The sequence below is a fragment of the Gadus chalcogrammus genome, chromosome 4, assembly GCF_026213295.1.
Source record: "Gadus chalcogrammus isolate NIFS_2021 chromosome 4, NIFS_Gcha_1.0, whole genome shotgun sequence".
In the NCBI taxonomy this organism is placed as follows: Eukaryota; Metazoa; Chordata; class Actinopteri; order Gadiformes; family Gadidae; genus Gadus; species Gadus chalcogrammus.
Genome location: NC_079415.1, coordinates 28,645,462 through 28,708,823, shown reverse-complemented (window position 1 = coordinate 28,708,823; position 63,362 = coordinate 28,645,462). Strand labels below are relative to the sequence as shown.

At 42.5% G+C, this 63,362-nt stretch overlaps 4 protein-coding genes across 6 annotated transcripts; 3 read left to right on the top strand and 1 right to left on the bottom strand.

The window, feature by feature from the left end:
• Nucleotides 1-28,852: 28,852 nt before the first annotated feature.
• Nucleotides 28,853-31,540, bottom strand: LOC130380297 (E3 ubiquitin-protein ligase TRIM39-like). Its single transcript, XM_056587463.1, has 2 exons — nt 31,480-31,540; nt 28,853-31,375 (listed from the first exon to the last, which is right to left on the bottom strand). The coding sequence occupies exon 2, from the start codon at nt 31,371-31,373 to the stop codon at nt 29,763-29,765; it is 1,611 nt and encodes a 536-aa protein (XP_056443438.1). The 5' UTR covers nt 31,374-31,375; nt 31,480-31,540; the 3' UTR covers nt 28,853-29,762.
• Nucleotides 31,541-38,410: 6,870 nt separating this feature from the next.
• Nucleotides 38,411-41,777, top strand: LOC130380298 (E3 ubiquitin-protein ligase TRIM39-like). The gene is made up of 2 exons (XM_056587464.1): nt 38,411-39,694; nt 39,785-41,777. The coding sequence occupies exon 2, from the start codon at nt 39,786-39,788 to the stop codon at nt 41,412-41,414; it is 1,629 nt and encodes a 542-aa protein (XP_056443439.1). The 5' UTR covers nt 38,411-39,694; nt 39,785; the 3' UTR covers nt 41,415-41,777.
• Nucleotides 41,778-46,335: 4,558 nt separating this feature from the next.
• Nucleotides 46,336-49,037, top strand: LOC130380304 (E3 ubiquitin-protein ligase TRIM47-like). Of its 2 annotated transcripts, none has more exons than XM_056587471.1 (2): nt 46,336-46,378; nt 46,622-49,037. In XM_056587471.1, exon 2 carries the CDS (start codon nt 46,872-46,874, stop codon nt 47,949-47,951), a length of 1,080 nt encoding a protein of 359 aa, XP_056443446.1. In that variant the 5' UTR covers nt 46,336-46,378; nt 46,622-46,871; the 3' UTR covers nt 47,952-49,037. The 2 variants fall into 2 exon arrangements, with proteins under 2 accessions (XP_056443446.1, XP_056443447.1); XM_056587472.1 differs by lacking the exon at nt 46,336-46,378 and having other exon boundaries at nt 46,533-46,776; nt 46,871-49,037.
• Nucleotides 49,038-54,537: 5,500 nt separating this feature from the next.
• On the top strand, nt 54,538-58,887 carry LOC130380306 (E3 ubiquitin-protein ligase TRIM39-like). Of its 2 annotated transcripts, none has more exons than XM_056587476.1 (2): nt 54,538-54,555; nt 55,596-58,887. In XM_056587476.1, the coding sequence occupies exon 2, from the start codon at nt 56,198-56,200 to the stop codon at nt 57,200-57,202; it is 1,005 nt and encodes a 334-aa protein (XP_056443451.1). In that variant the 5' UTR covers nt 54,538-54,555; nt 55,596-56,197; the 3' UTR covers nt 57,203-58,887. The 2 variants fall into 2 exon arrangements, with proteins under 2 accessions (XP_056443451.1, XP_056443450.1); XM_056587475.1 differs by lacking the exon at nt 54,538-54,555 and adding an exon at nt 55,359-55,494.
• Nucleotides 58,888-63,362: the final 4,475 nt, after the last annotated feature.

Genomic DNA, 63,362 nt, shown 5'->3' with positions numbered 1-63,362 from the left:
AACTTGCGTGGAAAAGAGATCCAGAGGTGGCCACAATGCGTTGTTAATGTGTGTGCGCACAGTGCACATTTATATTCTAATAATAATAGGTTTAAGCATAAATGTATAGTCTACATGCATAGGCCTACACATAATTGTTGATGGTCTGAATCCTATTTTGCATAACCTTCATAGTTCAGTAGGCCTACTTAAAGCTTAAAAATGACAAATAAATAATACCTTTTGCTGGGCTCATTTACAAAAGTTAAGGGTATTAAGTAGACAAATGTTCCAAGCAAACTTCAGAACAAAAAAGCATTATAGAAACCCTGACTTCTTTCTTCCCCCTAATTAACTTAATATGACTAATTTAATTATATGATATGCCATACATTATTGCATGCTGTGTATTGGAGGGTTGGGTGAACGTCTCTATTTTCGTGTTGTCCAATCACGGTTATTCGAATCTAGATTGTTGGATCAGATCCATGGAGAAGAGATGGCTAACAGGTTTTATAATTCACTCGTCACTCTGATTAATTAATCGAGTGGATATTCTTCTCCACGAGAAACATCTCTGGGTGCTTGCAAAGTAGGGTGCAGATTCTAGAGATTTGATATTACTCTACAGACAGTGCACAGAGACTCCATCAGAATAGGTCTCTGCCTCATGCCGAGTGTCGAGTGCCAGTGGCGGCACCAGAGATTTGTCTTGCTGGTGCTACAGTGGGTCTGATGTATTGACTGATAGTGCTACTGCACTGAAAAAAGTGATTATTTGAATTAAATTACTGTAATTTGTAACAGATAATTTTATTAGTTTTATTAGTATATTTATGACTTGGTTGAAACTGAAAAGTTTAATTTAGTGTGAGAAAGAGGTATTGAACCCCAAACTTTAATGCGAGACGGGACGCACCCAAGGAGTGAACTTTTTAAAAGCAGGAGGAGGCTCACAGAGTTTAAGGAAAATACTGTCGGTTTATTTAAATTTCCACAAACGTGCAAATGGCAAACAAAAGAATACAGCCTCTCCTCTGCTGTTGCATCTCAAATCCCCCCCCCAACTCACACCATAGCTGTGTTCGAAATCGTTCCCTATCATGGATATAGTGCACTATATTGGGTGCTCGCCATTTTGTAGTGGTGTTCGAATTCTCATTGGTTAATTTCATGCACTATATATTGCACTTCAAATACCCAAAATTTGAGTGTGCATACGAAGTTCCCTACATGTTACTCCCGTATACCACAATGCAATGCGGTCGTGTTTTTCCGGAGGGGAAGAAGAAGCTGAATAACCGCAAAATCGAATGCATTTAATGGTGGAGTCTCCGGCTTTCGTTTAGAAATGTCAACAATTTATTTGGGATTTAACATAGAAAATTTAACATTCAAAATTAATTTAAAAAAACTTGAACAAGGAAATGTAACATTCAACATCAATACAACCTCCAGCTTTCCTCGTGAGTGCCCGGATTGTTTACATGATGTGGACGCATCTGTCTCATGGACATATTATAAAATGGACAACGGATTAAAAAATGGCGCCTATTCATTCCTATGTAAACTGCTCAATGGCGCAGGGAAACATCAACGAGAGATATGCTTCCGCATCATGGGTCTATGGCTACGCCCTACTTCATGAAGTACCGGATGCAGAAATATTCTTGTTTTTTAGCATTGTTCGCATTGTAGCATCATAAGCAAGAGGTCTGAGCGATAGCAGTCGCATTGTTTACCGACCATGGAAGTAATCGCCCGATGATTCTCTATATGTGATGACGATCTCGACTGACTTTGGTGGAAAGGGAAACAGCACGTTCGCTTGATCAATTTATATAGAACGCATGCCCATCCCCCCACTCCGGTCCAACAACAATATAAAATGATACCGTAATGCACCTGTAATGCACCACTTTGTCTTTGGATCTTTTCAATAAATGGATCAATGCATGATTAATCAAAATGATCGCAAGCAGAGGACCGTGAGAGTTATTGAGCAGCAGCTGAACCAGTCCAAAAATCGGACACGTTAACGGAGCACTGAACTAGGCCCTCTCGGATGCCATTTATTTCACTACGACTCCTTTCAGCTGCACACCTATTCTCCAGCAAAAAATAATTAGAGAGAACGGCTAATAAAACGCTTGAGGTGGCGTTTTGAAAAGAAAAAACTTACATTTTTTTAGGACATGGCATAAAGATAATTATGAGCCTTTGATTGATATCCAGACATTTTTTGCGGAGACACATTCCTGTACCCCACTTGTATTGGAGTGAACGGAGATATCTACTTCTGGGCCCCTTGAATCGAGGGACCCATCCACAGCCCGCTTAAACAGCTGCAATACCAGGCTTGGCCGCTGAGCACTGGTGGATTGCGGAAGTATGCAGTGTTCCTGGGGGCTTGATCTGTCTGCGTCACACAAATACCGGGCGCATTTACTGACGATGTTTAGAAATGTTCAGCATAGTGTCCGTTTGTTCGTTCCCTATATAGTGCACTGTAATGATATCATAAGGCCCCCGGGACACAATGGGGTGCTGTTGTATAATGAATGATCACACTAGTAGCTGGAAGAAGATGTATACTATTCGTCTCATTAAAGCATTATGGTTTAGCAATCAATGGAGTCAGTCGCAGTCTCATTACATGCACTATACAAGCCCCCAGGAACAGTGCATACTTCCGCAATCCACCAGTGCTCAGCGGCCAAGCCTGGTATTGCAGCTGTTTAAGCGGGCTGTGGACGGGTCCCTCAAATCATGGGACCCAGAAGTAGATATCTCCGTTCACTCCAATACAAGTGGGGTACAGGAATGTGTCTCCGCAAAAAATGTCTGGATACCAATCAAAGGCTCATAATTATCTTTATGCCATGTCCTAAAAAAAATTATGTTTTTTCTTTTCAAAACGCCACCTCAAGCGTTTTATTAGCCGTTCTCTCTAAATATTTTTTGCTGGAGAAGGAGGGGTGTGCAGCTGAAAGGAGTCGTAGTGAAATAAATGTTGTTTCGACCTGGCATCCGAGAGGGCCTAGATCAGTGCTCCGTTAACGTGTCCGATTTTTAGACTGGTTCAGCTGCTGCTCAATAACTCTCACGGTCCTCTGCTTGCGATCCTGTCATGGTCTGTCGGTTTCCTGGTCTTGTTTTGGTGTGTTACCCGTTTTACTTTGGTATCGGTCTTGTTTCTCCACATGTCAGGGTTCCCTCCTGTGTGATTACTGCTCCCTCCCCTAATGTGTTTCAGCTGTTACTCGTTGCGTGCCCTGTGTGTGTTTTGTATTTAAGCCCTTGTCTTTTCTTTGTTGTCATTTTAGTTTGTGGTGAGTTGGGTCCTGTGTGTTCCCGGTGTTACCCGCGTCACCTGTGTTCACCTGTGTTCCTTGTTCTCGGTGTTCCTTGCCTTTTGAGTTAATAAATGATCCTTTTACCCGAACTGTCTGCGATTGGGTCCTACCTGCCTGCCTGCCACCCGCTAACCGTGACAGATCATTGTGATTCACCATATATTGATCTATTTATTCAAAAGATCCAAAGACAAAGAACGGCAGCATTACGGTATCATTTTATATTATTGTTAATAGTCTAACATTTCAGCGTTGGTATTTAATTTTTCATTAGCTTGTTTAGCTACAGTTAACAATGTTGGCGTATTACAATTATTTATGTGTGTAGGCCACTCCAACTTCGTTGCTGGTTGAAATGTAGGCCTAACCATTTATTTGTAGACCTACATAAGTTATTGATTGCATTTTTCGTAAATAGTTAGTTGGAAGGAATCTGTTTATTAAGCAGGTTGATACTTGGAGCTTGCATGATGGAGCACAAGTTGGCACAAAGCACTCAAAACTGCAAAAAGACATTGTTCAATTGTAGACTTGGAGCTTGCATAACGGAGCACAAGGCATAGTTTAATAGTGCATTTCTTTTTGAACAGCACATCCGATCAATGACCTCTGTAATTTTTGTACATTTAAATGTATGCCCATCACTAACTGCGTTTAGCTTTATCTATTATTACTTTTATTTTCTTCCCTTTTCTTAATGTTATGTGTATTTTGTTTTTAAGATAAAACAAGAGAAACCCTAACATCTTATGGTCTTGTATTTATGTAAATGTTTCATGTATTTATGTTTTTTACATGTTGTGACTGTCTGAGTTTGATGTGGGTCTATGGTCTCGTAGTTATGTACATGTTTCATGTATTTGTGTTTTTTTCATGTTGTGACTGTCTGAGTTTGTGATGTGAGTCTTTGTTCTATGTTCACACTCTTGGCCTGCACCTTGACTGGTGAGTGGGCTTTAAACTAAGACTTAGTTTTATTTTTTTGTTTGTTATTGATTGTTTGTCACAGTCTATCTTATTAATGATACAAAGCCTTAACTAAACCCCTTCTCTTCTGTTTGCATAAACTGGAAACTTCACAGTATTTTTATATTTTTTTATCTGAAGTTAGAAAATCTTTGTTTCCTCATCAGATCCCAGTCCATCATGCTCCTGTACTTGTCTGCCATGCCACCATCATGCCTCATGTATCACCTCTCAGCACCCTGCCCAGCTGCATCTTATTCCGTTACTCCAGCTCTTTCACATAAGTGACAAACACGCTCCACCCAAGTGTTTTTAATATTTTATTAATTATGCATGTAAGGTGTGCTTAAGTGGCCTGAAAGGTGCCCATCAATAAAATGCTTTTTATTAATATAACATGGCTCCATCAAAAGCAAAGTACACCTGCCATTTACAGTCATCATTTATACTATCCTAGACATCTTTAATCTTATTGACATAGGCCTACAGTAGGCCTGATTTCCTCTGAATGTTTAAATAAAAAAATTCCCTGTCCATGTCAGATCCCTGTCCATCATACTCCTGTTGTCTTCCTGCACACCTGACTGCCTCCTCCATCGATTGGGGCCACAGCCCTCTCCCTGTACAATATTTCATGTTAAATACATTTCAGGATCAAGTTTGAGATTCAGTTTCAGTATTACTTGTTTTTGAAACCTGACGTGGGGCTGGCACCGCCACCATCATATCTTTCTTATTGCACCCACACATAATAGGTCCATGATACCATGTGGGGTCATTTCAGACTCCTTTGCTTCCTAACACCTTGTGAGTTCCCTAGGTACACCAGCTGATGGGTCTGTGTATATATTGGGCATTTGATTCTCGTTTCAGAAACAAATAGGCCTATATTAAAAAGAGTGGTAATTATTATTTATGTTTTAACATTCAAAAAGGTATATACAAGGTGCTTTTCTTATAAAGTCAAAAAGGGGCAAACTAATCTAAAATAATAATTGTTAAACATATAGAGAATCATCGGGGGATTACTTCCATGGTCGGTAAACAATGCGACTGCTATCGCTCAGACCTCTCGCTTATGATGCTACAATGCTAACAATGCTAAAAAACAAGAGTATTTCTGCATCCTGTACGTCATGAAGTAGGGCGTAGCCATAGACCCATGATGCGGAAGCATATCTGTCTTTGATGTTGCCCTGCGCCATTGAGCAGTTTACATAGGAATGAATAGGCGCCATTTTTTAATACATTGTCCATTTTATAATATGTCCATGGCACTATATCATGAACACTATAAAGGGAATTGTGAGTACTGTGAGGGTATAGGGAACGATTTCGAACACAGCTCGTATTTGTCTTAAACTCACTGGTAAAGTTACATGAATCGCTGGAGGCTGTGTTTTCGGGCGGGGAATCACAGACACGGGTTGTCTCGACAACCTGGGAAGTTGTAAATGCAACAACTAATAAGTAAATGCTAATTAGTTTTTTTTGACAACGAAAAAGTTTACGATTAACCATAAAAGTTAAGCAAGCCATCACCTGGTGTTGGCATACCGAGCTCCGTGGGAGCAGCTTTATTGTTTTAAGGGGTTAACCGCTCCGTGAACGGTGGTAGCGTGACCTTGGGTACACTGCAGCTCTTCTGCTTCTTGTATGAACTCACGGAGACAGGTTGGGTGGAGCACTGGACTGGTTTATTAGCTGCAACATGGGACAACACACAACCAGTGTTCACATATATACTGTACAAGGGCGTAGGAACCGGGGGGACGGAGGGGACGTGTATCACCCTGTAAATGCACAGTTGTCCAGTGCTTTGGCAAATACACAATCAGACAACAGGCACTGTCTGGGGAAAATCGTGAGTTCAATCAAATATTTGGCACGACAGGGACAGGCCTTGAGAGGACATGAGGATGAAAACCGTAATTTGTATCAACTCTTGAAAGACAAGGCAGAGGATGATGTCCTTTTAGCCAAATGGTTGCAGAGGTCCCAGAAAGATGACATCAGTCCACAGATCCAGAATGAAATTCTGTCTACAATGAGCAACAGTATTGTAAGTGGAATACAATCAGAGATCTACCAGTCTACCAGTATGCAGTTATTATGGATGGAACACAAGACATATCTGGGCAAGAACAAGAAAGTATTTGCCTGCGTTATGTTGACAATGACCTGAAGCCCCATGAAGAGTTCATCGGCATGTATTCTGTTACTGAAACATCAGGAAAAAGCCTTGCTGGAGTAGTTAAAGATGTGCTGCTGAGATTAAACTTACCAATGCATGGTTTACGAGGTCAAACTTATGACGGGGCAGCTAATATGGCTGGGAAGCATGCTGGTGCACAGGCACTGATAAAACAAGAGCAGCCACTAGCACTTTATGTTCACTGTGGAGACCACTGTACTCATTTGGTCACACAGAAAGTTTGCTTAGCCTCTGTTCTGATCAGAGACTCATTGGATTGGGTCAACCAGCTTGGAGTCCTTTTGTCTCATTCAGGGAAGTTGAAGGCGATCCATGCAGCAATAGCACATGCAGAGAACCCATCGTGCACTGCAATAAAACCCCTGTGTCCCACGAGATGGACAGTACGGGGCAAAGCCATCACAGCTGTTTTGTCACAGTATGGGTCAGTGCTGGCCAGCTTGCAGGAGATGGCTTGTGGTGCCTCAAATACTGCATCTACTGCTAATGGGCTGCTGGGGCAGTTCAGGAAAGGCAAAACAGTTTTGGGTCTCATCCTTGCCTCACCAGTGATTTGTGAGCTTAAATGCCTGAACATCTCTTTTCAGAAGAGAACTGAAACCATTGCTGGCATGAGGGCTGCTGTTGAAGTTGTTAGGACCTCAATCAAGGCCAAAAGAAATGAGGCAAGTTTCAAATCTCTGTTTGAAGAGGCGATGGCTGTCGTTCAGTCTTTAGGTGTTAAGCCCATTACCATTCCACAGACCAGACCGCCCCCAAAACGCTTCATTGAAGGAGCTGAGGCACATCAGCCTAAAAGTGCCAGGGACCACTACAGAGGGGAATTCTTTAAAGGTTGCATAGGTGATTTGCCTTTTTGGCCATTTTTGCAAAATTACTTGAAATCCTTATCATAACCCGCTTACAGCCACTGAGTTAGAAGTACTGACATGAAAATTAAACTTGTCAATCATCTGTGGAACGTGCAGGGCTCGAAAAACTCCAGCCAATCATATCCATTGCCACCGAGTTTCATTGGACAGTAAGTACGTCAATCAAACGGTCGTACTGCACTCCCCCTCCCCCCCTCCCCCGCGCGCGACCCCTTCGTGCAGTACTCGTGACCCAGAGCTCGTGACCCAGAGCAAGCTCCTGTTTGTTGTTATCCTGCGGTATCTACTGGAACTAGTTAATCCACATTTGGACCTAGCAGTAGAAGACCATTTCCATGGCAGACAAGACGCCACAATCCCCACCACCACCACCACCACCAGCAAAGAGAAGGAAAACTCTTTTTCAGAGAGTAATTGATAATAAAAACGCTGAAAGAGAAAAACTGAAATCAAGAATAATCCTAGGCGCTGCTTTTGAACGTTGGCGGCAACTGAAGGACGAGAAGGGTCTAAACCGATGCTTGTGTGGCGGTTGACCTAGTTTCAAAGTTTATACCGTTTATACTCGGTAATACCGGTGTTGAGACGAGTGTAGGCTATTACTCGGTGTGAAAATGTCCACACCGCGGCAACCCTAGTGAAAACCAGGACTTCCAATACAATTATATGAAACAAACATACATTTTCTAAAAATAGTATTGATTTATGTGACCGTTTAATGTTTATAACATCTGGTGCAACCATAGCCGCGAGAACGTATTCTCAGCAGGGGGTGCTGGAAAAAAAAACCCGGCCTGCACTAGACTCGCAACTCGTCACATTGATAAAAAAAGATATATAGCAGCGCAGCTCAATTACACCAGTGCATGCGCGCACAGTTGAAAATCGATCGTTGTGTTCACTTCCTTCACACCATGGTTCACATCCAGCTGCTCACAGAACAAGTTTAGCGCACCACCGCTACCCTCACACTTTTTCATATAACCTTTTTTCAGCACTAGGACATATGAGCATTAAATAAATGCTGCGTCTCAACATGCCTTGGACAGCAGCGAGGATGACTCGCTTTGCCACGGGCCGAAACAGTTCGGAGCGACCACAGCCAGAGCGAACACAGCGGGGCAGAGGAGTGTCAGGAAGTCTTTGGTGTACACATCAGTACGGCCTATTTGCACTACTGTTTAGTGGCAATGCAGTGTTTTATTCTATGCCTTTTTATTTTCGTATATTATTTCAATTAATACAATTTATTTATTCATGAAATCAAGATCTGGGCTTCAAATCTTTTTTCCAAATATAGGTCGTATTACAATGGGGTTTGTGTTTATATTCGGACCAATACGGTACAGCGGATGCTCACATGACGTTAAGCATTTCCTGGTGCATAATGTGACGCTTCAGAACCTAAAATCCCGTTTCTCCCCGTTGATACGACAACACATAACCGGCGTTTTCAGAAATCTCCACTTTGGTTTTTAGAAATGATCGTTTTCTGTGATAAGACAGGGCCTCGGACAGGGGGTGTTGCAGCACCCCCAAAACCCCTACTTCCCGCGGTACTGGGTGCAATTTACAGCTGAATGTAGTGCCATGTTGTTAAACGAAAACCTACGCTAGCCTGGCTCGCTCTCGCGCATCTCTGTTCGCGCTCGTGCATGATTGCGCGTCCAGGTACTTGGAATGGGGGGAGTCAGAGTCAGCGTTGAAGGGGAGGGGGTAGGACCATTTGAGTTGTGTATTTTCAAAATCTGCTGGCGTTTCGCAAATCGCGTACCCAACCTTTAAAGTCCTGGATATTGTAGATGCAAAGCTCAGTGAGCTATTTAACCAGGATGACCTGTTGACTTTGCAAAAGTTGGAAGAGACACTTCTGAGTGGAGAGATTGATGCTGCAGTCATTGAGAAATACTCAGAGTTCAACAGAGAGTCACTTTCAGTGCAGCTTTCTATGTTTCGCCTGAGCTACTCATTTAGCAACAGTGCAAAGGCTGCAGGGATCATTCGTGGATTGCCTGTAGAGGTACATAGACTATTTGTTTTGCACTGCTGCTCTGCAGCAGCAGCAGAACAGCAGCAGCAGAGCAGCAGCAGCAGAGCTAACATCCACCTGGCTCCAGCAACAGCTAACAGCACAGGCAGCCACCATCCACCTGGCTCCAGCAGCAGCAAGCAGCAGCTACCATCCACCAGACCCAGGCTTGAGCAGCAGCCACCATCCACCTGGCTCCAGCAGCAGCTAGCGGCAGCTAGCAGCTACCATCCACCAGGCCCAGGCTTGAGCAGCAGCTACCAGCCACAAGACCCAGGCTTGAGCAGCAGCTACCAGCCACAAGACCCAGACCCAGGCTTGAGCAGCAGCCACCATCCACCTGGCTCCAGCAGCAGCTAGCAGCTACCATCCACAAGGCCCAGGCTTGAGCAGCAGCCAGCAGCCACCATCCACCTGGCTCCAGCAGCAGCTAGCAGCAGCTAGCAGCTACCATCCACCAGACCCAGGCTTGAGCAGCAGCCACCATCCACCAGGTACAGGCTTGAGCAGCAGCCACCATCCACCTGGCTCCAGCAGCAGCTAGCAGCAGCCACCATCCACCTGGCTCCAGCAGCAGCTAGCAGCAGCTACCAGCCAAACATCAGAATGCCACCCAAAGGGTCAAAGGCGGAGGCGAAGGTGGAAGAGGAATACGTACCCCTTTCCCAGGTGAGCGATTTACTCCTCCAACAAAAATAAATGTTTATGGCGCTGATACAGCAACAAAGTGACAATTTCAGAGGCTTTGTGAAAGATATAATGGACACAACCAATACACGCTTAGATGCACTATCAAGGGAACTACATGACATTAAAACCAGCCTGCAGTACACGCAGAAGGAGGTAGATGAAGTAAAGAATTCCAACGCGCAACAAACAGAGCGCTGCAGCGCGACCCAGACAGACCTCTATAAAATGTGTGAGAATCAGCTGGTTGCCACAGACAAGATGGAGTACCTCGAGGGACAGTCCAGACGCAACAACCTGGTGTTTGATGGCATCGCTGAATCCCCAGGAGAGACCTGGGCAGAGGCAGAGGAAAAAGTGAAGAAGGTGCTGGCTGAGAAGCTACAGCTGCAGCAGGACGTGGAGGTGGAGAGGGCCCATCGCGCAGGGAAACCTGGAGGTGAACGACCAAGGCCGATCGTGGTTAAATTCCTCCGACACAAGGACAGAACATCAATCCTACAGCGCACAAAGGCACTCAAAGGAACCAGAATCTTCATAAATGAAGATTTCACAGAATCAGTGAGGCAAAAAAGAAAGGAGCTGATGCCAGAGCTAAGAGCTGCAAGAGAGAGGGGTGATATAGCCTACTTACGCCACGACAAGCTAGTTATCCACCCTCGTACCAGTACATCAAATCCACCCAGAGATTTTTAAATAACACACTCATCCCAGGCATAATCCAGATACACACATAATCTACAAACCAGGTACGTTAAATGCACTCTGATGACAAACACAACTCACACATATCCTGGACAGAATGATTTATCACAAAGGATTGCTAATTATGAGGATGTGGAAATACGGACCTTTCAACACAGTAACTATCACACACATGACATTGAAAATGATATAGATCCCGAGACTAATTTCTTTCACATCTTAAACAATGACTGCCGATACTACAATGAAGAGCAATTCAATAATACCATCAAGACCAGTCATAAACTTGCAATCATTCATTTCAATAGCAGAAGCCTGTATGCCAATTTTCACAACATAAAGTATTACCTCGGACAATTCTCGCAGCCATTCAACATTATTGCCATTACAGAAACCTGGATTAACAATAAAAGGGGCATGGACTTTGAACTCGAAGGGTACGAAATGATTTGTAAAAACAGAGAAAACAAAAATGGAGGTGGTGAGGCTTTGTTTGTAGATAAAAATCTCACCTACAAGGTAGTAGAGAACATGTCAACAGTGATAAATGATGTTTTTGAATGTGTTACATTTGAAATATTAATGGAAAAAAAGAAAAACATCATTGTGAGTTGCATGTACAGAACTCCAGGCTCCAATATAGATTATTTCATTAACTGGGTTGCAGAAAAATGTACAAAAACAAACCATAAAACCATGTTTATCTGTGGAGACTACAATATTGACCTTCTGAACCCAAACAAGCACAGAATGACAGACGAATTCATTAACACCTTATACAGTCTCAGTCTGTACCCTTAAATAACTAGACCCAGTCGAATCACCTCACACTGTGCCACGTTAATTGACAACATTTTCACAAACGTCCTAGATAACAACATAATAAGTGGATTATTAATAAATGACATCACTGACCATTTACCTGTATTTATTGTCTATAACTGCAACTACAATAAAACCTCCAAAGACATCAGACCACAATACAGACGAGTCAGAACAGAGGAATCTATGATTGCATTAGAAAACAATTTGATTGCATATGACTGGGACTCAATATATAAAGAAAATGATGTGAATATAGCATATGATAAGTTTGGGAAATCTTTCAAACAGTTATATGATAAAAATTGTCCAGTTAGGGAAGACAGCAGGAAAAATAAACATAAAAATTACCCATGGATTTCAAAAGGATTACAAAATGCTTGTAAAAAAAAGAACACTCTATATAGAGAATTTGTCAAACACAGAACTAAGGAAGCAGAAAATAAATATAAGAAATACAAAAATAAGTTAACAAGTATTATCAGAATATGTAAAAAAGAATATTATAGTACAATATTAGAAAATAATAAAAATAATATTAAAAGCATATGGACCATATTAAATAATGTGATTAGAGATACCCCGAAACATATCACTTACACCCAGTATTTCAGCGACAATGATAAAAAAATTAATAAAATGGAAGAGGTGGTTAATCAGTTTAATAATTATTTTGTAAACATTGGACCAAATTTAGCGGAAAAAATACCTATGACAGATACTTTAGCCCATGATGATACACCTATTAAGAGAAACACCAGCTCAATGTACCTCAATCCTGTTCTTGAAAAAGAAATTATAGATGTTGTAAACAAATGCAAAAACAAAACTTCCATTGATTGTGATGACATTGACATAAAAACTGTCAAAAGGGTAATTACGGGTATCTCTAAACCATTAGCACACATCTGTAACCTGTCATTCCAAACTGGACAATTTCCTAATAAAATGAAAACAGCCAAAATCATACCGATGTACAAAACTGGCAAAAAAAAACACTTCACAAATTATAGGCCAATCTCTCTGCTCCCACAATTCTCTAAAATTCTTGAAAAACTCTTTAATGACAGATTATGCAAATTCATAGATAAATAAAAATTACTAACCGACAGTCAATACGGATTCAGAACAAACCGGTCAACAGCACTAGCCTTAACAGAACTCACAGAAGAAATCACTAACGCCACGGACAATAAGAAATTTGCGATCGGCACATTTATAGACTTAAAAAAAGCATTTGATACTATAAATCACAATATATTAATTACAAAACTAGAACAATATGGGATCCGGGGGGTAGTTTTGAATTGGGTGAGGAGCTATTTAGAGAGAAGGCAACAATTTGAGTCAGAATGCTTGGACATTGTGTGTGGGGTTCCGCAGGGGTCAGTGCTGGGACCAATGTTATTTAACATGTATATCAATGATATTTGCAACGTATCGAAATCTCTGAAATTCATACTTTTTGCAGATGACACAAATATACTGGTTTCTGGGGAAAATTTGCAGCAACTTCTGTCCACATTGACCGTAGAGATTAGTAGACTAAAAAAATGGTTTGACAGAAATAAGTTATCTCTAAACCTAAATAAAACTAAAATTATGATATTTGGAAACTGTAAAAAATCGGAAAACATTGAGGTACAAATAGAGGGTGTAAACTTAGAAAGGGTATATGAAAACAAATTTCTAGGGGTAATCATTGACGACAAAATTTGCTGGAAACCTCATATAAAACACATACAAACCAAACTATCAAGAAGCATCTCAGTCCTGTGCAAAGCCAAGCACTTCCTGAATAATAAATCACTCCATATTCTTTATAACTCATTAATATTACCATATTTGTATTACTGTTCAGAAATCTGGGGAAACACATACAAAAGCTCTTTACAACCGTTGTGTATTCTTCAGAAGCGAGCCATTAGAATAATCCATAATGTAACTTATCATGAACATACTAATCAACTATTCATACAGTCCAAAACTCTCAAATTTCTTGATCTGGTTGAATTCAAAACTGCCCAAACAATCTTCAAAGCCAGAAATGATATGCTACCAAAAAACATACAGGCAATGTTTTCTGAAAGGGAGGGACGTTATAAATTAAGGGGACAGCTGAACTTCAAGGTCCACCACACACGCACAACGAAAAAGAGCTTTTGTATCAGCATCTACGGAGCTAAATTGTGGAATAAGTTAAGTGTGGAAGTACAGAAAAGCCAAAGCATAAGACAGTTCAAAAACAAATATACAGACATCATCTTCACAAAGTACAGAAATTTAGAAAAGCCTCTGTAACATTGACATATGTAGACTGTAGTTTTGTAATATACATGGTATTTGTTCGAACACAACGTAAGCTTGGTTGCTTCTGCACTTTCAAACACAAACTTCAAATGATCGTATAGTGGTATTTACAAACAAAAAACATTAAGTGATCGTATAGTGGTATTTACAAACAAAAAACATTAAGTGAACATACCTGCAATATTGGACAACACACAACCAGTGTGTAATTCCCTCTAATAGCATTCGGTAGACACCAATGGTTTCCTTTGACGGGTTTTATTGCAGCCTTTTACTCCAACTCCACCGTGAAAACTATAGATGAATACACACACAGTACAACAGAAATCACGGCATTAGCTTTACATAAAATCATAAATTGCATGGCACAAAAAGAGCCAAACAAGCAAAACAAAATACAGGGAAACAACAAAAAACATACCTCGTTGGCTGCATGCTATTTACAGGGACTTTGAAACTCTTCGGCGATGCGTATCACAAGCTGTTCACCTTCTCTCATGCCGCATCTCTAACTGACAGAGAATCTTCTAAAACATCAGCCTTACAAGTGACGTCATTCAACAAACTATTTTAATACAATTTTAAACCTGAATAACGAACACAATTATTGAATTACTAATATAAACAAAAATGAATTTCCTTATGTCTTATAATATGAAAATAATAATTAAATTACAGAAACCTTTTAATGATGACAGTTACACTCCCACCAAATCACACAAACCAGTAATGTGGGATTTCTCTAAACTAAATATTTTTGTAAAACTTTAATATACAAATGAAATAGTTCTGGTTTTAAAATTAACAGCATGTCAAGCCTTCCTCATGAAATGTCAAGCAAACATTAACACTCTAGTCTGCCTCAAGCAGAGTAACAACCTTATGTATTGGTCTCTCAAGAAACACAGTTTTAACTGTGGGTTTCCCCTTTTGGCAAATGTGGTGTTGCTAACCAAAAATCTTAGCTTTCTGACTTTACTGTCTAACCCTGGATAGACTTCTGTGACACGGGCTAACTTCCACTCATTGCGTGTTGCCAGATCATCTTGTAGAAGGACAATGTCGTTGACCTTTGAGTCTCTTCTCTTCTTTTGCCATTTTTGTCATGGTTGCAAGCTCAATAGGTATTCTTTCTTCCAACGAACCCAAAACTCATTGGCCAAATACTGGACTCGACGCCACCTCTTCTGAAGATAAAGATCTTCTTTGATAAATTGTCCGGGTGGGGGTAGAATAACAGTTGGCTTCATGGTAAGGATATGGTTTGGGGTTAAAGTTCGGGTCCGGATGGGTCATTCAAATGTTCAGTAGTAAGAGGTCTGCTGTTAATGATGGCCATAACCTCATACAGGAAGGTCCTTAGGGAGGCGCTATCAAGCCTTTTTGACGACTGGTCGAGAATAACTGTCAGAACACTTCTTACACTTCTTATTTGCCTCTCCCAGGCGCCACCCATATGACTTGCTGCTGGGGGATTCATAAGAAATTCAGTATAAGGCTGCGCCTATACTCATAAAATCTGGAGTTACAATATGTAACTATCGTTTCAGCCATTTACTGTACAATTCAGAATTGAATGAGAGGAGGGCTGAGGAGGGCTGTCAATCAAATATCGCGCTTCAGAAACGGCCAATCATAGGAAAGCCCGCCCTGTCTTGGTTCCCTCCCCCATAGTGCCAAAATTAAATTCGAGCGAGCGTAAAAACATCTTTCGCGAGAGGCTGTTACGCGCGAGAGGCTGTTTTGCGCGCGCTGAGGTAATTTGCGCGCGCGAGAGGCTGTTTTGCGCGCGCAGAGGTAATTTGCGCGCGCGCAGGGATCATTTGCGTGCTCGCAGTTAATATCTACGGGTGTGGAATAATATAATACGCTCGAATGCATCTTTTATCACATTAGTGAATTATGGCACTAATGTGTCGCCATAGTGGAGATCAAACCAAACTGCTTGCCGACGATATCCGTGTGATAAAGGAGGAAGCTGCGCAAAGACATGGCGAATATGGCAGAGAGACGGCTGACGGACCTACACACGGCGATGGAGAGACAAGGAGTGAGAGCGTCCCACACCTTCGACACAGGGCACTCACAGGGGCGTGGCCTAGGCGCAGGGGGAGGAGGACAGGATGTGTGTGCACAGGAAGAGGTTGCCATATCAGAAAAGGATCTGGTGGTAAAATCTACGGATGCCTTGCCTGCAGTATACAGAACCATGTTTGTGTGTGGACAGAATGCTTATTCATATCTGCCTCTTGACTGCCGTGGTTCATGTAATGTCGCCTTTGTAGTGCCTGCTTTGGAGATTTGGACAGAGGAACATTTGAAGGGTGATGCTACCATTCGATCTAAGGGTCATTTAGTCCATCAGAACTTTCCAGCTGCTGCTCCAACCCACTTTTCTGCTGGGAACAGTGAGAGCTAATAAAGTTGTTAGAGCTTCACTGCCAAGCAGAGGGAGGTGTCAGGACATTCAATTTAATTAATTTTTTCCATTTTTTTGTTTAATCATGAGTAACCTCAGTTTGTTATTTTTAAGTAGCCTACACCTGGTTTCCTTGTATATGATTTGTATACTTTTTAATGTTTACTATTGCATTTTATACTTTCATTTGTTGATTTAGTTAATTGTTTACCATTAGATACACTGAATCCTCCTATCTTTAAACTACGTTTAACGTGATCAAGAGGGAGGAATGTAGAATGCTGGTGTATTCTAGTTTCTCTGTGTTCTCTTGCACACACCTGTGTACACACTTCTTAATGTAAGGACAGGCCAGTGCCTCTCCATCTGGTACAAGGTGTTATTTCCACGTCGGGTTGCTTTGGTTTCTATGAACCTCCTCCTGTAACACCTGACTCCGCCCCTAACCCCTGGCTCTGCCCCCATGGACACACTATTCACTGACATTTCAACTTTCACACTCTGACTTTGGGTGCATTCATGCACTATGTTGGCTACTTCAAATATGTTGATGTGTGTGCTCCGCTTTGTGGAGTTAATATATGTTAAATATTTAAAAGACAAAACACAGAAAGCTGTTCCAAAACGAGAGACATTGTGGTGATTTAATAGTTATTTGACAGATTATCTGTAATTAAGAGCCATACAAAAACAATTTGCTTGACTCGACTTTGCCTGACTGGTATTTTCTCGACAGTCTTTATGAAAACAACCCTCTCCATGTGTGCCTAGGTTAAATATGTTATACGGTTTTTAATTAATATTGAGCCATCACTGGTAGTTACATAAGGCTTATCTCCCAGACTTTAACCTCATAAAACAGCTGCATCATGGGACTCAGGGTAGGGCAGACAAACCAGACCAACGAGTTCACAATCAAGAGACAACAAGGGTTGGGGGTAATTACACAGGTAATATATTAGGTTTAAAGTAACTTGCCCAACACTTGAGACAACACAGATCACAGCCCATAGAAAACATGGATATTCTTGCATAATAACACAAGACCAACATAAGGTTAGACTCGAAACGTCAACAACCTTGATATCGTTGCTGTCAGGGGAAACATTGTGAGTCCAAAACCTGTTACCATCAGCAGAGCAAACGCAGACAGCAACAAGGGAATTTAAATTCACGCAAAGGTGTTTTTTTGTAGTAGGGGAAAGTGGGGGAGGAGAATGACAAATCAGGAGGTGGAAAGGCGATGGCGGAGGACGGAGCTGAGGTGAGCAGCACAGCGGGCGAGGGACATGGGCAGGCAGGTGAAAAGGCAGGTAGAAAAAGGTCACAGGAGAAATCAACCTGAGTGCACAGGTCAAGGAGCCGGTGCTATGGATAGCACCACGGTGGTTTGAACAGCGATCTGAGAGAGAGAATGAGGGAAGGAGGGAGAGAGCGAGAGCGATGAAGAGTAAGGAGAATGTAGCTATTCTACTGAGCAAACATTGTACTGAGAATGTATCTATTCCACAGAATAAATATTGTACTGAGAATGTAACTATTCCACCAAAAATGAGACCCCATTCTACTTTATGTAAATTTTTATTGAAATAAAAATCACACATACATTTTACATATATACTACACATTTTCAACATTTTCTACTTGCTGCAAACCTTTACTGTCTATCGGACATTGATCAATATAGTATACGTAATCTAATCATGTATCATGATTAGATTATTAATATATTTAATAACAGTAAGGGTTATTATCTTGCAGAATTTCTCTTTGTTAAAGGTCCCATGACATGAAAATCTCACTTTATGAGGTTTTCTAACATAAATATGAGTTCCCCTAGCCTGCCTATGGTCCCCCAATGGCTAAAACTTGCGTTTGGTGTAAAACGAGCACTAGCTGTTCTGCTCGCCTTTGAAAAAACGGAGGCTCAAGCGCGCTGATTTGGAATGTCTGTATTCATGACGTCATCAGGAATCTCAGCTCCTCCCCTTACTCTGCCTGGCCCGCCCAGAGACGTTGGCCCGCCAATGAGACTCGACCGTGCTAGCGCCACATGTGTGTGCGTGTGTGTGTGTGTGTGTGTGTGTGTGTGTGTGTGTGTGAATACACACACTGTAACGCAAGTGTTTCTTGTCGGTTCTTTGACGTGTCTTGTATTTCCACAACGAGACTCGTATTGGGGGTTATCTCAGCCATGGTTGAGAAGGAATTGGGGGAAAGGAACTTTGGCTTTGACTGGCTGAAGTACATGAACTGCGTCATGCCGCCGGTTGCCGCGAGGCACCATCGCCCGGCAGCGGGCAGCGGGCAGCAGGCAGCGCGCGGTTCAGTCGACTTCAGGTTGATGTGAAAGTGGAAGAACCAGAGACGTTGCAGAACCCGACAAAGTCGTTTGTGATTCATTATATCGTCTGGAGGCGCACACAGCTTTTGGCCGTGATAATATGTATGAAATGATATAGATTTCTATGTATTATATGATATTATTTAGATATAGAGCTCCAGGACTGTAACGCAAGTGTTGTACACTTCCTTGTTATTTGGATAACCGTTCTGTCGGACTCTCGTCTCTGGTATTTCTACAACGAGACTCGTATTGGGGGTTATCTCAGCCAAGGTTGAGAACGGAGGCGGAGGTGCCTAAGCGCTGCCCGGCAACGATCCCTTTCTCCTCCTTGTCGCGGTTCAGTCTACTTCACATTGATGAGGACGTTGAAGAACCAGGAACGTCGGAGAACCCAACGCGGTCGTTTGAGATTCATAATATCGGCTCACCCAGCTTTTGGCCGTTATAATATATATCATATGATATAGATATCTATGTAGGCTATATGATAATATTTAGATATAGAGCTCGAGGACTCCCGTGTGTTCTAGAATATTTACAGAACACGGCTAAAGGCTGTGTGTGCCTCGCCATTGCGATACATCCACTGTAAACAGAGCGCATGGTACCGTGGCTGCAAGCTGCTCAGGGCCACACCCCCACCCTCCTCCTTGACCCGCCTCGCTCCTCCTCATTTGCATTATAGCTACAGACACCAAAACAGCGCATTTGGGGGAAGCTCAATGTGCGACTGGCTCGGAGTGGCTGTAACTCTGCACCACGGCTGAATTTCGGGAACGTCTTTGAATACTGTGTTAGTTGCCCACTAATACCTATATTAAAGAATACATAAAATAGCATGTCATGGGACCTTTAAATGACAGTGAAGAGTACAATATTAAAGTAGTTCTCTCAGATCTCACATAGTGGAGATTCTAATTCAGGAAACAACATTAGTTGTTATGATTATTTTATTATCAAACAAAGTCCTAGTCTGTTTGATTGACAGGTGAGATGATCAGGGGGGCAGAGTTTCTACCTCTATTATGTACACCTGGACCGAGGAATGAAAAGAGGCTCGGTATAGGTGCAGCCAGTAACAGAGTAGATATGAACCCTGGCTTCCACATCATAGAAGGAGACCAGACCCACATCATAATCAACCTTCACCCCCACCTTCTGGAGCTCAGCTCCCATAGTGAGAAGGACAGCAGGGTCATCTCTAAATAAACCCATCTTTGTAAAAGTAAAGAGACCAATAACTGGACTCAGGGGTCACTATGGTCTGACCTTTTCTGTTGATGGACTCTCTGGCCACTCCTAAACGCCATTGAGTCTTGTCTTCAACCTGGACCTCAAAGTAAAATCTCCCTGAGGAGAAGCTCTGCCTCGTAAGAAGACATTTATATTGTCGAAGTCTCTTAGTTGTCTATGAGTCCCTTTTCTTCATTTCCATTATGTACTTGTTTCCCATCCTCAGACAGGAAGAGCCAGGGATGAGCTGCATAAGGATCCAGAGTCACATCTACTTCATTCGCTGGACCCTCTTCAGTTTAGCATCACTCAGCTTCTTCATCTCCATGTTCTTCATCTCCACCAGCTGATCCAGGGATCTCCTCAAGGTCCCTACGTATGACGGAGGACGGACCTCCACCGTTGTCCAGTCCCTGGTGTGTGGAGGATCCTTCAGGGATCTGAAGGCCTGGAGGAAGTGGAGGGGGTCTTTAGTGTGTGAGAGTGGCTTCACCTTTAAGCTTCTATTGGTCAGATCTTCTATTTCCTGCTCCAGCTCTTTGATGAGGTCTTCAGCTTGTTTCTCTGTGGTTTTGAGTTTCTCTTTAACTGTTTGGTTGAAATCATCTCTGCACTTTTTAACGCGACGCATCAAAGCAGTGAGGACCTGCACACCATCGGCTATCTCTCTGTTTGCATCTTTCTTGCTCAATTCTACGGTGTCTTTTATCTCCTTAATCTTTAGTTTTCTCTCCTGGATAATCTGCGGAAGTTCAGCCTCTATCTTCCCCAGCTGGGCCATCTTCACTTCATATTCCTCCTTTAGAGGTACAACAGGATGGGATCTGTGGTCACCCTCTGTGCAGAACTGACACACACACACCTGTTCAGTCTTGCAGAAGAGCTCCAGTAGTTGATTGTGTTTCTTACACATCCTGTCTTCCAGACGGTCCATTGGCTCGACCAGCCGATGTCTCATCAGGGATGCAACTCTCTGATGTGGCTCCAGGTGGGTTTGGCAGTAAGAGGTGAAACACACAAGGCAGGACTTCACGTCCTTCAGCTGGGTCCCAGTACAGACGTCACAGGGAACTTCTCCTGCTTCAACACATCGATGCTTTTTTATTCGTACGGACGGTCTAAACTGAGCAGCCATCTCTGATAAGAGGGTATTGACCTGTAGATCAGGTCTAGTGTGGAACATCTTGTTGCAAACTGGACATTTGTACTGAAATTGTCCATCCCAGAATTTATTAATACAGGTTCTGCAGAAGTTGTGTCCACATGGCGTGGAAACTGGGCTGCTGAACACATTCAGACAGATGGAACATGAAAAGTTCTCTTCAGACCGGGAACGTTTGACAGAGGCCATTCCTAGACAGAGACAACAAGGTTTATGTAACGAGCAATACCATTATTTTTCTAATTCCATGACCATAGAGCATGTAAGTCCCGCCCCTTCCGCTAAATCCCCCAGAAAATTTGAATCTGAGTCAATTTGCAAGTTATTCATTATTTTCTGGTCCCAGTCATCAAATGCCTTGGATGACAGATATGTTTTGCGTGTGTCTAAATAATAATTTTTCACGCAAAGAGTTTGACAGTTTATTGCATGATTCTTCGGCTTAAGGCTGTGGAAAAGACGAAACAAGAAAGACTGCATATCGCCGATGTGACGTCATAACACATTCCCTCCACTTCTCAAATCACGTTGCTGATGCTGCGTCTTGTTCCACAATCTACGGAGCCATCCATAGGAAACATCAGATCAAGATGCCTGCGTGTTTTGTACCCATATGTCACCATTCCAGCAAGATGGTCTGTTCTTACGCGTCGAGAGCAGAAATGAGTTGTAGTCCACAAAGCGCTGTCACACAAAACCTAACCATATCAAACATACCCGCTAAATTGTAGCATTCATTGCAAAAAAAATTACGAAAAATTATAAATTATAAATTCACGGAAAACGTATGTGACATTCATGGCAATTCAAACGGGACCTGAAAATCGTTTTCATTTGGTCTTCCAAATGCATTATGAGTAGCCTAATCGATCATGAAGGTCCAACGTACCGGAAACGGAATCATGCAACTTACGAGCTCTATAACAGAAAGAGAGGTTTTAATCTTCTTCCAAAGTTGTGCTTTTTTACTCACCTTCCTGTGGTTTCTGTCAGTCTGACTATTTGTTCCAAAATTCCCTGTATTCAACGTCAGGTGGCTTTGGTTTCTATGAACTTTTAATTATTGTTTCCTGAACAAAACGTCCTCTCCTCTCCTCCTCTAACACCTGGCTCCGCCCCCACGTACACGCAGTTTAATGAAGTTTCAACTTTCAGTCTGCCTTTTAAGCTATCAAATGTGTTGATGTGTGTGCTCCTCTTCTTTGTGGAGTCCATATATGTTAAATATTTAAAAGCAGAAAAACACAGAGCTGGTGCATAAGGAGAGACATTGTGGTGATTTTATGTTGATTTGCCAGATTAACTGTGATTCAGAGGTAAACAAAAACAATTGACTTGACTTTACTTTGCCTGTAACAGGACATTTCTTGGTGGTTTTAACAGCCAAGGAAGTTAAACTCGAAACTTCAGTAACTTAGATACAAACGCTGTTGGGGACAAACATTGTGTGTCCAAAACCTGTTCCCATCAGCAGAGGTGGAACCAAACGTAGATAGCGACAATGTAATTTAAATAAATGCAAAGAGGAGAACGCATGCAAATCAGGAGGTGGAAGGGCGATAGCAGAGGACGGAGTTGAGCGGAGGTCAAGGAGCGATCTGGGGATGTGTCAGTGAAGAACCGGGGTTGATATACTGCAAAGCTGATGAGAAGGAGGTGGATAGTAGAAGAAAAGTGGTTGATGCTTTTTTGAATCATGCACATCCAGAATTCAGAGAGAGAGAGAGAGAGAGAGAGAGTGAGAGAGAGAGAGAGAGAGAGAGAGACAGACACACACGCACCATATACAGTGTGAGATGGAGAGAGAGAGATTAAGGGAGGCAGCGAGAAAAAGAGTGAAAGAAGAGAGGGAAAGAGAGCAGAGATATGGTGGTAACAGGAGAGGGGACAGAAAGAGAGAGGCAGAGATTTGTGAACTTTAATTCACCATGCCAATGGAAGACACAGGTCTAATCCTGATGACAAAGAGACACACGACTGTCAGCCTCACTAAAGGAAAGAGGGAGAGGGAGGGAGATGGGAGGGAGGAAGCTATTATTCAGAGAGTTATTTACTACAATACATGTTGAGAATGTATCTATTCTACTAAATACAAATTTAAACTTCTACAGGTGCACCATAGAGAGCATCCTGACAAGCAGTTGCTCCGCCCTAAACCGTAAGCCCTTACAGAGGGTGCTGAAACTAAACTCACCACTATGTAAGGGATAATCACAGAGAGGCAGGGCAATAAACTGTTTGGTATGCCCGGCTCATGGACGGCTTAGGGGGGTAACCTTCCACGAGCCGGGCATATCAAACTGTTTATTGCCCTGCATTGAAAGTGATTACCCGTTTATTCTACTTCTTGCATGCCAACATAATAAAACAACAATACTAAGAACAATGCTTTTTCTTATTTGTATTGCATGCTTATTCTGTTTGAGTTCATCTCTCTCAAAAAGTAGTCCCCTTTAATTACGGTCGATCAAGCATGCATTCCTTATTCAAAAATTATTTGATTTGCAATTAATTTATAACAAAATTATTTAGCCATTATACTTGGGCTATTTTTGTTAGATACATCAAACTCAAATTAATGAATAGCCTATATAGTCAATGTTTAGAACTACGCTGAATAACGTAAGCTCAGCTGTAGTTAATTAGTTTCTATAGCAACCACAAAAGGCTGCATCTGATCACTAGTTTAATAATAGAGTTGCTACATATCTCGCTTGTGAAACTATGTATCGACTGACCCTCCGATAGATTTCCGACATATTTTGTAAATTTTTGTAAACAAGGTTTATTTGTACAATGGACCTCAAGTTTGAAATTTCTGTTATAGAAAAAAATACAAGCGGCGTATTGATCTACTTTTTTAAAAAGACGCTGTGCTCAGTCAGCAGCAAGTACAACCGACAAGTCAGCGGGCAACTTGCCAGGTTAATGCCCTCCTCCCAGCCAATTTATAACAGTAAACATCTGTATAAAATCTGTTTATGCTGCATCTATTTATACATTACAATTTATTACTATATTTCTATTTGATTCTAATTATTATTTCAATATTTTAGTTTATATGTCCAGTATCGTAGTTTTTTTATTTATTTTTGTTTGATTAGGTATCGCACTCTTTCTTTTTATATTGCACTTTGAGACACTTTGAGCCTGAGACGCAATTTTCATTGCCAGCGACTGCCTTTGTAATTGTTGTGTTTACGACAATAAACCATCAGAATATATACCTTCTAATTTTGTAAATTTCAAATTAAATCAACCATTTTATTACGTTGTCATTCATAATTCAGAAGTATAAATCAAAATAAATATTTGTTCTGGGCAGTGTCAGGTATGGTCAGTACTGGACTTGTTGTGGTGAGGCCACAGAAGATGCAGCTTCTCAACTTCGCTGGGTTAAGCTTGACAATGCACCCTCCTTCAATGAGCTTCTTGATTTCAGCTTTGTAGAGCTGGGCCTTGGCTGGGTTCGCCGCCAGTCACCCTCCCATACTACGGGGGTTTGCCATGACTGCCTCTTTTCTAGTCTTCAGCCATGGTGATTCCTTGGCGGCTATAAATGGCGTTGCGTGTCGAAGAGGGTCTCCGACTCGGACCCGTTCGGTCTGGGATTCCAAGATTTTCACGGCTTCTTGGTCCTGAGGTGATCCTGTGTTCAGCTTCTCACTTCTGAATGGGAGGACATGGCACCGCCGAAAATGTTCCACATGTTGGTAGAGATCCTCTGTGGTTGGCTGTGCCACTGACACCGGTGGAAGCTGACACATATCTGGTGCGGGCACGACAGCATGCTGATACCCTTTGCGGTATCAGCATGTGGAAGCACCATTGGAGCGTGTTGGTATGAATTTGGTGCTGGCACTGCAAGAGGAGGCTTTTGCAGGTGATGCGAAGGCTGCTGTAGGTACTGAGGGAGTGCAGTAGGGCCATGCTGGCAAGGGCGTCAGTTTGATTTTAGAAGTGGTGGTGGGGACAATAACCATAAGCTTGAGTGTGGTTTGAATAGTGCTGGGTACCAGGGTTGCCGTGTTACCGGTGACAGCTATTATTATCTATTTTTTCCAGTAATAAAAAAAAAATCTGTAAAAATTAATAATATAATTATAATTAAGAAAAAAAAACGTAAAATAGGCCATAGTTCTGCTCTGTGCGGAAGAGAATTGGCGCGCCGAGAATTGGCACGCTTCCTTACAAGATTGGTAACCATGGCCATCCGTGGCCACCCGGAGGCGCACAGAGCTTTTGGCCGTGATATTATCTATACAATTATGTTGTACTATTATATATAGAACGTTATAAGACGCTGTCACCAAGTATTGGCGCGCTGCCAGACGCTGTCACCGAGTGTGAGAGGAGAGTTGACGGAGAAGACAACCCTACTGGGTACCCTTATGAAAGCTATTTATCCATTCAACGATGCATTACAAGTGCATTGTTGAAAATCCTATTCGAACAATAAAAGGTGAAAACCACCGTTTGTGTTTTGGCTTGTTTTGCAAAATGGCGTTGGAAACACCTGACCACCAGTAAACACTCGCGAAGGACCAATGTAGACCTCACTCGTTACAACATCATAAGCAAATTGCCCGCAAATAAAATCCCCTACAGTTTAGGATAATCACACAGGTTATGCAAGAACATATTTATGTCAGGATAGGCCTACCAGGCTCCAAGTCTAACGTCACATAGGCCTATGTCAATCTGACAAAACAACTATAACCACATTGCATAGCAATTGTACCGTGTGTAGCTGCTAGCTTTAATCTATATAAAATGCAAAATAGCTGGGGCACCAACCAGAATCAGATCACAATCGCTTAGGACCATGGGTCCTTTGGCCAGGTCATCACGAACAAGCAAAACCAGCAGCAAAGTTTACGCAAACCAATTTCTTACTGTGTGTGGCCCTCCACATGCAGGCTAGATGATGTATCCTATCGTTATCCAGTGTCACAAACATGCTTTTATACAGGAAGCAAAAGGACCGGCTATTTTCTGAATAAAAATGTCAATTTTGTCTGTGTGTCTTGAAACTTCTCGATTATTACGCTGTGTACAGACAGCACACGTTCACCCTCCTCCCCCTCCCCCTTCCCCCCTCCCCCTTGCGCCGATTTCGGTTGAGTATGTGGGGCTTTTTTTGGTCGCAATTGGTTTGCACATTATTAAAAGTGGTGGGGACAAAATTTGTATTTTAAATATTGGTGGGGACATGTCCCCCCCGTCCCCCCGTAATCTACGCCTATGCATGCTGGTACACTTATGAGGGAGCAATTGGAGCGTATTTGTACGCTTGCAGCACAGGAGCAGCCTGAGCTGCTGAGTGACGGCTGAGTGACGGTGCTAGGTTTTTAGAGCCCCCCCCCCCACCCTGACACTTGCTGCATTAAATGACGCAATTTTTTTTTAATTTTCCGTGATTTAAAAGAGGGAGTGTTAGAGGTAGATACGGATCTCTGTAAAATGAGGGAAAGAAGAAAGACCATTCGAAAATATGACTGGGTTTCTTAAGATACAAAGCCTAATGCAAATGGTTGAAGTGTCCCTTTAAAGTTCCAATGGTCGACCAGCATCAAACTTTAAAATAACATAACACATAAAAAGAAGACAGAAAGCTTCTCATCCTCCCTCCTCCCTCGGTGTGGTGGTGGCAACAACTAAAGCGCCACGTGGAGCCGTGTGGTTTGCTTCGCTAGTGCCGGTGAACTCTGAGGTGAGAGACAGAGAGACGGCCATATCTGACCCATGAGCACCACGCGTCTACACAACCGCAGATATTCACATATTCATATGTGAGGTAATTAAGGAGGTCATTCATTAATTAGTGGCAGATGGCTGTAGTTTTTACCTTAAAGGTCCCTTGGCAAGAAAATTTCACTTTAGGAGGTTTAATATGAGTTGCCCTAGCCTGCCTATGGTCCCCCAGTAGCTAGAAATGGCGTTAGGTGTAAAATGAGCACTAGGTATCCTGCTCCGCCTTTGCAAAATGAAAGTTCCGACGCTGCAATTTCGAATTTGGCCCCATATGTCGTCATAAGGGGCCAAGTCACCTTCCCTTTCTCTGCCTTGCCCGCCCAGAGAATTTGGCCCGCCTATCAGACAATGAGCTACGACCATGCGAGTGCCACATGTGTGTGTGTGTGTGTGTGAATACCTGAAATGGTATTTATATTATGTATTTTGTAATTGGCAAGTTTAAATAAAGCATTTTTTTAATACTACAATCTGTCCCCCGCAATATACCATTTATTTTGAGTGCCACTTAGCTACATGTTAAAGGTGGTATTAGATAAGAATCGATTAAGAACAAGAACACTTTAAAGAGGAAACACTTTATTTACATAAAGAAATACATAAATACATAAAAACCTAAGATTCCATGGTCCCTATATATATATATATATATATATATATATATATTTGAAAGTAGGCAATGTCTCTTTTATAGAAGGCTTATTCTAATCCATAGAAAATGTATGTGTTAACATTAAATTAATATTAACTGTATCTATCAGATTGATTCTCAACAAATCGCAGCGGATCGTTAGAACATTGAATCGAATCGGTTCGAAAAGTTCCATATTAAAATGGATCATCCCTGAATCGTATCGTAGCACATGTATCTAGATACGTATCGTATCGTCCTATCAAGGAGCGATGCACACCCCTAATAAATACAATACAAACAAGAACCAGTGATATAATGGAACTAATATTGCACATTACAAAAAGGCATCAACCATCACATTTTATCAATAACTTGGTCGGTTTTAAACCATCAGTGGATGGTTAATCTTTCTATCTTCCTGGGGGTTTGGGGTTTTAGGGCTACCAATGCAGAAGAAATGCTTGAAGTGGTGGAGGGATGGGCTCGGTGATGGCAGCGGCCTCTATGATCTTCTGGAAGAAAACATAACAAATAACAAATAAGAAGGAATTATATGGTAGAACTGGGTTATATGGCCACATGTTATGTACACATAATAACTGATGGATGGATGGATGGATGGATGGATGGATGGATGGATGGATGGATGGATGGATGGATGGATGGATGGATGGATGGATGGATGGATATGTTATATAAATATGTTATATAGATATATGGATAGATATATATACACTGGTTTATAAAAAGAAACATCACATTGATCACCCATTCTCCAGGCTAATAAGCATTAAAAAAAAAAAATGGCATTACTTGGCAGGGGATTAAAGCTTAACTTCAACCTGGAGTCCCTAGAACATAGAACATATGGATATAATACGACATGAGCCCGGTAACTCCCCGACCGCGGGCCGCCCGACCCCGGTCCACGGCCGGGCTGCCGCGGGGCCCCCGGCGTGATTGTTAACATAGAAAACACTTACATTTGTGGTTTTCAATCCTGTGGCATCTTTTCGCCCGCCATCTTGCCTAGGATTTTTCCTGCTTCCCATTTTCTCGCAAGGTATTGTGGGAGCAAGTCACAACTGGAGCGTTCTCAGTTTCTTTGAGTGTGCCCATCGAAAATCTACATTTTTAGGGGATATTAGCCCTTCCCCTTATCCTACCTTTAAATAGGTTTCGGACATGGCTCCACGGCGCGTGAATGCGCAACAGCGTGGGGTAGGGCTGAGATAATGAAATCGGACTGAGCCTAAAGCAAAGACAAGGCAAAAGGGTCTATTCTGGGCTACCTATAATAAACTTAAAGGAGTTCAATTATTTGACTAAAATAATCGAAATAGTAACTATGTAATATCTACTCATAATGTGTAGGCATGGCAATAATTAACACAATCCTTGATGAGCTAGAAAGGAGAGCAGAGATAGGAGAGAGGAGGTGGAAGAGAGGAAGGAGAGAGGAGAAACTAAGATGAGAGGATGGAGAGGAGAGGAGACCTGACAAAACAAAGTCACGGTACTCACACACATGGTGGAAATCTTTACATGTAGTCACTGGGAGCTTTGTGTAAGGTGTAACACAGGTTGGGTTGTTGGCATGGTAAGGTTTAAAAGTCATTGACTGGCTCACCAGCTACAAGAATGTGCAATTATTCTGGGATTTCAATTCTTCCTTGAATCCCAACAATTGTAAAAGCGGTTTTAAGGCCACTTATAAGGGACCTAATCTACTGAATACACATTGTACTGAGATTGTAACTATTCCACTGAATACATACTGAGAATCAACCTATTCTAATGAACACATATTGTACAGAGAATGTAACTCTTCCACGGGAATTGTGCCCATTATACTTTTGGTATTTTTTATTTAAATTTGAAAAGTGAACAAACATTGAATTGTGTTAGTATAAAATTATTCAAAAGATTGATCAAATATAACTATTTGGTTTAAAAACCGATTGATAATTTGATCAAAATGAACATTCCACATTTTCAGCTTATATACACTTACACCATCAAGTAAAAAAGACTAACATGAAAATCCTTCAGAAAAAATGATATTGAACGTTATAGTGTAACACTTTATAATGGGTTATATATTTTATAGTACAAAGTGTTAGTTGCTTAATTATTTTTGCTCTTGTTAAATGACAGTGAATAGTACGATATGAATGCAATTCTCTTAGATCTCCCATGGTAGAGATTCTAATTCAGGAAAAAAACTTTAGTTGTTTTGGTTGTTTGATTATTTTATTATCAAACAAAGGCCTTAATCCGTTTGATTGACAGGTGAGATGATCAGGGGGGCAGAGTTTCTATCAAATTCATGATCACATGGACAGAGTAATGGATAGAGAGGCTCACTAAAGGTGCAGCCAGTAGCAGAGTAGATATGAACCCTGGCTTCCACATCATAGAAGGAGACCAGACCCTCATCATAATCAACAAACACCCCCACCTTCTGGAGCTCAGCTCTCGGACGGATATCAGGGTCCTCACCGAATAACAACGTATCCTTTTTGAAGTAAAGAGTCCAGTAACCTGTTTTAGGGTTGAATATGATGCAACCTTTTCTGTCTATGGACTCTCTGGCCACTCCTAAACACCATTCAGTCTTGTCTTTAACCTGGACCTCAAAGTAAAATCTCCCTGAGGAGAAGCTCTGCCTTGTGAGAACACATGTATACCGAGTAAATCTCTTAGGGTTGGTGAGGAGTTTTTTCCTTACACCTCCATAATGTACTTGTTTCCCATCCTCAGACATGATGAGCTTGGGATAAGCTGTATCAGGATCCAGAGTCACATCTACTTCATACTGCTGGACCCTTTTCAGTTCAGCATCACGCAGCTTCTTCATCTCCATGTTCAGAGTCTCTTCCAGCTTATCCAGTGATCTCCTCAAGGTCCCTACGTATGACGGAGGACGGACCTCCACCGTCGTCCAGTCCCTGGTGGGTGGAGGATCCTTCAGCGATCTCAAGGCCTGGAGGAAGTGGAGGGGGTCTTCATTGTGTGAGAGTTGCTTCACTTCTGAGCTTCTATTGGTCAGGTCATTTATTTCCTGCTCCAGCTCTTTGATGAGGTCTTCAGCTCGTTTCTCTGTGGAATTTAGTTTCTCTTTAACCGCTCGATGGAAATCATCCTGGCATTTTCCAATGCAGCGCTTCAGAGTGGTGAAGACCAGCAAACCATCGGCTATCTCTCTATCGCAGTCTTTTTTGCTTAATTCTACTGTGTCTTTAATGCCCTGAATAATTCGTATTCTGTTATGGATCATCTGCTGAACTTCAGCCTCTATCTTCCCCAGCTGGCCCACCTTCACTTCATATTCCTCCTTTAGAGGTACAACAGGATGGGACCTGTGGTCACCCTCTGTGCAGAACTGACACACAAACACCTGTTCAGTCTTGCAGAAGAGCTCCAGAAGTCGGTCGTGTTTCTTACACATCCTGTCTTCCAGACGGTCCATAGGCTCGACCAGCCGATGTTTCTTCAGGCCTGCTACTCTCTGATGTGGCTCCAGGTGGGTTTGGCAGTAAGAGGTGAAACACACTAGGCAGGACTTCACAGCCTTCAGCTGGGTCCCAATACAGACGTCACAGGGAACTTCTCCTGGTTCAACACATCGCTGCTTTTTTGCTTGTAAGGACTTTCTAAACGGAGTAGCCAGCTCTGATAAGAGGGTATTGACCTGTAGGTCAGGTCTTATGTCGAAAATCTTGTTGCAAACTGGACATTTGTACTTGACTTGTTCATCCCAGAACTTAGTAATACAGGTTCTGCAGAAGTTGTGCCCACATGGTGTGGAAACTGGACTGCTGAACACATCCAGACAGATGGGACATGAAAAGTTCTCCTCAGACCAGGAAGTGTTAGCCATTCCTAGACACAGACGACAAGGTTTATGCATTGAGAGCAAGTCCATTATTGTTCTGATTCCATAAGAGAGTTTTAAACTTCCCTCAAAGTTGTGCTGCTTTACTCACCTTGTTGTTTTTTCTGTCTTTAAGACAGATGCGTGTTATTTATCACACATGTCGGGGTTCTTTAGGTTTCGTTTCCTCAACATGACGTCCTCTCCCCTCCTCCCCTAACACAGCTGGCTCCGCCCTCACGGCACATGAGTGCACTGCATTAATGCGCACTCTGTGGGGTTCTTCAAATGCCTTTATGTGTTCTCCTCTTGTTTGTGGAATTTAAAGAGACCCTGTTGAAAACTAGAGACATTGTGGTGATTTCCGAGTGTAACTGGGATCATCGGTGTAGATCCGGGTTTCCGGGGCTGCCCCGAATAGGGGGTTTTGGGCAAGGACGAACCGGGCGGCAGGTACGTGCCTGGGCCGGCATTTTTTCATGACACGTTGGGGGCGTCACGAGCCCCAAAAACAAAAAAGAATCATCTCCGCCGCGGGGCGGTTTTCTATGATATCATTGTGTGGGGAATCGGCATATTGGCGCCCCCTGTGGCTGCAGGCGCTCCTGCTTGCTGAAAAGGCGCCGTACACAGACGGACTGGAAGGCCACACCCCCCGCTCCCCTCAAAGTAACAGACAGAGAGCAAAGAGCTATTTAGATTTAGATTTACTTATTTGTAATTGCACGGGAATACAACGAAATTCAATGCACTCACGTAGTGGACTCATTTAAAAAAGAAAGGTAACATAATAAATAGTCAATAAAAAATACTTTCTCGTCATCTCATTCACTCACTACATTCATGTCGTCATACACTATACCATCAACTCAGTGCCATTGTATGCCTTAAAATAGTAGTGCAAAATATATAAAGTGTTGCATTATGTGTGGATGTCACTGATTAATGCTGTCAGAACTAGTGGGCTTGCTGTGATGTCAGAGCTGAGAGTCAGTATGAGTTCAGAGTCAGTATGGTGATAGCTTTGGGATAGAAACTGTTCATGAATCTTGTGGTGCATGTTCTGATGGACCTGTAGGGGCAATTGCTCTGTCGCTAGTTTAGCCACTTTCGAGAGTTTAACACGGTTTTAAACTCAAGAAGTCACGTGACGTCTTAAGCCCCATTGCTGTGTCATACTTGTGGTTTAACCTGCAGCTGCGTTTTACCTTGATCTCAATTGCTGTGTCTTCAGAGAAATTCACATTAGACACTAGAGGCAAATTTTGTGCGTGTTAGTCTAATCTCGACACTGACGTGGTTTTAGAGGAGACTAAACCAGTTTGCAGGATGAAACAAGGCTCCATCATAACCAACACACACAATTAGTTTTATGAATTATTATTAATAGGTATTGAAGGGAAAAACGGTCTGTCTAGTTACTGGACCAGATGAAATGAGACGGAGAGGTAATAAAGTCTGTCGGCACGAGGACCTTGGATTTATTAAGTAAAGTGGCAACGGTTATACAGAGTCATAAAGCGTGAGAAATCGAATATGTCTAAGTCCCTAATCAGCGCTGATGGTTCGTCCAGAGCTTCGCCTCCGTGGAAGGTCTGCTTCAGAAGAAGGTGAAGAGTCTCTGTGTGACACACTCTTATGCTGTATCTTCCTCTTGGTGAGGTGTGTGCGTTTTAGGTGTGTGTGGTTCTGTGTGTTTTGGCTCCCAGGCCCTGAGAGAGCTTCGTAACAGGGGAGAGTTCCTTGTGTCTCCGGTGTGATAAATTAAAACGGGGAGTGCCCCCCTGAAATGTCTCGTGTGTGATAATTTAATGTGGCTCTCAGGCCCCTGGTGTGGGCAGAGGTATCTCTTGGTTCCTCCTAACGGGGAAGAGCTCTCAAAATGTCTCCTGTGTGATAAATTAATGTGGCTCTCCCGTTCTGGAGATGATACTGGTGCATTGTCTGAGTGTCCACCATCTGCCTGCCTGGGAGATGGGGCCTTCAGCTCCGGCCTTGACCTGACTATATATTATCATGTTTGTGTTATGTGTTAAAAGTTGACTATATTGTAACGTGACTGCCATGTGTTGTGCTCCTCAAGCTAGGGTGGGAGTTAGCTATATTTATATGTGCTCAGCAGGTTATTTTGCCCAACAGTATGATACATTTACACTTATTACACCAGATAGGCCTTCAGTACAATACAGGCTACAATATAGGAGTTGCTTAAAGTGCCCAACTAAAACTCTACAAAGAACAGATTATTTGTCTGTAAAAAAAATAAATGAACACACAGAGGATCGTACCATTCACCGAAACATAAAAAGGTCAATGCTTAACTAAAATGGTTAGCAATGACAAGTAATTGATTGACGTAGGTGAGGGCAGATTCCAGACTCAGATTTCCACAAAAAGTAGCCTAGACTATTTCATAATATATGTCAACATTATTAGCGTTTTTATTTATTATAGTTTTATGATATTAAAGTTCACTTTACATTCCCATTAATTTTTTGTCGGTAATTATAGCACAAAATTAAGTTAAGACTGCATGCATGGTGGAGTATACTAGAAGTTAGAGTACTTCCGGTTTCCAAGCAGTTTAAACCGATTCAGCTGGGAATCAGCTGATCCTGTACGAGTCGTTACACAGCAATCACGTTCAACCTTGTGCGCAGCTGCGTGTTAAACTCCAAAACCTCAGTTTTAAGGAGTACGGTTTTAAAGCGCAGCAATGCTAACTGACAGAGCAATTGGCCCGTAATGTTTCCCTGAGGGCAGCAGTTCAAACAGATAATTGGCAGTGGAATAAGTCTTTCAGAATGTTGTGTGTTTTCTGCAAGCATCGGGAGTTGAAGATGGTGTCCATGGTAGGTAGCTGTTGGTTGATGTTTTGGGCGGTTGTTATAGTCCTCTGCAGTGACTTCCTGTCTGCAGTAGACCTGCTACCATACCACGACAGGATGAAGTAGGTGAGCTCACTCTCAATGGAGGAGCGATAGAAGGACCTGCTGTTGTGAGAGATTGGTTTTCTTGAGGGTGCGGAGAATGTATAACCACTGCTGTGCTTTCTTTACCATTGCTTTGGTGTTTATTGTCCATGATAATTGGTGCTACGCTGCTGTAGGAACTCTCCCCGATGTGCAAGCTGATGAAAAACTAATTTAATCCTTCTAACAGAGACCCCAGGTAAACAAGCTTGCGTTCTGAGGTGGTTCATGAACACAGGTAAACAAACCGTTTATGTTGGGTGAGGGCGGAATGGTAAATAAGCCACGCCTACATGTTCTAAATTACCCAGGTAAGTGGCCATGTTTGTAGTCTTTAACTTATCTACAAACTCGTAAAACCTTATTTGGTTTTATGAAATCATTCATAACTGTTGTTAGCTTGAAACATGTCATCAGAAATAGCAAAGACTAAAACATTTTTCATCATTCCCCTCTTTGAGGCTGAAAGACTCACATAACGGAATGTAAACAAAATGCACATAAATTGCTATAAGACAGCAAATGTCAATGACAGAACTTAATGTACAAAAATGCAAGGCATTTGACAAATATTGATTATTTGATTGGTGGCGGGCATCCTGGTTGCTGGATCACCTCCTCTAAATGGCCTCGGAGTTCTCTTTGCTTCACCATGACCACGACTGAGCACACCCTAGAGGTGAACCCCCCGCGCTCCATGGACTTCACTCGGTGGCTCTGTTAGGAGGGATCCGCTGTGATCCGCATCCACGTCGTCCTCTTGGTCACTGTCCTGTGAGTAATCATACAAAATGGGCAGAGCATCAGGGTTGGGAAATATAAATGACATCTGAATTGCATCAGCAAATCTTACAAAGAAAAGAAAAGTGATTCCAAGTCATTGTTGGGTATATTTGTGTTATACTTAGCTATAATGGTGTTAATGGGGTGACTCTGGATCGGAAACCAGGGTCGGTGAAACATTGGTGGGAGGAGGGTCCTCTGAAGCTGCAATTTCCTGTAGGTGTGATTTCTGTCTGGGAACGTTGTGGTTCTGGTGCTGGCGTGCAGTGGGCTGGTGGACCCACACTGTTTTCCCTCGTACTTTCAGCGACCCAGTCGCCACGCGTCAGGTTGGCGCCGCCTTGGACTGCTTCGTCGTTATGTTTCACAGCTGCTTTAACCGTTTAAAGCTCCTGTGTCTACCATGAAAGATAGTTTCTTGCTGTTGATTATTCAAGGGAGCATGGGTTCTTGCAATTGGTTACCAGACAACATTGCTATCATAAGCCTGTTAGTCTCCAGGCAGTCCTATTGGTTTGGGCATCAGTTTATGTAATGGCCCCTTTGGCCAAAGCCGTAGCATGTGACAGGTTGACATGGTGATTGGTCTTGCCATGACTCTTGTCTTCTTCCGCCTCCCCCTTGATGTGACCAGCCAGCCAGGATACTGGTACGGAGGTTGTTGATGGCATTAGTTCCAGTAATGGCCCTTTTTACCACATTCGTAGCAGGTTGCAGGTTGACGTGGTGATGAACCTCGTCTTCTTCCCCATCTACCTTTATATGACCCGTGATTATACTGGCACGGAGGTTGTTGGTGTTGCCATTGTTCAGGCTGATTGGGATGGGGCTGTTGAAGTTGAGGCAGTTGAGGATATTGTGATTGCCAACTCATGCCAGCTGTATTCCATTTTGATGATCCTTCTTATAGATTTGCTGGTTAATCAGCTGGGCTAGGGTTGAGGGTGTGCCGTCCAGCAGAGAATGCTGTGATGAACTGTTACCCATATCAGGGCCCCGTTTCCCGATAACGATGGATCTTCGCTCGTACGATCATTCTCCCGATGGATCTTGCGATCCATCGATAATTTCTTTGGAGCGTTTCCCGAAACTCCTCTTAACGTGAACGCGCATTCGCTGCACTCACGACGTCGTAGGATTGTAACTGTCTACTGACACGGTGCTGAAATGGGCTCCGTAGGAGGGGGAGACGCAGGAATGTCGCAGGAAAATTGTGTTAAAAAGGGTTAAAATATATCCCCATCAAGGACAACAGCAGAGTAGCCTACGAAAAAAATAGACTGCAATTATATGAATGCTAAAGACATTAAAACACAATTGATTAGGCTGAAACCGACATATATCAGTCCTAATCCTGAATGCACTGTGGGTTGTCGTCAGACGGGAGCACTTCCTCCCGCGTCCTCAGACGCAACTTGGATGACGAACTGAGCAGTCGTGTCTTCATTGTTTCTCACCATTTTCTGTACATTACAGGTCAGTAGTTGGTTCAAACTATAAAATGTCAACCTTCTAAAGCCTTGCTTTATATGTATAACTGTTAAAGAAGTTCGGGTCATGTTTTGTTGTGTTTTTAGCGAACTTAAGAGACTTTAAAATACCGCCGTTGAGTACAATGGCAGGGGTAAATACCGGAAGGCGCGAAACGGCAGTTCCCGCCGATTATGGGTTTATTGTTCACCCTGTGTATTGCCTTGCGGGCATTCCGCGAAATGTAAGGGTTTTTGTCAGCACTTTGCACAGTGTTAGTTTTATTTGTGGTCTCCTTTACACTACAGTTCAAATGGGAATATGAATAAATGTTAAAGGTTCATGGTTACAGATATACAAGTTTGAAAGAATGTTTATATTAATGCATACTGGTTAAAGATAAAAATGTTACTGTTACATCCAGTCACAACTTGGTTAACTTTGTATTGAAAACGTTTAGCTTTCTCTGAGTAATACTTATGTGTTATTTAAGTGTGTGTGAATCGAGAAGGATTGCCAACAACATGTTGCATTCAAGTACAGTGGATTAATGCTGTTTATTGCACTATATTATTATTAATGCTTTAACTCACTTAAACAGGTGAATGTAAATTAGTACGTTGCTCAAGTAGAGTCAAGTGGACTAATGGAGAATATTGAATGTGCACGAGCTATAACATGAATGTGAATTAGAATAGGATGTATGATGTAGTTAATATTTGATGTACTTAAACAGTTGAAGACTGAACAAGAGACACTCAGAGAAATGTTTGTATTTTATTTGTGAATTTGAATAGTGACGCAACTTGGATGACGAACTGAGCAGTCGTGTCTTCATTGTTTCTCACCATTTTCTGTACATTACAGATTTCTTTATTGTTGCCGTGGCACCCAATCCTGGGACCCGTAACATAAACAAATGCTCATGACGACTGAAATATACTTAAATTCGTTTTGGTTTGTTACTGCCCGTTTAAAGGAGCGAAACCTCCGCCTGTCTATCAGGATGCTAGCAGCAACGCTAATGAGCACCTCCATAGAGCTGGGAAGTAACACCCCTTCCTTTCGCTTGTTGTTGCTGGCAGTAAATTAAGCCATAAGGGAAAATACAGTCACCTTTTATGAGGAACTAGTGCATTGTAGGAACTGAACGTTTTCCTAGCCGCCATCTTGTAGCTGCCCTTTCCCCCCCCAGCACCGGTGTTGGTAATTAAATAGCGTTCACTCTGTCAAATCTTGAGCATGAGTTGTCATTGTCACTATATACCATGACGCATTAGGGTTACACTCTAATGAGAGAGAGAGAGAGAGAGAGAGAGAGAGAGAGAGAGAGAGAGAGAGAGAGAGAGAGAGAGAGAGAGAGAGAGAGAGAGAGAGAGAGAGAGAGAGAGAGAGAGAGAGAGAGAGAGAGAGAGAGAGAGAGAGAGAGAGAGAGAGAGAGAGAGAGAGAGAGAGAGAGAGAGAGAGAGCCTGACCTGACTAACTGACTGACACACATTGGTTTCCTGCTGAGTTGTTGGTATGGGTACCCCTGTTAGTGGGTGAGTGTGTATGCACTCAAATCCCCTTCTAATAATCACATACTACCACATGTGTTAACTGATGCTGGGAGTTCTGGGTAATCAGGTTATGTCAATCAAATGTTCTGGCTCCACCCCAGAGACGATAAAAACCTGATCTGCAACCAAGCCCTGCCCCTCAATGGAAAAATACCGTCTACCAGACGTCAGCCAGATTGCATGTTTTACATTCTGATAATGGGTTAGGGTTAGGGTTAGGTCCAGCTCCAACACTGTGTTTGGTTTTCCTTTACAACTTGATTGCAAGTAACTTAGTTACTGCAACCCTATTGTCTATAATGTCAACCTTGTTCTCTCCTTTGTTCTCTGCAGGCTTAATTGGTTTAAAAAGGAATAAAATGATTCTGCTAGACTAAGTTGTGGGTGGATGGGTTTGGATGGGTTTCTTTAGACCCTGGAGCATTTCTCATAATTTTGAACCAAACTAATGGCTACAGTGATAGAGTAACAAAGAGAGGCTCCAGTTATTGTTGTCATGAGTTTCATATTGCAGTCCAGATAACACAGGTAGATAGGTATTTAATTGTCTAGTTCTGTAATAACTCTGTAGCCGCGTGATTCAGCTGAACCGTCACCATAAGGTGAGTGTTTGGTTAATCGGTCACCTGCTAGGCTTACGGAGCCAGGAGGGAAAGCAGACTCCAGCCATTCAGTTGGCTTGAAGGAATAGAAGGAAATACATGGACTGAATTGCATAAAACTATTAATGGATTAATGTAAAATAATTCTCAGATAATCAATGCACACCTTGATAACCCTAAATAACAATTAGAACTAAACTACGATACCAGTTGTCCATCTCTTCAGATTTACACACTGTTTGTCCCTGGCACGTAAAAGCTAACCATAACACGCAAATATTTTAGGTTTGTTTTGCTGTCTCTTCGCTGGCATTGACTGTGTTGTCTCTGAATAGAGAACTTGTTGGTCTGGTTTGCCTGCCCTACCCTTAGTCACATGATGCAGCTGTTTTATGAGGTCAGAGTATGGGAGATGAGCCTTGTGTAACTACCAGTGTCAACTCAATATTAAATGACAAACCATAAGAGCACATATAACCTGGGCACGCAGGGAGAGGGTTGTTCTAATGAAAACCAAAGAGAAAAATACCAGCCTCTGGAAAAGTAAATTCAAGTCAATTGTTATAGTATTACTCTTATTCACAGTTACAGTGACAAATCACCATTAAATCACCACAATGTCTCTGATTTTGCACCGGCTCTCGGTCTGTGTTATCTCTTTGAAATATTGAACGTATTTGAACATATTTGGACAAGCATCAGGGCATTAGAAGTAGCCTACACAGTAAGTCACACTGTGAAAATGTAAACGTCAGTGAACTGTTTACCCCTGGGGGCGGGGCCAGGTATTAGGGGATGAGCCAGGTGTTAGGGAAAGAGAGGAGAGGACGTATTGTTCAGGAAACGAAACTTAAGGTTCATGGAAACCAAGCCAACGACGTGCAGGCAGTCGGCAAACGCATTTTGGAACCAATAGTCTGACAGTCAGAAACAACAACAAGGTGAGTACAACAGCACAACTTTGAGGGAATAATTCTGTAATGGAATAGAAATATAATTGAATTGCTATACTTACTGTCGTCTGTGTCTAGGATGGCCTCTGTTAAACGTTCCTGGTCTGAAGAGGACTTTTCATGTTCCATCTGTCTGGGTCTGTTCAGCAGCCCAGTTTCCACACCATGTGGACACAACTTCTGCAGTACCTGTATTAATAAGTTCTGGGATGGAAAAGTTCGTTACAAATGTCCAATTTGCAACAAGATTTTCCACCCTAGACCGGATCTACAGGTCAATATCCTCTTATCTGGGATGGCTGCTGAGTTTACAAAGCCTGTAACAATCAAAAAGCAGCGATGTGTCGAACCAGGAGAAGTTCCCTGTGATGTCTGTACTGGGTCCCAGCTGAAGGCCGTGAAGTCCTGCCTAGTTTGTTTCACCTCTTTCTGCCAAACCCACCTTGAGCCACATCAGAGAGTTGCACAACTGAAGAAACATCGGCTGGTCGAACCTATGAACCGTCTGGAAGACAGGATGTGTAAGAAACACAATCAACTACTGGAGCTCTTCTGCAAGACTGAACAGGAGTGTGTGTGTCAGTTCTGCACAGAGGGTGACCACAGGTCCCATCCTCATGTACCTCTAAAGGAGGTGTATAAAGTGAAGTTGGCCAAGCTGGGGAAGATAGAGGCTGAAGTTCTGCAGATGATCCAGGAGAGAAAACTAAAGATTAAGGAGATAAAAGACACCGTAGAATTGAGCACGAAAGATGCAAACAGAGAGATAGCAGATGGTGTGAAGGTCCTCATTGATTTGAGGCGTCGCATTGAAAAGTGCAGTGATGATTTCAAGCAAACAGTTAAAGAGAAACTGAAAACCACAGAGAAACAAGCTGAAGACCTCATCAAAGAGCTGGAGCAGGAAATAGAAGATCTGACCAATAGGAGCTTAGAGGTGAAGCCACTCTCACACACTAAAGACCCCCTACACTTCCTCCTGGCCTTCAGATCCCTGAAGGATCCTCCAACCACCAGGGACTGGATGACGGTGGAGGTCCGTCCTCCGTCATACGTAGGGACCTTGAGGAGATCCCTGGATCAGCTGGAGGAGACACTGAACATAGAAAGTAAGAAGCTATGTGATGCTGCTGAACTGAAGAGAGTCCAGCAGTATGAAGTAGATGTGACTCTGGATCCTGATACAGCTCATCCCAAGCTCATTCTGTCTGAGGATGGGAAACAAGTCCATGATGGAGGTTCAGTGAAGAAACTCCTAGACAACCCTAAGAGATTTACACAGCATATATATATTCTCACGAGGCAAAACTTCTCCTCAGGGAGATTTTACTTTGAGGTCCAGGTTAAAGACAAGACTGCATGGCGTATAGGAGTCGCCAGAGAGTCCATAGACAGAAAATGTCAGATCATAGTGACCCCTGAGACGGGTTACTGGACTCTATACTTGAACAAGGATGAGTTGTTATTTAATAATAACCCTGCTGTCCGTCTCCCTCTGAGAGCTCAGCTCCAGAAGGTGGGGGTGTTTGTAGATTATGACGAGGGTGTGGTCTCCTTCTATGATGTGGAAGCCAGGGTTCATATCTACTCTGCTACGGGTTGCACCTTTAGTGAGCCTCTCTATCCATTCCTCTACCCAGGTCTCTTTAATTATCAAGGTATAAACTCTGTCCCCCTGATCATCTCACCTGTCAATCAACCAGACTAGGACTTTTGTTTGATCGAACAAACCACCAAAACAACTGATGTTAATGTACCATGTGAGATCCGAGAGATCTGGATTAATGTTGTACTGCTGACATTTTCTCAAGGAGAAATACAGTAGGAAATTAACCCTCAATATTATAAATTATAACCCGTTGTCAATTATTAGATAACATTATTTTCTTCATTGTCTGTTTTCTCAGGTTTTTTAAAGGTTTACTGCTATACAATTGATAATGGTTGCAGTTAAGTAGAACATGTTTTGAGGATTAATGTGTAATCATAATCATCCAAACATTACTATTAGTTTATATCGGAATCATGAATGAAAACACAATCAAATGAAGAACATATTTCTGATTTCAATAAAAATGGAAAATAAGCTGTTGAGTCAATGACTTTTAATGTCCGCCCTGCACCAACTCACGGCGGCGGCAGCATAAACCCCCAGAGCCTGGGGGTTTATGCTGCCGCCGTCCTGTTGTGCGCCCGACGTGAATACCTGGACTACCCCGCTGCCATACAGGAGGGTCTAGCCCTCCACACGTTTCTGCGGGGACTTGCGCCGGAGCGTCTGCGGCAGCATGTCCTCCTCACCAGGCCCCAGACCGTCGGGGCGGCTCTGGACGAGGCAGAGCGGGCTGAGGTAACCCTCTCCCCCCAGCTTAGCCGGAAGCCTTCCAGGTGCCCGGGTGGACGCGGCTGGGGCAGCCCTCTCCCGTGGCACAACGACAGTGGGGTTCTAGTCCAGGCAGGACGAGCACCGGGTCCGAGAGCCGAGGCCGCGGGGTCTCGAACCGTCGCAGTGTTGGCAGCTGGGTCCCGTCGAAGACTGCGGTTGGAGGGGGCCGCGTGCCATCCATCCTCGTCCCAGCCGCCGGCGTGGCCGTCGACGGGCCAGACGTCGGATGGGGGCGGGTTTGGGTTGTTCGTTGTTGGTGTGTAATTGTGTGTTGTTCCGTTGTTGTGTTATGTGCATTGTTGTCGCCACTGTTATTGTGAGTTTTATATTTGTTTGTTAGGTGCGCTTTGTTTCATGGATAATTGCTGGTGTTAATAAGGGCAGTTCCGTTGTCGTGTGGTGTATGGGGCACGGAACGGCAATCAAATGCTAAACCTGGGCTCCCGTCTCATCCTTCCCCTACTGCTCAACACAATATTATATATGCATAAATGTGTTTTCTTTGGTCGACATTTACATAGATATTTGAACTGCAACGATTGCCCCAAAACATTCTCCACTTGCTCTCTCTCCTCGATAATTAGATACTGCATTAATTTATCTTCCTCCTCTCTTCTTCTACCTCCATTTTGTATCCCCCGTTCCTCTCCTCTCTTTCTGTTGCCTACGAGTTCTTCGTATTTGTATAATCACTGTTTGCCGACTGGCATTTAAATAACTTTAATATTGTTGAACCTTATGGCTCTGTTTAAGAATTTGATTACCTGTAAGCTTGTCAACCTCACGGGTCAACAGATGCAAAGCTCAGTGCTCGGCCTTGTTACTTTAATGTAAACAAATGCTCATGAAGACTGAAACATACTTAAATTCGTTTTGGTTTGTTACTGCCCGTTTAAAGGAGTAAAACCTCCTCCGCCTAGCTATCACCCCTTCCTTTTGCTTGTTGTTGCTGGCAGTAAATTAACCCATAAGGGAAAATATAGTCACCTTTTATGAGGAAATAGTGCATTGTAGTGCATTTGTTTCATGCTGAGTTGTTGGTGTGGGAACCCCTGTTAGTGGGTGAGTGTGTCTTTCCTGTGTTTGTGTGTATAACAGGGAAATAAAATACCTTGTATGATGACATCATGCAGCCATCCTAACCAAAAAGTGTTTTCTTGTTTTTTGTTTGTTTGATGAAAGGTGATGCAGTGGGTTATATAGTAATGCTGTGGATTCTTCCTGGTTCAAATCTCAAATTAAATGCATAACATTTGAAAAAGCATATGTAAATATGCACTCAAATCACCTTCTAATAATCACATACTAACACACGTGTTAACTGAAGGTATTATTGTAGCAAAAGTCTTTGGCACCTGTAACTACAGAATTTGAATGCGTACACTAAAGTCACAGTAAATTTGAAGTCGTATATATTTATTTTGCATGTGTACTCTAAAGTCACAAATGTGTAACAGTACATTTGAAGTCGTAAATATTTTTTCTACCATTGTAAACACAAGATAGGGTCTACGCGTACGCGAATCTGTGTTACAGGTGCACAAATCTTATTACTACAGTCATTGCAGTGCAGTTGGTGCAAAGCACATTCGCACACCCGTGTTTCATAATCTCAGAATATGCCCAAAATGTGTGCATTCATAAAGCCAAATTTGGACTAATGCATCAGAAGTTGCACATCTGTGAAAAATTTCCTCACAAATAAAATGATAAAGAACGCTATGTTGATTCAGCATTTTAATGAGCGAGCACAAGTCCATCGTTATAACTGCTCGAATCTGCTCCTGCAAGTCTCAGCTGTGGGGTTTTTTGCAGGTAGTTTTGCAACACGTCTAGGTGGTAAATGTGTAGCAAAAGTATTCGTATCCGTAGATGCCAGAGCGTCCGTGGGCAGGACAAAAAAGTTCTGCCAATAATTTCCTAATCCAATGAAAGTCGCCGGAAGGGACGCATTTCTTTAATTTCACTGGGACCCACCGCGTGCCAGCCATGGACCTATAAAGATCACAGCATACTCTGCGGTGGGTATATGTTCCTTTCTGGAGAAGGGAAGAGGGCGTCCTACTGAACGGAGGTCGGTATCCTACATTATGTTAAATGAAATGACTATAGTTCATGTGAATTCCCCCAAATCTATCAAATAATATCCCTTGATTTCTTTGTCCCATTAATTGTTCTCATTTTAATGCTCTTCTCAACATGGAGAAGTGCATCGGCTTGCCTTGTGCAAATGTTTTTTTATTGATAACAACATTGGCATACTGATCAAAACAGGACGATACAAAAAAAATGCCTATAGTGCAATTAAACGATGAACATACAAACATACTGCCTTGAACAAAGCAGTCAGGCTACTGCTTCTTCTTTTTTCGCGCGATAAAAAAATTAACGCCGTTAAAATTGTTTTGCCTTAACGTCGTTAATAACGCGTTTAACTGACAGCACTAACGTGAACAAGGAAATTACGAGCAAGAAACGTAGTTCCCGCCCAGAAGCTGATTGGCTTATACGTTTGCCACTTTGCATATTGACTTTTTGGAAAACGTTTTGGATTACGTTTTGGAAAACGTTTTGCCAAATCTTTTGGCAAAGCGTTTTGCGGATTGATATGTAATTTGAATATCGCAACACACGGAGCGTGGCAAAGTGGATTGCAATCGCGGGGACGCTATAGCTTTTCAATTTGAATAAAGGAACTCAAAGAATTTGACAAAATGTTATTCTATTTTTATTGTTAAAACTTTTGCACATTTATTTGAGGATTGCATTGACCCTTTGCATATTAAAATACACTTTGAATAACGTATTTACAAATTATATTATAAAATTGCATAATGAATTGTCAATTGCATAATGTAATTGCAAATTGCATTGCCATTTGAATTTTGCTACATATATGCTTCCATACGGTAGTGCAAATGTGTTTTGCACCAACTGCGCTGCAATGATTGTAGCAAAAGGATTTGTGCACCTGTATAACAGATTTGCGTACTTGTGGACCCTATTTTGTGTTTACAAGGGTAGAAAAAATATTTACGACTTCAAATGTACTGTTACACATTTGTGACTTTATAGAGTACTCGCAAAATAAATATATACGAGTTCAAATTTACTGTGACTTTAGTGTACGCATTCAAATTCTGCAGTTACAGGTGCAAAAGACTTATGCTAAAATTGTACCTTCATATGATACTGGGAGTTCTGGGTAATCAGGTTATGTCAATCAAATGTTCTGGCTCCACCCCAGAGACGATAAAAACCTGATCTGCAATCAAGCCCCGCCCCTCAAAGGAAAAATATTGTCTACCAGACGTCAGCCAGATGGCATGTTTTACATTCTGATTATGGGTTAGGGTTAGGGTTAGGTCCAGCTCCAACAGTGTGTTTGGTTTTCCTTTGCAACTTGATTGCAAGTAACTTAGTTACTGCAACCCTATTGTCTACAATGTCAATCTTATCCTCTCCTTTGTTCTCTGCAGGCTTAATTGGTTTAAAAAGGAATAAAAATGATTCTGCTAGACTAAGTCGTGGGTGGATGGCTTTGGATGGGTTTCTTTAGACCCTGGAGCATTTCTCATTATTTTGAACCAAACTAATGGCTACAGGGATAGAGTAACAAAGAGAGGCTCCAGTTATTGTTGTCATGAGTTTCATATTGCTGTCCAGATAACACAGGTAGAAAGGTCTTTAATTGTCTAGTTCTGTAATAACTGTAGCGTGATTCAGCTGATCCGTCACCATAAGGTGAGTGTTTGATTAATCAGTCACCTGCTTGGCTACGGAGCCAGGAAGGAAAGCAGACTCCACCCATCCAGTTGACTTGAAGGAATAGAAGGAAATCCATGGACTGAATTGCATAAAACTATTAATGGATTAATGTAAAATAATTCTCAGATAATCAATGCACACCTTGATAACCCTAAATAACAACTAGAACTAAACTACGATACCAATTGTTCGTCTCTTCAGATTTACACACCGTTTGTCCCCGGCACGTAAAAGCTAACCACAACATGCAAATATTTTAGGTTTGTTTTGCGGTCTCTTCGCTGGCATTGACTGTGTTGTCTCTGAATAGAGAACTTGTTGGTCTGGTTCGTCTGCCCTACCCTTAGTCACATGATGCAGCTGTTTTATGAGGGGAGAGTCTGGGAGATGAGCCTTGTGTAACTACCAGTGTTAACTCAATATTAAATCACAAACCATAAGAGCACTTTTAACCTCGGCACGCAGGGAGAGGATTGTTCTAATGAAAACCAAAGAGAAAAATACCAGACTCTGGAAAGGTAAATTGAAGTAAATTGTTATAGTATTACTCTTATTCACAGTTAAAGTGACAAATCACCATTAAATCACCACAATGTCTCTGATTTTGCACCGGCTCTCAGCCTGTGTTGTCTCTTTAAAAGATTGAACGTATTTGAACGTATTTGAACAAGCATCAGGGCATTGGAAGTAGCCTACACAGTAAGTCACACTGTGAAAATGTAAACGTCACTGAACTGTTTACCCCTGGGGGCGGGGCCAAGTTTTAGGGGATGAGCCAGGTGTTAGGGAAAGAGAGGAGAGGACGTATTGTTCAGGAAACGAAACTTAAGGTTCATAGAAACCAAGCCAACGACGTGCAGGCAGTTGGCAAACGCATTTTGGAACCAATAATCTAACAGACAGAAACAACAACAAGGTGAGTACAACAGCACAACTTTGAGGGAATAATTCTGTAATGGAATAGAAATATAATTGAATTGCTATACTTAAACCTTGTCTTCTGTGTTTAGGATGGCCTCTGTTAAACGTTCCTGGTCTGAAGAGAACTTTTCATGTTCAATCTGTCTGGGTGTGTTCAGCAGCCCAGTTTCCACACCATGTGGACACAACTTCTGCAGAACCTGTATTAATAAGTTCTGGGATGGACAAGTTCTGTACAAATGTCCAGTTTGCAACAAGATTTTCCACACTAGACCTGATCTACAGGTCAATATCCTCTTATCAGGGATAGCTGCTCAGTTTCCAAATCCAGTACGAAGCAAAAAGCAGCGATGTGTTGAACCAGGAGAAGTTCCCTGTGACGTTTGTACTGGGACCCAGCTGAAGGCCGTGAAGTCCTGCCTTGTGTGTTTCACCTCTTACTGCCAAACCCACCTTGAGCCACATCAGAGAGTTGCATCCCTGAAGAGACATCGGCTGGTCGAGCCAATGGACCGTCTGGAAGACAGGATGTGTAAGAAACACAATCAACTACTGGAGCTCTTCTGCAAGACTGAACAGGTGTGTGTGTGTCAGTTCTGCACAGAGGGTGACCACAGGTCCCATCCTGTTGTACCTCTAAAGGAGGTATATGAAGTGAAGATGGCCCAGCTGGGGAAGATAGAGGCTGAAGTTCCGCAGATGATCCAGGAGAGAAAACTAAAGATTAAGGAGATAAAAGACACCGTAGAATTGAGCAAGAAAGATGCAAAGAAAGAGATAGCCGATGGTGTGCAGGTCCTCACTGCTTTGATGCGTCGCGTTAAAAAGTGCCAGGATGATTTCAACCAAACAGTTAAAGAGAAACTGAAAACCACAGAGAAACAAGCTGAAGACCTCATCAAAGAGCTGGAGCAGGAAATAGAAGATCTGACCAATAGAAGATTAGAGGTGAAGCAGCTCTCAGACACTAAAGACCCCCTCCACTTCCTCCAGGCCTTCAGATCCCTGAAGGATCCTCCACACACCAGGGACTGGACGACGGTGGAGGTCCGTCCTCCGTCATACGTAGGGACCTTGAGGAGATCCCTGGATCAGCTGGAGGAGACTCTGAACATGGAGATAAAGAAGCTGCATGATGCTGAACTGAAGAGGGTCCAGCGAATGAAGTAGATGTGACTCTGGATCCTGATACAGCTCATCCCAAGCTCATCCTGTCTGAGGATGGGAAACAAGTACATGATGGAGGTGTAGTGAAGAAACTCCCAGACAACCCAAAGAGATTTACACAGCATACATATCTTCTCACAAGGCAAAGTTTCTCTCAGGGAGATTTTACTTTGAGGTCCAGGTTAAAGACAAGACTGCATGGTGTATAGGAGTGGCCAGAGAGTCCATTGACAGAAAATGTCAGATCATAGGGACCCCTGAGATGGGTTACTGGACTCTTTACTTCAACAAGGATGAGTTGTTATTTAATAATAACCCTGCTGTCCGTCTCCCTCTGAGAGCTGAGCTCCAGAAGGTGGGGGTGTTTGTTGATTATGATGAGGGTGTGGTCTCCCTCTATGATGTGGAAGCCAGGGTTCATCTACTCTGTTACTGGCTGCACATTTACTGAGCCTCTCTATCCATTCCTCTACCCAGGTCACTTTAATTATCAAGGCATAAACTCCGTCCCCCTGATCATCTCACCTGTCATGCTGTCAATCAACCAGACTAGGACTTTTGTTTGATCGAACAAACCACCAAAACAACTGATGTTAATCTACCATGAGATCTGAGAGATCTGGATTAATGTTGTACTGCTGACATTTTCTCAGAGAAATTCAGTAGGAAATGAACCCTCAATATTATAAATTACAACCCGTTGTAAATTATTAGATAACATTATATTCTTCATTGTCTGTCTTCTCAGGTTTTTTAAATGTTTACTGCTATACAATTGTTAATGGTTGCAGTTAAGTCGAACATGTTTTGAGGATTAATGTGTATATCATAATCATTCAAACATTGCTATTAGTTTATATCAGAATCATGACAATCAAATGTAAAAACACATTTCTGATTTCAATAAAAATGGAAAAAAAACTGTTGAGTCAATATCTTTTAATGTCCGCCCTACACCAACTCAACGTGAGACCCTGGGGGTTTATGCTGCCGACGTCCTGTTGTGCGCCCGACGTGGATCCCCGGACTACCCCGCGGCCGTACAGGAGGGCCTAGCCCTCCACACGTTTCTGCGGGGACTTTCGCCGGAGCGTCTGCGGCAGCATGTCCTCCTCACCAGGCCCCAGACCGTCGGGGCGGCTCTGGACAAGGTAGAGCGGGCTGAGGTAACCCTCTCCCCCCAGCCTAGCCGGAATTCTTCCACAGAGGAGGATTGCCAGAGCCAGTCTGGTCCGGCCAAGCACTACTGGCATCGCTGTGGTGCCCGGGTGGACGCGGCTGGGGCAGCCCTCTCCCGTGGCACAATGACAGTGGCGTTCCAGATGTATTTTGTGATTTATATATAAATTACTCTCTACTCAAAAATACATTTCAATGCACACACAAATGGATATGGTCATGTGATTGGCTGAAAACGAGGGAGTTATCTCATTGGCTACAGAGTTCCTTGTTGAAAAATATGCATTTATGAATCCAGCCACGTCAGGAGAGTCTCAAAAATCCACAGAAAAATACAAGACAGTTCATACACAATTGCAAACAAGTTAAAAAATGAAAAGCGTATTTTTAATACAAGTTGAACAGTTTTTTAAAAATAAATGTAACAACATCCAAATACATTTTTGATGAAAATTGCAAATTTTAATTTTATTAATTTTTTAATTAATATATTAATTTTTTAATTAATATATTTATGGATTTATTACTTTTACTTAAAGCAAGGCACATTTTGTCTGTGGATCAGAAATGTGTTTTTGAAACTTATTTTGTTGGATTTATTTTAGATTTATACATACCGATATCCATTAGTGTGTGCATTGAAATGTATTTGTGAGAAGAGATTAATTTATATATAAATCATAAAATAGATTTGTGAATCCTTCTCTGTGCATTCATTATTAATAAGACTGTTCTGACCCCATAGAGAGAGATGTTGGTTTCATGTCCACTCATTGGTGTGGTGACTCATGTTAGTGTGTGTGTGTGTGTGTGTGTGTGTCCTGTGTTTTCTGTGTATAACAGGGAAATAAAATACCTTATATGATGTCATCGTAACCAAAAAGTGTTTTCTTGTATTTTGTTGTTTGATTGGATAAAATGTGGTGCATAGGGTTACATAGTAGTGATGTGGATTAATCCTGGTCCAAATCTCAAATTAAATTCTACATTCATTTTTTAAACATTTAAAAAATGAATGTAAAAATGCACTCAAATCGCCCTCTATTAAACACATGCTACTGCACGCGTTAACTGATACTGACAGTTCTGGGTTATCAGGTTACGTCAATCAAATGTTCTGGCTCCACCACAGAGACGGTAAAAACCTTATCTGCTATCAAGCCCCGCCCCCTCAATGGAAAACTACTGTCTACCAGACGACAGCCAGAATGCTTTTTTTAAATTCTGATAGTGGGTTAGGGTTACCCTGCGTTCACACCAAAAGATGCAATAAGTTGCCGCGAAGCACGATCCCATTCAAAGTGAATGTAGAGACGCGTTGCTGCTTTGCTGCCGCAGCACTTGCTGCCGAGAAAACCGGCAGCAAAATTTGATTTGCGGCGCGGCAAAATCTGATTTGCAGCGCAGCACGCCCGTGCCCGGGTGGCGGGTGCGTTCACGTATTTTGCGGCGCGTCAAATGCTGCTCGAGTTGAAATATTTCAACTTTTCGGCAGCAAACGCGTGATGACAGCCAATCAGCGTTCAACAGCGTTGCCACTGAGGCGTTGCCACAGAGTGACATGCCGTAACAGCCAATCAGTGTTACTCCCTTGGAGTGACCTAGAGTTCACTACCATTACATTTATTTAGTAACTCGAAAAAACCCACAAATCAGCATTTTGTAGTGTAGTTGTGTTTACAGTTAAACTAAACTATGAGTATGCTAAAGGGCTAGAATAACAACCCCAAACAAAACCCAGTTGGGTGGCAGGCAGCACCAGCCTTCCAGTTTCCGAATGGTCTCATGAACCCATCAACGACCGGCATTCCGACGTCTCTCCCTCTTCCACAACAGGTAAAGACATGCAATGCTCGTAATGTCGGCCATGGTTGTGAATGAATTCAGAAGCACCGCGGGCAAAACTTGCCGTGCCGCGAAACTTCCCGCGCTGCAAAACTGCGGCGCAGCAAAACTTTTGCTGCGCGTCAAAACCTTTGCTGCGCTGCAAAACCTTTGCTGCGCATTTATTAAAACATCACAACATTGCACTGTTTTTAGTGCTTCAAATAAAAACAACATGACATAAATAATAAAGTGCTTATAACTATTTTTTTATAAACTCAAATTGTGGTTAGAAGGGGCGTGCCCTGGTTACGGCGTTCATTGTTTTTTATATGGATTTTGGACTTCAAGTGGTCATTGCACGTATCTTTGCGTTTCCAATCGATAGCATGTTGACATACTCTACAAAACAGCTGATCACCTGATTGATAGAAGTGCTTTGGATATTGTTCGGCTCTGAATTTGGGGGTTAGAACCGAATTACAAAGCTTTTTTGAAGATTTGGGCATTTCAGCAGTCAGCCGCGGGCGCTTGAACTTCTTCTTCGGCTTCTTGTTAGGAGCGGGAGCGGGACCTATTGTTCGCATTCCCGCCACCTAGGCTGGAGTGGTGGTCCGGGGATTTGTTTTTAATATTGTTGTGGGAGTGACTGCTAAACATTCAGTGACGTTAATGTCAGCTATGTTGTTTCCTTTTTCCCTCGAAACTGAATTACACGAAAATAATGGCGAATTCCGCTCCGTTTCGCTGCATATTGTAAATGTGACGTGTGATACATGTTATATGTGCTGCAGAACAGGAACCTGCTTGAAATCAGTTATTTTACTGAGACAGGCCCGTTTTAAATTGTAACTTTTGTTACTTTTAATACTTTCCTGTATAATAAAAAATAAATAATAATAATCAGTGGATTCCGTTTTTATTGTCCGTGAATATTCCGTGATTCCGTCCGCGTTTTCGTTATCGTGGAAATCATAGGGCCCTGCATTTGACATACGCCCATACTGCGACCTTTACGGTAACTGCACAGAGAAGACCAGCTTCCGTTTCTCTACTTAAAATGAGTATTAAAAGGCAATTCTGACTGGTTGCGTTATTTATATTGACTTATTTGTTATTTATTATTATAAGGACCATTCTAAGCTAATAGAAAGAGGTGTGTCTTAATCAGCCTGTTTAGTCATGTGATCCACCACTGATTTGGAGTCATAAGGTTATAATATTAATATATATAAATGGATCAGGCTTGCATGAAAGACATACTCCGTGAGCTACAGGGCCTCTCATTGAAACTTCAGCGGAGAGACATGTCACTAGTGGTTGGCCAGGCAATGTATGGAGTCACCGTCATCAGCGGCCTCTGAGCTGTCGGCTGTTGGTGGGCTTTCACCGGCAGCAGTCCCCGCAGCGGTGGTGGTGTCGGTTGTCCCCAAGCTAGCATCTGCCGAAGAACTCGCCTCTTGCTGCTCCTCAGAGTCATTTGTCTTCGATTTCTTTGTAAATCCGAAATTTGTGAGTAGGTTTCCCTGTTTTCTTTAAGACATGATGACTGCAAAACCTGTAATACGAAATTGCGCGGGTCCAGCGGGCGGCTCTCCGATGTCTGTATTTTAAGTAGTCTCGCAAAGCCAGACCAAACTACAGCAAGTAGAATGGTCTAGAACCACGCTACCTCGAGCCGTCTATCCGTGGGGAAACTGGGCGGGCCTGTTTTTATTTCTTTAAACCAATCACAATCGTCTAGGCTAGGGCAAGGCTAAGCCCGGGAAACAGCAGCGGTATCCATGCAAAATAGTGCCGGGGGGAAATTATATTTAATGGAACTTCTTGACGTTCAGAGGCTGTCAGAAATGGCTCAATCCCAACCGCAAACGCCACAAAAAAAAATTAACGATGTATGTCGCCAATGTGAAGATCATTTTATAGATAAAAAGAACAAACATCGTTTGTTTCTTTGTCACGATGATAACAAGCCACCATACACTTTGGCCCTTGAGGAGCTCACGGGACCTATAAAAACGACAGACTTTTTAACATTTATATGTGGTTCTTGTAGAACACTCTTAAACAAATACCGTAGGTGCTATTGTGAAGTGGAACGGATCGGTTCATTGGTTAAATCAATGTCAACCGCGCATGCCACTGTCAGAGTGAAACGATGCGCCAAATCCACACCAACCCGCGATGGTCGTGACAGCAAACGCATCGTCCCTGGGGAGAATCCTGCCGGACAGAGTCTGGGCTTTTCCAAGGTAATTTCAAAATAGGCTATGTTGTGGTCCTGCCATTGTAATGAAATCAGATAGTCAGTAATCAGTAATTACATTATATTAAAATTAAACAAGATTGGATGTCTAGTTCCACAAACAATTTCGAAAACTTGTCTGTATAGCCATTTACCACCAAATGCCATTCATGTGTCTCTTTGGAAAACAATGTTATACTGTCCAGAGATGTGTTAATTAGGGTGACCAGACGTCCTCTTTTTCCCGGACATGTCCTCTTTTCGAGACCTAAAAAATGCGTCCGGCAGGGATTCCAAAAACGTCATACCCATGTTTTCGCCCCCCCCCCCCCCCCCCCGCGACGAAGTGTCCTCTTTTTCACAAACTCAAATCTGGTCACCCTATGTTAATGTTACTCTATTTAACCTGCATGTACACATACAGACTCGATTTTAAGTGACGTTTAAGTCATAGTGCCCCCACGCTTCAATGGTGAGGACAATAATTGCATGCAGGCCGTTATCTTTATGAAGATGATGAATCACCCTCATGCGCAAATCATACATTAAAAATAGCCACATTTTACACGTGATCCATGATTATGCAATACAAAAACAAAAAGGAAATGCATGGGAAAAAAACAGTATTTTGCCAATAGTTTAGAGACCCCCCAAAAATGTCACAAATCATGTTTTCAGGGGGGCTCATGTCTCATTAAGGGGGGCTGAGACCCCCCTGGCCCCCCTGTAGTTCGCACCCTGGTACCGCCTACGTAATCCATCCCAAACCTGCCTGGCAACAGATGATCGCGTCGATCGTTGCCTGCAACGGACGATCGCGTCGAACGACGAGCGACGACGACGACGAGACAACATACACTTTAAACACTCAGTTTACGAGCTAAATTCAATTAAACAATTAAATACAATACAAATATAAAGTTAAAACAAGTGTTATCTAGCGATCCGTAATCTGTATTATGTTATTTCGTCTTTGGCAACATGAGCGCGAATGTTTTTTTAAACCTGCCTGGCAACGGACAACTTTTACGTAATCAGTTGTCCGTTGCCTGGCAACGGACAACTGATTACGTAGGCGGTACAAATTCGGCCCCGGTACAAATTTGGTGTGACAGAGCCTTCAGCGCACGGATCCACAATGCATTGTGTGTCCGTCCCCATTCAAAGTCAATGGGGATCAGTCTACGGACGGAGGCAGTGGGCACGAGGCGTTACGTAATCTGTTGTCTGTTGCCTGGCAACGGATAACTGATTACGTAGGCGGTACAAATTTGGTGTGACAGCTCCAGTGAAAGAGTAACAAAGAGAAAGTACAGTTATTGTTGTCATGAGTTTCAAATGGCTGTCCAGACAACACAGGTAGAAAGGTCTTTAATTGTCTAGTTCTGTAATAACTGGGTAGCTTGATTCAGCTGAACCGTCACCATGAGGTGAGTATACGGGGATTGGTCACCTGCTTGGCTACAGAGCCAGGAGGGACAGCAGACTGCACCCATTCAGTTGGCTTGAAGGAATAGAAGGTAATCCATGGACTAAAATGATCCCTATTATTAACCCCTACTATTATTATTAAACTACGATACCAGTTATCCATCATTTCAGATTTACACACTTTATCCCTGGCACATACCCATAATGCACCACCAGCGATAATGTGCCGTGGTTAACTGCCATGGCAAATTATAGGTTTTGCTGTCTCTACGCTGGCATTGTTGTCTCAGATTAGTGAACCTGTTGGTCTGGTTTGTCTGCCCTACCCTGAGTCACATGATGCAGATGTTTAATGACAACAGAGTCTTGGAGATAAGCTCTACATAACTGCAAGTGTTAACTCAATATTAAATCACAAACCATCCTAGCACATTTAACCATGGCATGCAGGGAGACTCTGGGAATGTTAATTCAAGTCAATTGTTTTTGAACAGCTCTTAATCAAAGTTACAGCATTCACCATTAAATCAGTACAATGTCTCTGGGTTTGCATCGTCTCTGGGTCTGTGTCTTGTCTTTACCCTATCCGAACACACGTCAATGCATTTGAAGCCTACACAGTAAATGAATGTGCCAAAACTTTGAAACGTCAGTGAATCGTGTGTCCGTGGGGGCCGGACCAGGTCTTTGGGGAGGAGCCAGATGTTAGGGGAGGGAGGAGGGGAAGAGAGGAGAGGACGTCTTGTTCAGGAAACTAAACGTTTCACAGAAACCAAAGTCGCCCGACATGGAAGCAGTTCTCGCTTAAAAGAGGGAATAAAACACATTTTGGGCAAATAGTCTGAGAGAGACAGAAACCACAACAAGGTGAGTAAAACAGAACAATTTTGAGATAAGTTAAAACCTCTCTTCAGGTTGTGGAAAATAATGGAATTGCTCAATACATAAACATTGTCGTCTGTGTCTAGGAATGGCCTCTGCTTACACTTCCTGGTCTGAAGATAACGTTTCATGTCCCATCTGTCTGGATGTGTTCAGCAGCCCAGTTACCACACCATGTGGACACAACTTCTGCAAAAACTGTATTACAAAGCACTGGCATGAACAAGTCTGGCACAAATGTCCTGTTTGCAACGAGCCTTTCAAGACAAGACCTGAATTACGGATCAATACCCTCTTATCAGAGATGGTTGGTCGGTTTGGAAGGGTAAAAGAGCAGCCTTGTGTTGAACCAGAAAAAGTTCCTTGTGATGTCTGTACCGGGACCCAGATGAGGGCCGTGAAGTCCTGCCTAGTGTGTCTTATCTCTTACTGCCAAACCCACCTGGAGCCACATCAGAGAGTCGAAGTCCTGAAGAAACATCGGCTGGTCGAGCCTATGGACCGTCTGGAAGACAGGATGTGTAAGAAACATGACCGACTTCTGGAGCTCTTCTGCAACACTGAACAAGTGTTTGTGTGTCAGTTCTGCACAGAGACAGATCACAAGTTCCATCCTGTTGTACCTATAAAGGAGGAATAAGAAGTGAAGTTGGCCGAGTTTGGGGAGATTGTGCCTGCAGTTCAGCAGATGATCGAGGAGAGAAAACAAAAGATTAAGGAAATTAAAGACACAGTTAAACGCAGCAAAGCAGATGCAGACAGAGAGATAGCCGATGGTGTGCAGATCCTCACTGCTCTGATGCGCTGCATTGAAAAGTGCCAGGATGATCTCAACCAAATGGTTAATGAGAGACTAAAAACCACAGAGAAACAGGCTGAAGACCTCATCAAAGAACTGGAGCAGGAAATAGAAGATCTGACCAATAGAAGCTCAGAGGTGAAGCAGCTCTCACACATTAAAGACCACTTCCACTTCCTCCAGACCTTCAGATTCCTGAAGGATCCTCCACCCACAAGGGACTGGACGACGGTGGAGGTCCGTCCTCTGTCATGCCTAGGGACCTTGAGGAAATCCCTGGATCAGCTGGAGGAGACCCTGAACATGGAGATGAAGAAGCTGTGTAATGATGCTGAACTGAAGAGGGTCCAGCAGTATGAAGTAGATGTGTCTCTGGATCCTGATACAGCTCATCCCCAGCTCATCCTGTCAGATGATGGGAAACAAGTACATCATGTAGGTGCAAGGAGGACGATATTCAACCCTAAAAGATGGGTTACACAATGTGCATGTGTTTTCACAAGGCAGAGCTTCTCCACAGGGAGATTTTACTTTGAGGTCCAGGTTAAAGACACGACTCAATGGCATTTGGGTGTTGCAAGAGAGTCCATCAAGGGAAAGTTTCTGAGCATATTTACCCCTGAGATAGGTTACTGGACTATTAATTTAAACAAGGATGGGTTGGTATTTAAGGATAACCCTGCTGTCCATGTCCCTCTGAGAGCTGAGCTCCAGAAGGTGGGGGTGTTTGTTGATTATGATGAGGGTCTGGTCTCCTTCTACGATGTGGAAGCCAGGGTTAATATCTACTCTGCTACTGGCTGCACCTTTAGTGAGCCTCTCTATCCATTCCTCTGTCCATGTGATCATGATGTTGCCCCCCTGATCATGTCACCTGTCAATCAAACAGACTAGGAACTTTGTTTGCTGATAAAATAATCAAACAACCAAAACAACTAATGTTGTTTCCTAAATTAGAATCTCTACTATGAGATCTGAGAGAACTACCGTATTTTCCGCACCATAAGGCGCACCGGAGTATAAGCCACAGCAGCTAAATTGAATGATGTGAACATATATAAGCCGCACGCACTGGACTATAAGCCGCAGGTGTTTTAATGTTAAATTACCATCAGGGCTTCCCCGAATGCCATTTTTCAGGCCTTGAATACTCGTTGGTTTTTCCTAGCAAATATACGAATACCCGTTCCAGAAAAAAACACCATCAAAAACAACATTAATAATAATCCCTATGTACTCCCTGGAACCGATTTTGATAGTATATGCATCTTTAGTTGAAGATTTGATAGCTTTTGAACGTTAATTAGTAGGCCAAAGAAGGTTGAAGTTCCTTAGTTTTTCCCCGTGGAAGCGAACAGCTGTTGTTCCGTTCCAAATCAGCTGTCCTCTGCCATCTCAGCCCTTACGGGAGCTTTTCAATTCATCCTGGAACGTACATCTTTTCAGGGAATTTGTACAATAAATCCATAACAAATACCGAATATTGATTGTCTTATGTGTCCATATTATATCCATTATATTCACTGGGTATTCCCAAGACGCTCACGCTCTGCAGCAAGCCAGTCACAGTTGATTGGCGCGGCGCTGTACAGCGAACGTAAACAAACAACTAAGCTAAGGTTAGCATTGCGCTAAGTATTACTTTTCCTCCCGAGGTCCCTCTTATGTTGTTATAAAGTAAAGGGAAACAAGATAAAAACATAAACATGTGCTTGGTACAGCAAACTATATTCTTTACAACCAAGAGAAAGAGGTCTCTATGTTCTCAGATTAGGTCAGAAATACTCCCCCTAAAATTAAATTCATTTTATTTTGTATTGGCCGTTTCATCATGATTTGTGAATTAGGTTATTCAATAAAGATCACCTAAAATAAGTTCATTATAAGCGTGACAAGGATATGTTAGCTTGGCTATTCAAATATAGAACTTTTGGGATTGCTGAGTTTATTGAAAAGGCGTGGGCTAGGAGGAATATGTCAATTTATATTTAGCGTGTTTATCCGGTACAAAAGTGTGATTGTGTATCTACTACACTCTTTGTGTAGTTATATCGTATCTTGTAATCCTGTGTGGGATGGGCTACTTGTGTGGCATGACACGAAAATAAACATAATCAATCAATCAATCAATCAATCAATATAATATATAGATCAATGTCTGATTGACTCAATGTTTTAAACTTTAAATGCAACACTATTAACAATTTTAAATGTTTGGGGCAAGTAGAACATTATGAATGATAACATAATCAAATGTTTGTACACTTTTTATTATTATTTTATTTATTCTTTTATTTGAATTAGAATCTCTACGATGTGAGATCTGAGAGAACCCGCTTTGATGTTGTACTGTTGTCTTTTAACAAGGAGAAATACATTAGGGGAAATAACCCTAACTACTATAAATCATTGCCCATGATACATGATTAGATTACATATACTATATTGATCAATGTCTGATTGACTGAATGTTTTTATGCAACGCTATTAATAATTAGTTTGGGGCAAGTAGATCATTGTGAATGATAACATAATCAAATGTTTGCGCACTTTTTATTTCAATAAAGAATTGCAGAAAGTAAAATGGGGTCATTTTCTGTGGAAAAGCTACATTCTCCTTACTCTCCCTCACTCTCTCCCTCCTTCCCTCATTCTCTCCCTCCGCTCACTCTCCATTTCTCTTTTCTCTCCTCACCTCACCCTCCCTCTTTCTCCCTCTCTCTCGCTTCATCTTCCCCTCTCACCCCCTCCCACTCTATCTCCGAACTTCCCTCACCCACCCCCTCCCTCTCTTTCTCCCACCTTCCCTCTCTCACCCCCTCAGTCTTTCTCACCCTCAGGGGTGGTTCCTTAGAGGAGGCAACGCCTCCACAGGATTTAAAAAAAGAAAAAGGCAGGACGCTGAGTATGTTATGTCCGGGGCTAGCCACTGAAGGGAGGCAAAGGGGCCAAAACTCACTTATGCCTCCTGTGAGCATAAAAAATAACCAATCATAATTCAGTTTCACTGTTGCAAGGTAAATCATCCATACCATGTTAAACATAAAGGGAGGTCAGCCGCATCACCTTCTTGAAACCAATCACAAATCTGCATTTTTTTTATTAACGTTCTAAGCAAATTAGCCTTCTAGTCAGTTGCTGCCTTGCCGCGGCTAACAAAGCTACAGCTAATACTCACAACTAACAACGATATCAACATGGAGGAGAATATAATTAAATATCTACAAGAACACACATTTTCGAGTTTGAACATCAGCTGAACATAAAAGAGAATAGAAGACCAACACCGAAACTGAACATGATCCAGACCAAAAAAGCAGGTAGCTCACGAAACTTCAAGAAGGAGAACGGGTGTATGACGGGTGTATGACATCATCCCCTTTGTAGAGACCTGTTTAATTATTACATTTGGTCTTGGAGGTCCTGATTTTTTTAATGCCAATTTGTCTGAATTTGATCGCCAACTGAAAGGAACTTTTTTCAAAGACACAACGGAATTGCACGGTACAGTCGCGATCTGGAAAGTAGTATGTGACTTGATCGAAGATGTTCCTTGTCTCTCTTTGCTCAGTTACATATGACGCATATGTACTTTTTTGCATAGCAACCGGGGCTCAACTAGTGCCTTGAATTCCAGTACGGTTGGGCTGAGTGAAATGGAGCCCCGGGAAGACAGCCTATTGGCTACTACACCCAACGATAAACGTTGAACGTGAAGCGGAACGCAAATATCATTCCGGAGAGTTCTAAACACATTCTAAGGTAAAATCATTATTAGCATGTAATTAACACTGATTATTTTTTCAAAATGAGAAGATTATTATTATATTAAATAAAAGATAAAAACAGGCAGGCAGGACGGCGGCGCCCCAGCGCCCTCTATGGACGAGCCGCCACTGCCTCGTGAGGATGATTGTATGAGCGTAGATCCATCGTTATCGGGAAACTGGGCCCAGAACAAAGTAAAGGCCATTAACAAAAACAAAGCATGTGGCCCAATGGGAGATGGGACATGAGAGCTGCCCGGAGAGCAGCACCCACTCCACTGGGCAAGACCCAAGTGTGCGTGTGTGCGTGTGTGTGTGTGTGTGTGTGTGTGTGTGTGTGTGTGTGTGTTTGTGTGCGTGTGCGTGTGCGTGTGTGTGCGTGCGATGGTTAGTCTCTCAAATAATGGCTTTTTTTAAATTTAATTTTATACTTTCCTGGCAGTTCTCTCAATCCTCTCTCTCTCTCTCTTTGATGCTGGTATTAAAATGACATCCGAGTCCCGTTTTACATGTTCTCTGCTATTTTTTAACTTTTGTTTGACTATAATTGTTTTATTTTTAGACTTTATTATCATTCAGTCTAACATATCTATCTTCTCTTTTCCACATATTAGGATCTCTCTCTTTCTAGGCCTGCCTCTCTCTCACTGTCTCTGAAGGCCCAGTGTTAATGGGCCTCCTTTGTTCTGGCTGGCTGCTGCTGTGTTCTCCAGTGTGCACACCTAACTGACAGCTGGCAAGCACAGTCAGAGACCCCCATGGTCTTGTTGCCCATTCTGATCTGCAGCACAAGGCCACAAGAATATATTCTACTCTCTATTTTTAAAAGAAGAGAGTGGTGACAGTGGGTGTCTGCATGCCGCCCTATGGGCAAAGAGAGAGTGAGGCAGGCAGAGATTGAGGCAGTGTGGGCAGAGAGAGGCAGAGAGAGACACCATGTTGGAAAACTGACAACTCACATCATGGGAGGAAAAAGCATATATACAGTACATGAAACACAGGAGGCAGATATTTGTATGAGCAGCACCACACTTTACTAACATAGATATATTAACAAAGTACAGTGGCAATAATTATTGTCTTTATAGGGTCCCGGCCTTCCACTTCCTGTTTTCTCTGTTAAAAACAGAAATCAACATTTTCCCAGTGTTTGTTAGATGTAAAATTAAAGGAAGTTGAAGTTGTTTGCTGGAAATAACTTTTAGGAAAAAAGATCTTGCCTACCACTATTCCCCTCTGTTTCAGGGGGTAGCTCGGCGGCAGTCCGACAGCACAGCTCCGGGAGTCCAATCCCTTTCTCCTCCATGTCTCCTCCTCCGGACTGCTGCCGAAGCTTTGGCGGCAGTCCGGCAGAGAAACAGATTGTACTCCCGGAGCTGAGCTGCCGGGCTGCCGCCGAGTTCCCCACGCCGGAGCTGCTCATCCGCTGGTCCACAAAATCTTAGCTATGCTCTGATTGGCGGGGAGTGGGGAAGTGGGAGGTAAAAAAATAAGCTCTCTTGAGGTTATGACCCTAACGGTCTAACCTCCTGATATACAAATTCGGAGAAAGGACAGAGGACATGTGAAAAAAGGGCTATACTTTTGACTGGACCTGTAAAAATAGCTGTGATGACCACTTGAAGTCTAAAGCCCATGTGAAGAACAAGGAAGAGCAGTGGGTTAGCCAGGGAATGCCTCCTCAAATGACCTTTACTAGTACAAGCACCTGCAGATTCAAGACAAGGAATTATTCAGGACTTTGCTGTTGTGTGCGCCGAGTCGGCCATCCCCTTAGAAAAGCTAAGAAAGTGCAACCGTTTCTCGTGAAGCATCGCAAAATTTCTTCTTGGAAGAAATTTCACAAAAAATAAATATATATATAATGGAATTTGGAAAGAATCAAATAGATTTTATAGGGCCTAAAACAGTCAAAAACTTTGAGAAATAATACTATGGACATTATCCCAATAAAATGTGCGTAATGTGTCATATGAAGTAATGATTGTTGTTGTGTACACAGCCTACAGCCAAAGAGAGTTTGAATAGCACCTTTAATATGCTGATGTCCTAAGCACTCAGATAGATAGATAGATAGATAGATAGATAGATAGATAGATAGATAGATAGATAGATAGATAGATAGATAGATAGATAGATAGATAGATAGATAGATAGATAGATAGATAGATAGATAGATAGATAGATAGATGGATGGATGGATGGATGGATGGATGGATGGATGGATGGATGGATGGATGGATGGATGGATGGATGGATGGATGGATGGATGGATGGATGGATGGATGGATGGATGGATGGATGGATGGATGGATGGATGGATGGATCATTTATTGTCCCCTTGTGGAAAAAATGTCTCAGTGTACTCAAGTACTCACATGAACTCATAGCCATACTGCTATAAGTCACCTAAAATGTATACAGCAGTATACAATTACATTAAGGGCACTTAGCAGATGCTTTAATCCAAAGTGACTTAATAAAAACATTTTGTCTATGTATAATATTAAGAGAAATAACATGCAACATTTCTGCATAAACACATCTAAAAGTGATCGACCAATGTTATAGATTTTGTTGAGTTGTGTATTTACATTATACAAATGGTTTTGCCAAAATTGCTCAGAAATCAGTCGTTGTACCATTGTAATGGTCTGTTTCAACTGTGTATTAAAGGTTGGGTATTGAATTCTCTTTTTTGGCAATTTTTTCAAAATTACTTGAAATCCTTAACATAACCCACTTACAGCCACTGAGTTGAAAGTACTGACATGAATATTAAACAAGTCAATCATCTGTGGAACGGGCAGGGCTCGAAAAACTGCAGCCAATTATTTCCAGAACCACCGAGTGGCATTGGACAGTAAGTACGTCAATCAAACGGTCATACTGCACTCTCCCTTCCCCCGCGCGTGACCCCTTTGTGCACGTACTCAATTTTGTGACCCAGAGCAAGCTTCTGTTTGATGTTATCCTGCGGTAGCTACTGGAGCTAGCTAACTAGCTAATGCACATTTGGACCTAGCACTAGAAGACAACCCTAAACTCCAACCTAGCTAGCCTGGCTCGCTCTCGCGCATCTGTGTTCGCGCTCGTGCATGAGTGCGCGTCAATGTACTTGGAATGGGTGGAGTCAGAGTCAGCGTTGAAGGAGAGGGGGTAAGACCATTTGAGTCGTGTATTATCAAAATCTGCTGGCGTTGCGCAAATCCCATACCCAACCTTTAATATAGACCAAACGATGGCTCCGAAGAGAGGAGTGCTGCTGCCTGACACCGCCTCCTCGG

Excerpts from the sequence above, each read along its gene's own strand:
- LOC130380304 (XM_056587471.1), top strand. The coding sequence starts at position 46,872 with ATGGCCTCTGTTAAACGTTCCTGGTCTGAAGAGAACTTTTCATGTTCA.
- LOC130380298 (XM_056587464.1), top strand. The coding sequence starts at position 39,786 with ATGGCCTCTGTTAAACGTTCCTGGTCTGAAGAGGACTTTTCATGTTCC.
- LOC130380297 (XM_056587463.1), bottom strand. The coding sequence starts at position 31,373 with ATGGCTAACACTTCCTGGTCTGAGGAGAACTTTTCATGTCCCATCTGT.
- LOC130380306 (XM_056587476.1), top strand. The coding sequence starts at position 56,198 with ATGATCGAGGAGAGAAAACAAAAGATTAAGGAAATTAAAGACACAGTT.